The sequence below is a fragment of the Cupressus sempervirens genome, chromosome 1 (assembly GCF_028749045.1).
Source record: "Cupressus sempervirens isolate cs-2001-9-10 chromosome 1, ASM2874904v1, whole genome shotgun sequence".
Lineage (NCBI taxonomy): Eukaryota > Viridiplantae > Streptophyta > Pinopsida > Cupressales > Cupressaceae > Cupressus > Cupressus sempervirens.
Window position 1 is genome coordinate 440,551,457 of NC_143118.1, and position 72,089 is coordinate 440,623,545.

Consider the following 72,089-nt stretch of genomic DNA (forward strand, 5'->3'; position numbering starts at 1 on the left):
CTCATGCTCTTTCTGAGACCTAGAACATATCAATCGATCATCAAGGAACATAAGCACAAACCTATCAAGATAAGATCAAAACACCCCATTCATCAAGCTCCTGAAAACTGATAGAGCATTTGTCAGCCCAAAAGGTACCACTATGAACTCATAGTGTCCATAGTGATTTTAGAAGGTGGTTTTGTGAATGTTAGCTTCCTTTATGCTAAGCTGATGGTATCCTGACTTAAGGTCAATTTTGGAGAATGATGTGGCTCCCTTGATTTGATCAAATAAGTGATCGATCCTTGGTAGAGGATACTTGTTCTTTATTGTCACCTTATTTAGCTATCTATAATCAATACAAAGGCACAAAGAACCATCTTTCTTTTTTACAAAGAGCACTAGAGCTCCCCATGGTGACACACTAGGTCGAATGCTCCCTTTGTCCAAAAGTTCCTCTAGCTAAAGATGCAACTCACCCAGCTCCTATGTAGTCATATGATAAGGATCTTTAGAGATAGGCTCTACTCCTGGAATTAGGTCAATGCTGAAATTGATGTCCCTTTTCGGGGGCATGCTTGGAATCTCACTTAAAAAAACATCTGCATACTCCTGTAAAATTGGGTGATATAAAGTCTCTCCCACAAGATCTTCCTCATCAAGCTCATTTAATGTAATCACAAATATCTAACATCCCTTATGGAAACTCTACTTCAATTGTATAGAAAAAATCATCCATAGAGATATAAGGCCTCGGTATCCCGACAATCTTCACATCCTTCTCTTGGTCATCTTGACACATGATAATCTTCTTCCTACAATCTATTCTAGCTCTATGAGAGCCAAGCCAATCCATTCCTAAAATCACATCATAGGAACCAAGAGGTATAACCCAAAGATCAATTGTAGTATCAAATCCTCCTATGCTAAGCCCACACTTATGAACTATAGAATTTGTGGAGACCTTAATGCCTGAGGCTAGTTCCACTTGCCAACCATGATCTTGCTTCACTGCATCCAACTTACACTTAGCAACTAGAGATGGAGAAATAAAAGAATCTGTAGCACTTGAATCAAACAACACTAAAAGAGGTGTACCTCAAATAGCTCCTATGGTTTCTACCACTATCCCTTGATGGTCTTCCTTATAGTGATCTACCATTGCAAACACTCTATGAGCTCTACCTACATCTCCAACTATAGGTTCTGATGTTATTGGCCTAGGGCCTAAATACTGAGGTGCTCGCTATGGACAACGAGCTGCAAAATGTCCAACTTGGCCACACATAAAACATCCTATACTTCTGCCATATCCTCTCCCTATAGGTGGTGCATTTGACTACTGGTGGCTATCCCTGTTAACAAAAGACTGACTACTCTAAGTAGGTTGAGTGTGCTGATTTCATTTATTGCATTGAGTATTGCAATTTTTCTTGGAGTTAGAACCTCCACCACCACCTTCAACCTAAGGGTACAATCCATTCTACTTCTATGTCTACTCAGACTATTGCTGATACTGTTTCCCCTTAGAAAAAGGAGGCTTCCTATTTCCACCTAATTTATGTTTGCCCTTAGATCATGATGCTGTAGGTGCTCCCACAAAACCTCCCTATCCAAGGTTGACACTTTTTTCTACAAGGATGGCTTGTCGTACTGCATCCTTGAGGGTTTTAGGCTCAAATACCTTGACAACCCCCAATTATATGGTTGTTCAAACCTCTAATAATGTTTTGTGTCAACTAAGTTGAGTTGTCACTGAATCCTGAAAAGGACATGAGCTCATAGAATTTGTGCTCATACTTCATTACAGTCATAGAATACTGCCTAAGATTATGGAACTCATTTGCCCTTTGTTGCTTCCATTCTTTTGGTAGGAATTGCTCATGGAAACTCTCTAAGAATAGCTCCCAAGTGACACTATTCATATCTATGACCAACTTCTTTTCCTCAATTGTCCACCAAGTGGCCCCAAAATTCTCTAAGTTGGTAATGGTGAATCTTGCCTTAAAATTACTGTCAAAGTCCTGCATGGCAAAAATCCTTTCACAAGAAATAAGCCACTATTTAGCCACATATCTATAATTCTACCCATTAAAGGGCCTAACCTTGGATCTTGAAAGGTCCTTCATTTGAGTAGATACAATGGATCTATGGTGATCCCTTTAAGGGCTCCTAGACCTAGATCTATGCTCATGTTCTGACTGATGTGCTCTATGCTGATCATGAATAGGAGGTAGGTGATCAAGAATGGTCTACATCATCTGTCTCAAGTTAACCTCCTCAAACTCAGGTTGGTCCCCTCTAAGGCTCTCTTCCTACTGCTCACTAATGTGCTCTCCCTCGCTCTCTTCTTAAGCAGGCCCTCCATGGATAGACTCATGAATAGTGATAGCTCTTCCATGTCTACAGCCTCTTCCATGGCCTCTACCATGACCTCTAACTGAAGACCTTGTCCCAAATAGCATCCTACAACAATATCCAAGATGCAAAATATTATTACAACCATAATGAATGCTACTGTATAGCATAAAAGGGCACATGTTTTACAAATAGACTAAGTTCAATTTCAGTTTTGCCTATGTTTAAGTTTAAGTAGAATTTTTAGTTTTGAAAGCTAAGTGTTGCAATGTGAAACACATGCAAGTAATAGTTTTTAGATTTTTTTTTAGTTCACCTAGTTTCAAGTTTGAAAGAGATACACATAATAGTTCAAAGTCCTTGCTTTGTTCCAAAACACCCAGAGCTCCCAATGTAAAAACTCGAGCTCTGATAACAAATGTAACACCCCACCAAGGGATCTAAAAGAATTAACCTAAAGTTTTAGTAAGTTGGGTAGCATTTTTTTTTTGAAACATAAAAGTTAAACCATTCACAACATACACATAGTAGCAGAAGCAGTAAAATCATTCAACTGAAAGTATACATAAACATACATAATAGGTTACATTCCTTAAGGATCCCTTAACATTGAATCACATTTAAATTAACTAACATTAATTCCATCTAATACCACATCCACATGAAATAATAATAAAAAGTCCAACGTTAATAATAAAAAGTCCAATGTTCTTAAAACAATATACTTTGTTCCAAACGTCACATAGTAAATTACATTTACGAATGCTCAATCATCCACTATACACATCATAGGGTATGAAAGACATTAAAAATATACATGTGTGAAAATAAAGTACATCATCATCCTATTCTAATCCATGATGCAATAAAGTAAATGAAACCACATTTCATACATGATACATCATCATAGAAGATATAAACATCTATTGTAAAAGTTGACCATAAATCATAAACACAACACATAATTATCTAAGTGCATAGTTCCTTCCAACCATAAATAGCATCATTAGACCATCATGTACCCTAGCCATCCCTCTGTGCATAACATCCCAAGTTATCGAAGAGATCATTAGTATTATCATAGTAGGAATGTCACTTCTAAATCATACTACATCATATGCAAAAAAAATCTAACATGCTACAACATATGCATAAGAAATCTAATCATGCAAAATAAGGCATAAGATAACATCATCTATCATATGCTAATCATCAATATAAGGATACATGTCCATCATCGTAATCCAAGAATAGAATGAAGATAGATGCCATCAAAGAATGCTTCAGCCATGGTGTCTTAGACGGATCTCAAATGGTAAGAGTGAAAAAGCATTACCACTCGACCGTGTGGAACCTAAATAGTCCACTCCCACTACATTGAGGAGATAATCTCAAGTCCCAAATAGGTTATCAATTCACATAGCACAAGTACTCTCTAAGTCCAAGAATCCTAAAAGTATACTAACTCAAAGGTTCCAACATAAACTGACATCTAATCCTAGAGGCACACAAGACACGTAGGAAACCTACCATGTAAGTAGGAAAGTGTCATCACATGGATCATGCTAGAGTTGCCCTAGTAGTTTCTCAATAGACCCCAGCCTCCTAGTGATACCTATGCGGCCACTAGTATCCTCTTGTACTGTTGAGGCATACTACGGAATGAAAGGTCACAACCAAGTGTTCTCTCTGCTCCCATCCTAGTCTATACTAGCACTCGAGACATGGGTGAGAATTTTTTTTTATCTTATTAGGTTCATTTAAGTCAGTATTAAGCATAATATTTTCACTTATTAAACAACTTACAATGAGTTACCCTAGCAGCCACTTAGGGCCTCGACCCCCATTGCAAGCCACTTCCAGACACTACATGTAGATATTCTACCCTAAGCTCATGAAATCACAAGATCACAAAATTACCTCAATCCTATACAAGCAACTGAAAGGCATCATAAATATCATAATAACATATCAGTTCTCTACGAGCAATTGAAAAGCATCAATGACAAATGATAGTGTCCATTGGTTCTCATCGAGCAAGTAGAAATTATTTCATAATAACATTGTTCAAAGACTTCCAAAATGGTCAAGTCATACATGTCTCAACATGACATCATCAAGATCAAATAAACACTTTAGTCCCATCATGGTGACTAGAAAGTAATCCAAATACAACTAATCAATAACTCATAAATGGTTACATAAATCATAGCTTACACAAGAAGACTGGAAAAATTATCAATCAGTAAACCACACGCACCATAGAGCATGCCATCTCATAACCATGGTTTGGTTTTAAAAGGATCGAGATCAAAAGGCATCATCACGACATCACAAATCATAACCCATGAGCCTATAGTAGATGTCCTATAACTAGTCAACAAACTAGTCAGCCCAAAACCCCCAAATAGATAGCATAGAGAAAACATAAATTGCAAGCACATGTTTTGTTTCATTGAAATCTCATAGTTGAATTAAGTGTGGGGTTTCAGTTTTCATTTTAGATTTAGATATCAAGTGAAGGAAAATTGCTCATCTTCCTTATAACTAACTCTTGTTTTAGCTTCAATAGGATAAAGATTCCCCCCACCCCCCCAATTCATTGAGTCAATTTTTCTAAAATGTTCTAGGAGTATTTTACATAATCAGTATATTGAAAATGATCCCTCCTTTTAAAAGATCAATTTCTCTAAATCACTCTAGGAGGAATTATCATTTATTGCCTTCAAATAACTCGATTTACAATATTAATTTATATTAAAAAAATACCCTTAACACTAATAACTACATTATTAATTGATATCTATCATTAAAAAATTAAGTAAAAATTATTAATATATAATAATTAAAAATTATTAAGATATAATAATTAATATTTAAAAATTGTTAATATTTAATAATAATTGTTAACTTAATAACACATATTAATTTTAAAATAATAATAATAAAATACCCAACTACGAAACACAAGCATGTCGTGGGTATGTAGTACCCTACTGTTACAGGTCTACACTGATAGCGGGTACAGAGTACCCCTGTCGTTGGAGTGCCTACGACGGTAGGTACTCTGCCACATGCAGGCCCATGGGGTACGGGTTCATCCCTCCCATTTAATTTTTTATAAACAATTTTTTTTAATAAATGTTTTTTTTCAATAATGTTTTTGACATTTAAATTTATTTTCTTAAAAGAAAATAAAACGTTTCATCAAATTTTTTTCTCATATAAATCTTTTTTATAAATGTTTTTTCAATTAAACGTTTTCAGAATTGATAAATATGGATATATATATTCTTTTATTTACAATTTAAATTATAAAAGCTGCACAACCATATGTATTAAATGAATTTACATATATATACATATATATATCAAGATCAAATCTAAGGTATGAAAGTAATGTATCCACTTTGAATTTATCTATTTGTTCCTTCTAACAAATTCATTCGTAACATTTAAACCCTAGCCCAATAAATTTTTCAAATCTACTGAAGAGAGCTATATGCATGTGGTGTTTTAATTTCCATACAAAAAATTAAATATTCACAATCGAAAATGCATACAACTAAAACATTCATTTCAAGAATTCCTCAGAAAGCATTCAGAAGACATGAAGAAGACAGGAAGTGGAAAAAGTGAAATAACATATGCAAAAATCACGAGTGTCTACCTAGACACTGATGCTAATTCACTTCTCTTCAAAATTTGTAGAGCAAGCCCCTTCCTTCTCCATCATTAGTGGATCCGCTCAAACATGCTCCCTAAGCTTCTAGGAGTGCTTGAATATAAAGACCTCTCAAGAAGCACCTAGAATGTCTCTAGAAACAACCAAAAGATAAGATAAGCATTGACAACTAAGCACGAGCCTTTTCCAACCTTCTAGATGAGTCACAAGGTTGTAGACACCATGTGCTTAATTTGTGTGCTCACTCTTGCATTGTAGACATATATGCATTCAAGAAGTGTGCTTACTCCAAGGTAGACTTATAACTTTTATTTTTTAATTCTTTTATTATTATTATTATTATTATGATTATTTTATTATTATTATTTATTTATTATTTTATTTTTATTTTTATTATTATTAATTTTAATTTCTTTTATTTAATTCTCTTAATTTATTTCCCATTTAATTAATTAAAATCAAGATATCGAAATATCATAACATTATTTTAATTTTTCCCAAATTGAATCATTAATTGAATCTTTTAATTTTAGACTTAATTAATAGAAAATTCACCATAGACCTCCAAGATAAAATATGAAAACCCATCATAGAACAATCCATACAAAATTAGTCTAAGGGGTTAAAATCATGAATTATGTCATCTGACATATTCAGAAGGTAAAACATCTCAGATACTTGTCCTACCTTGCTAGGGAAAATGGTTTAAGGGTTTAGGATTTGGACTTGAGAATTTATCTCCCCTCTCTTACCATTGAGATAGTGCGATAGGGTAAGCTCATCCTGACAATTCAAAGCAATCGATACCTGGTACCTACAACTTGCATAAAATCCATCCATATATATATATATATATATATATATATATATATATATATATATATATATGCTAAGCTAAACAGGCAATGGCAGGAAGTGGTACATTGTGTAGATCTCGACTAGCAGGTGACTATGACTCCCTTCCTTAACCACATCAGAAATGCCATACATAAGGAGAACAAACATGCACACCATACACATGCAGTATGGGGTAAGTATCCATAAAACAACACACACATAAAATAATCCATTTAGTTAAACATCATTGATAACTTAGAATAATTTAATAATCATCATGCATACATGAAATGTAGAGTCTAAACAATCACATCATATATCAACTAAATTTGTAACACAATATCTGATAGTCTTAAAATAGTGCTACTAACCATCAACATAAAACTACCCTAACAAAGTTTGGTAATGATAGCAACCATGTATCTAGAAATATGTAAACTAGGGCAAGCACTACACTTTGTGTAAGAAAACTTATCATAAGATGCCTTAGCTAATAAGCCTCTTTGTAGAAGGTCAATTTTTAGAGTAAGGTGCTCCCTTGACAATGCAAATATATTTAATTATATTTCATTCTATAGCTCTAATAGCCCAATTTCATTATTTATTTTTCTGATTCTCCCTTGCAAATCTACGATCTAAACCTGAGGGATTCTTAAATATATTTGATAAATGCATATGTTGGGACATATTTACCATATACTATCTTTCCTTATATCAAACATTTTCTTAACTCCTTGATCTTCTCATCAAGCTTTTTCGAATCTGCTTTAGTGTTTTCACATATTTTTCTAAATATTTTTGCACCATGTAGGGTTTCTACTTTAGTAGATACCACTTTGGATAAATGCATGAATTTAGTGTCAAAAGCCTTGATTATTGCTTTTTCTCTATCTTGAGGCTCAAATTTAGTCACTTTATTAGATATGACACTCTATAATTTCTCTGTCACTTCTGTTAAGGCACTCTATAAACTCTTCACTAGTTTGTTCTTCTCAAATAACTTGTTGAGTGATGAGATTAGTTCAAGTTGATCATCACCATCAGACTTACTCCCTAACAAAATTAAAAATGTAGATTCAAGTGGTGACCTAGAAGAACTAGATTCACTTGCCTTTACTTTCTTGTCTTCTTCTTCCTTTTTCTTTTCTTCCTCTTCCTTATTTTTCTTCTCTTTTTATTCCTTCTTCTTTTTCTGCTCTTCTTTATTTTTATTTTTCTATTCTTCTTCCTTCTTCTTCTTCTCTTCCAACTTATAATTTCTCTCTTTTTCCATATTCTTTGTTGTTTCTTCTCTTTTATTCTTTCTTCCTATTTCTTACCTTATTCTTTCCTCTTCCTCTTCCTTTCCTCTTTTATTTTTCTTTTTCTCCTTTTCTTCTACTTTTTCATCTTCAGAGCTTACATAACTCACCAAATTGTCAATGTTTTCTCCATAACCCTTAAAAGCATCCTATACACTATCAATTGTGATATTCATACTATTTATTTGCATGGTATCCACAACTATAGTTACGTGTGGAACTATTTCTATTGTAGGCATTGTTGCTCTTTGAGGGTTGGATGGTTTGAAGTTCTTCATCATTTTCACTAAAGATTCTTGTGTTTCTTCATTTATCTCTTAATAAATACCCCCCATAATTAGAATTATCCTTGTCTTGTTCATTGGAAAAGGCTCAAGACATTGTAGTAAGCTTTTCAAATTCTCCTCATTGTCCACTACACATAACTTTCTAACCATATTTTATTTGATTTGTTTGTCCTCTTCTTGCACTTTCTTCTTTCTATTGACTAGTCTCTCATATAGATCTTTGGGAATCTATCCATTTATGTCCTCAAACTTCTTCTTGGCTAGTATCATATGAGGTATCATTGCATTCTCTAGTTCTTGTTTATCTAAACTACCATACAAGTCATAGAATTTTCTTAACTAGACAAAATTACCTTCATTTGTGATTACACTATTCAACTTTTCTATCTTTGGTTTTCAAGGTTTTTTTTTCTTTGGTCTCACCCTTTGGTTTTGCTTTGTATTCTTTAATTGGCTATGTACATTCAAGGATCTCTACTTGTCCACGCATCTTCTTCCCTTCATAAGTTATCAAGACTTTTTGTCTCTTTCCTAGCTCAACTTCCATCTTCTTAACTATTTTTATGCTTGGGGATTAGTATTGGATCTTATTTTATTTTTGTTATTCTAGCATATTTCCTCTTGAATTTTATGGTATTCACTTCTTCTTCCTCCTCACTAGATTCCAATAAGGGAGTTATTGGTTTTCTATGTGGTTGTTCTTGTGAGACTAAGACATATGTTATAGTTGATGTTGTTGCTTGTGTCTGAACAACTATTAAGCCTTGTATCAATGGATGTGCTGGCAAGGGACCTCCTCTTGCTAGTAGAGTTATAAGCATGAGACTACCTTTTCCACTCTTCGTTATGCCTACCATTGTTTTTCTTACAAATGATGCTTCCTCTAGTGTCATCTAGCCTTCTTCCATGATTTTCCTCATAGTTACCTCAATCATTTTCTTAGTTGAATTCTCATGTGGAGCTTGATAAGTCATTTTCATTATTAGTAGTTGCATATAATTTTTTTTCATTTGTTTGGCATAAATCACTTCTAATTGGGCAACTCTTTCTAATTATCCTTAATCATGGTTTAAATGTTAAAAAAAAATCTGAAAAGAAACAAAATTCTAGCAATATAGTTTTTTCAACAAAAAAGTAATAAAACTATAACCATTTTCACAAACAAATTGTGCCTATTATAAATATAAAAATACTTTCTAAAATATCTAATGTAAAATATCCCTCTTCAACACTTTAGCTATTTAGAAAACATATATAAATGAACCAAAATAATCCTAATTCATGACAATTTTTCAATTTACATAACTATATTAAAAAAATTATTTGACCTTCAATCTGTAGAAATCTACAAATGTGAATGCTCATCGGAGTATTTTGATTGAATTTGAACTAGGAAATACATAAAATTAGAAGCCATTCCAAGATAATTCTAATCATTATTTTATTTCGCGTAGAGTATACTTTGATATTTATTATTTTATGAGTGAGAATTTACATGTATTATTCATCATATACTTTTCGTTATTATTATTTGTTTACATTAGTTATTATAATGTGTTAAGTGCAAGTAGATTTGAACCTAATACCTATAAAATGAAGGGTTACAATTTACCATTGTGTTGTAGGATCTTTTCTTTCATGGTATAACAATGATGATGTTTAGAAAATATTCAATAAAAAAAAAATCTAATGTATTATATCATAGATCTAACAATCTTAACAATTTATATTATTGTTTTACAAATAGATATTTTAGACACATAAACAATTTTAAAATGAGATTAAAATATTTTGTTCTTGGAAATATGGAAACACTTGACCATGTCATATTCAACAAGAAACTTAACTTTATCACCAATAAAAATCTTGAAATCACAAACATTAATTACATATGAATGTACGTATACATTAAGATTTTTTTGTCAACATTACCCTTTTTCCCTTCAATTTTTAGTGAGAGAAAAAACATTTAATATAGGACTATAATAACATATAAAGGAAATTATAATATTTCTTTTATAATCTTTATTTAATATGTATAACTACCAATATAGGTGGATTTGAAGGAAAAAACTATTATTGTCTTTTAGAAAAGTCAGGTCATAATGTGTACTACATTAGTTAAATTTCATAAATATTAACATTAGAAAAGATATGACAACATTTACATTAGATTATCTTTACTTATTAATTGATTTATTAATTATACTTTGTGAACCTCTATGAATTTATTTTCTACATAAGCATATCTATATATACCATCTTCATTATCAATATCTCTTTATTTATAAACTTGAAAATTTACCATTCAATTTATCTGTATTTATAAAATTGAATAATTTATAAATATTTATTATTTAATATAAACTAAACATATAAAAATAATATGATATCTACACTATATAAATAAATTGTAAAATACACGCCATTGCACTACCCCAATGCCATGCCTCAATAATGACAATGGGGTCACTAAATTTCATATTATCTCATAATTTCTCATCCTCTTTAAACAAATGTGCCAGTCCAACTTTTAGAAATATGCAATATTTTAGAGTTTTTAGGAGCTCCAATCCAGAGCCACCTATGCAGTCGATGAATTTTTATAGGTTAATCACCATGCATAGTCCATTATCCATACCTTCCATACTTTTCTTGTCATTCATGTGCTCTCAGTATGGCATTTCTTACTATCACATTCCTTGTTATATCGATGAGCATTTGCAGCCACATAAACCCATTCCGGATGACTTAGCATTAATATCAATTCAAATTACTATATTCAAAATATTTAACTAAGAACTAAATATATAATTTTGTTAATTTACTCATTTCCACTAAGATCTTCTTAAAAACAATTCAAATTATTATATATTAAGTATAGTTATTAAAATATATATATAATTTGTTTAATATCTAATTTGAAATGGCAAGAGCTTATAATACAAAGGTAAATTGTGAGCCTCTTAATTGGGAGGTCTTGGATTGAATCTACTATCCAAGCTTACTTAATAATTGAAATAATTAATCACAACAAATAATAATAATTAACCTTGACTTCAACCTCTTACCAATAATAAAATAACAATCTAATTTGAAATATTTTCAACACATGTGAATTATACATATTAGCTATTTCTCATCATATAGTATTTTAACTACTTTTTAAAAATATTTTTAATATATTAGATTATATATTAGGTTAACTTAGCATGTTACTATTTTAGGTTATTAGTACTTGTCGGTAGGCTAAGTACTATTGTAGTATATTTTGTATTCCCTACATTAATGTGTTATTAAATTAACTTCGATTTACTAATCTCAATTTTAAAAAATTATATATAAATATTAATTTTTTAACTTTATAATTTTTCTTAATTATTTTTCTATGTTTATATTGGTTGGCTTAATTAGACTCTTATATGCAAGTTATATGTGAATTTATGGATATATACTATGAAAATGTGTTAGTATTCTAATTTCATGTTTAATATTTAACACTAGTCAATGTTTTTCTCCGCTCCATAATTTTCATCTCTAGCAAAATAAACTAACTTTTAAAATGTTCTAAAAGAGTATTCATTCAAAGATAATAATTTTTCTTTCCACTTTTTATTTAGAGGTCATGTAGCTTTTGAGATCATAATTTATTAGTTTGTATATAAAATATTTCTTTGATAATTTTATTTTCCACTTTTTATATAGGGGTTATGTAGCTGAGCTTTGAAATTACAATTTACCAATTTCTACATGTAGAAAATATTAGTTTAGGGCATTCCAAAGGATTAAATTATTACCATTATTATAAACAAAATATGAATGTTAGAAGAATTATATTACTTTGATAAAAAGGGAAATTAAATAATTTATTTTATTATAAGCAACCTATTTTCATGTTCAATTAGAACTACTTAGAAAATACTGAAAAAGTTTAGAAAGGATGTAGAAGAATATTTATATTTGATTAATTATCATTTAAATTTTTTGAACACATATTGATATATTCTTTGTATAAGTATTTTATATTCTGAACAATGCATTTTTAATAGTAAAGTATATTTATGTTAATAGCACATGCTTTCAATTTAATAAATAAATACGACATAAAATGCAAAAGAAAAACATCATGATTATTAATAGGGTTGATATTACTAAATAGTGTTGTTTTTATTGGTTTAAAAAGTGTTTACAGTTTCTTATTTTATAGATTATGGCCAAATATTTCTCTATAAACCAACATTATAATGTACCGCGTAGATCATCTTATAATTTGTAGATCCTTCATGCTTTTGAAATTAGATTTTATATGTTATTTTAAGATGAAAATAACAAGTTACAATAGTTGCAAGTGCTTGTTTAATCTCATCTCACCATACTCTATCATCGTCACCATGTTCTACTTTCTGGTGTTCATTATTTCAATGACTTCTTTCCACTATACACAAAACTCTTTTATTTAGTCCATATTATCTATTCTCCACTTTCAACAAAGCATTGGACATCCATAGACCTAGTTTGAAAGATTGAGGTTTGTCTTTTTATTATTTTTTATGTTTTGTTTAATTTCTTTTACTATTAAAACTATTATTTCATCACCTCTTTCACAGATTTTAAATATAATTTGAAATAATCAATTGATAGTTATATTAATTCACTTAATAATTGTGACAACTGTGTTTTTGTAGGTTATACAAAACACAAATAACATTAAACAAGGAAAGGACAAGATCATATATTTGAGTATGTCTCACTGCCTAAATCAACTCTTACACTATTTGTTCCTTTTGAGAATGGTTGTGATTTGGGTTTTTGATAGAAAATGGTGCCCAAATGTCACTATTAAGATGATACACATCATCACAATCGATAGTATTGAAGGAAAAGTTAAATGAAAATATTTTCTATAGCTTATACAATCAACATAGTGCTTGAGGAAAGTGAAGTCTTCCTACGATAGATTTTTGACATACATAATGCATTACCAATAAAAAAATTCTTCCTGCAATAGTCTGCTCAATTATCTTCAAAAGTTTAAAAGTTGGTTCACATTTGCTTCTTATAGGTTCCAATAATATGCTCTCGTTACGATTTTCACAAGTTGTGTTTTCTTAGCAAATAAACTTTTTTTGTATGTATGCAGCATCAAATCTTTTTTCTATGGTATTATCTTCATGTCAACATTCTCTTTATTTACACTTTATTCTCATATGTTCCTTTTCAGAATCCCATTAACTATGCACACACTTGTTTTTTTTTTTTTTTTTCCTTCCCTCTATTTTTTTTTAACATTTGGCCCCTTTTCATCTCTTTCATAATTGATGAGTGTAGTAAAATTAGGTTGTAAAAGGTAGATCTTTGTAGATCTCATTGTATACTCATAACCGAGTAAGTCATCAGAAGGGAGAAATGTAGCCCTAATCAAGCAACCACTCACTACAATAGTGATGGGTTTTTGGGTACCATCCCCACCACATTTTCCCTTCTATCCAACAGTTTCACTGATACCAAATACTTGTGTTATGCGTTAAATAAATTATTATTTAATGTGTTTATGTTGGATTAGATGTTTTACTTTCAGCTAGAAGTAATTTTTAATATGTTTATTGTTGATCAGGTAACAGAGGAAGCAAAAAAAGCATTAAATTTGTGAAAAGGGAAAGTTTAAGAGGATACTAATTCACTTCCCCTCCCCCTCACAACATCCTATCAATCATGTATTCTAGCATATGTTTCATATGATCCCATATATGTCACACACAAAAATACATATTTAGTTTTAATTATATCTTTACTAATATTAAGAACATCGTTCACCAAGTCAAAGATGCCAAGATCACCACATAAGGAGGAGACTGGGCATACCCAAAAGATGAGATGTGTCATCCTCTAATGTGTAGTATCCAATTTGTAATGTCACTATTTTTTAAGGGGTTGCTAAATATTAGGATGTGGTGATTGTTGTTGTTGTTGCTTGGGTGGAAAATTGCATCCACACATTGTTTCTTAAAGACAACTTGAGGTCATCCTAATGCATCAGAGGTTTGATAGTGTAATTTTTGTTGAAGTTGCTCATATCATGCTCAAAATGGTTTGTAACATTCATTTAGTCTAATGAAAAGGTAGGTGCTTTTGCATGCTTTTTCCTATTTGATGGATGTTTGCATCCAAATAGGTCTACTACATGAAAATCAATTTCTAGTATGGACCTAGATTTAAATTTGTATACCACTTTATTTTTTGTTTTATTTAGCAAGTTCAAACTTCATTACTTCTTTATGTATTTTTGTTCTATTATTATTATCTATATATTCAAGGCTTACTGCATTCCTGATATATTTTTTAAAAATCCTAATGTAATTTAGGTTGCAAACCTAATGGAGTTGATCTAGCTATTGTTTATAGTTTTATGAGGAAACAAGAAATTAAAAAAAAACCTTTTTCACAAACAAATTCTATGTCTATTATTAATCTAAAATATTTTCTAAAAAATTCTAGGTAAAAAAATCCTACTTGACCTTTGTTTCTATTTAAGAAATATATGTAAATGAACTATAATACTTCTAATTTGTGACCTTTTTTAAAATTTTAAAAATATATAATATATTTTATCTGGTCTTCAATCTTTAGAAATTTAGAATATTAATGCTTATTGAAATGTGCTTGTCTTCATCGAAGAAATATGAAAAATAGATGTTTATTTAAATATATATATAATAACATTATTTGAGCTCAATGATACAAACATTTAAAATTGGATTGAACTTGAACCAAAAATATATAGACTAACACCTTTTCAAGATAAGTAATAACCATTATTTAATTTCATCTATAGAATTTAAAATGTTTGTTTAGAGAATGAAAATATTTTCTGATGCTTGAATATAACTCTAATTCACTACAAATAATAATATTCCAAAATACAAAAACAATTAGAATAATTACATTATTACTTTGTAATATACAAATGAATTTTAATTTATTTAACTTTATTTAAGTATTATAAGTAGAAATTAAAAATTCTAACTCTATAATTAATCTAGATATCTTAAATCACACAAAAAGAAATATGTACCCTCTATCATAAATTATTCATTTAGAATAACTATTAATAGAAATTTATTTGTGTTGATACAAACTTTGAAAAACTCTAACATGAAAGAGATTTAGAAAATACTCAACAAAAATATCTATTTGATGTATCTTATGATCAATCACTTTGAAATTTTTGCAAATAGATATTTCAATATCTTTGATTCATTTACATTAATAGAAAAAATAAGTTTAAAATATTTTTTTCTTAGAAATCAAACTTTATCACCAATAAAATTTGTAAAATCATAAACATTAATAACAATTAGATTTGCACATAAATTAAAATTTTAATTTGGAAATAAGAATTTTTGTCAATGTCAACTTTTTCTCTATAAGAAATTATAATAGTCATTTTACAAATTTTTCTTGAGTTGTCTAATTCACATGTATACAAATTTAGGTGGATTTAAAAGGATAATAATATTATAGTCTTTTAGAAAAGTCAAGTCATAATGTGAACTATATTAGTTTAATTTTATAAATATTGACATAAGAAAAAATATAACATAATTTACATTAAATTGTGCTTATTGATTAATTGATTTGTGAATTATATAATGTGAACCTCTTTGTAAATAATTTACTTCATTTTCTATATATACATATCTTCATTCTCAATATCTTTATTTTATAAACTTAAAAATGTCATTTAAATTATCTATATTTATAAAATTCAATAGTGTATAAAAAGTTTTTTTTTTTCATATATGTACTAGACTTATCAAAATCATTTGATATGTATACTATATAAAGAAATTATCTATGAACCCCATGACCTCACTATGTCCTAATTATGAGAGTTGGGTTATTGGATTTCATTTTATTACATAATTCCCCACCTTTTTCGAAGAAATGCGTCACTCCAGTGTACTGAAACGTGCATTCTTTCAAACTTTTCAGCAATTCCAATCCACCGAGAACTCTCTTTAGATTGAAACACCGTCTTATTTCTAGTGTCTCCAAGCATGGCATTGCTCCTTCCTTCATCTTTCTTTCTAACAACTCTTCCAACTAATCAAAGGCCCAAATTTGAAGAGAGTATAGCTACGGGAATCTCTTGGTTTTTCAAAACCCTTTTGATAATACCTTGCAATTTGCATTGTATAGTAAACTCAAACTTATTAAGTTGGGCATGTTAGTTTTGGAAGATTGGACTGTTGTTCATCCATATGCTATTATTTAGTATATAATTGTTTTTGCTAACAAATTGGTTAGAGTAAGGAAAATTATTTATTAAATAATTGACTTCTATTAGAAGCAACTAGAAACCAATTTTGTTAGGGTTGGTAAGTTGTTTTATATCTGAGCCATTGATTGTAAATCGATCTTGGTTGTTGGTTTACCCATGAGAGTAGTATAAAAGGGGGTCTAGGGGGCATTTGGAGAACAAGAAGTTTGGAGAAACATTTGCAGTGCTAGCAAATGAGTTTGTAAGTTTGCAATGTTAGCAAACAATCTTGTAGTGTTAGCATGGGAATAATAGTGGGGAATATTAGCAAGAAAAATTAGGAGGTTGTCAGAGTTCTGCTAGTGAGAGACAAGGAATTCTATATCTTTTCATTTAAAGAAGTTTAATATAATTTCTCATCTATAGAACTAGTTTTCCCTTAGGGGTTTTTTCAAGGACAATTTGTCCAAAAATATTGTGTTCATTGTGTTGCGCTTTTCTTTCCATATTTTAAAAGGGAAGTTCTGATTGTGTTATTTTTTGATATTAGCTAGGAATTTGTTTTCAATAGTTTAATAATCATTTGTGATAGGAGATTAATAATCAGTTGCTGCAATAGTTAATTTTTTCACATGTTATCAGAGCATTCTTAAGGGTAGAAGAGTTTTTTCTTAGGAAAGAAATATTGATCTCTTTAAATTTATTATTGCTTTAATCCCTTGAGATGGATTTAGTTGGTTTGAGAGATCAGGATAGATTGGATGGTGCCTCAAATTTTGGTGTCTTGAAGGCTAGAATTTCTTTATTGTTGGAAGAGAATGGTATCAAGAATTATGCTACCAGTGATATACCTATACCAATGGATGCAACATAGCTTGCAGTATATAAGAAGGATGATGCCAAGGCAAGGAGGATTATCCTTGATGGTGTTAAGGATCATATTGTTCCACATATTATAGAACTAAATACGGTGAAGTAGATGTGGGATGTCATTCTAAATTTGTACCAGAATGCTACCCCCAATAGGAAGTTGATTATCAGAGAGAAGCTAAAGAATACTTGAATGAACTAGGGAGAAGACATCACAAGTTACCCCACTAGGCTCAAAATTGTCAAGGATGAGTTAGCAACTATTGGAGATAGCCCTAGTGATGATGAGCTAGTGAGAATAGCCCTAAATGGGTTTACTAAACAATGGAGTGTCTTTGTTCAAGTTGTCAGTAGGCGAGATACTTTACTGAGTTGAGATCGACTATAGCCATAACTATTGGAGTTAGGAGTGGTCACCTTTATAGGTTACAATTTGATACTCCTAAGGCACTCATGAGTAGTAGTAATCCTAGAGATCTTGGAGAGCTATGGCATATGAGGATGGTCCATATTCATCATGGAGCACTTAGATTACTTTGTGAGATGGTGACAGGTGTTCCTGAGGTGAGCACAAAGCATGATGAAGTATATAAGGGATGTGTGTTGTGGAAGTTTACGAAAGCATATTTTCCAAGAAGTGACAATAGATCTCAAGGTGTTCTTGATCTAGTATATTCAGATGTTTGTGGACCAATGTCGATAAAATCTCTCAAAGGATATGAGTACTATGTTACTTTTATTGATGATTTCTCCAAAAAGACTTGGATATACTTCTTGAAGAGTAAGGATGAGGTTTTCAATCGATTCTAAGAGTTCAAGCCTCTTGTGGAGAATTCAACAGGAAAGAAGATAAAGGTTCTTCATTCAGACAATGGAGGCGAGTACAAAAGAAATGTCTTCCAAGATTTCTATACCAAAGAAGGAATCAAGAGAGAATGGACCATTCCTTACAATCCACACTAGAATGGAGTTTTTGAGAGGAAGAACCATTCTATATCAGAGGCAGCAAGAGCTATGCTACATGAATAGGACATTCCCTATTACTTATGGGCAAAGGTGTGTAATACAATAGTCTACATCTAGAATAGACTTCCACATAAGGTTCTAGGGAAGATGACACTAGAGGAGGCTTTCACAAGGAAGAAGCCAGATGGTTACTTTAGGATATTCTAGAGTTTCACATATTGTCATATTCTTGTAGATACACATACAAAGTTAGATCAAACTACAGAGAGGGGGTACTCTGTTGGGTACAGTGAGACCTCAAAGACATAGATGATTTTCATTCCAAAGACTAAAAGAATTGTTGTCAAATGTGATGTCAAGTTCATGGAGGACAAGGCATTTAGGAGATCTAGAGATTTTCTAGTAGATGATTAGAGTGAGAAGCCAACAAAAGCTCCAAGAACAAGTCAGGGGCAGCAAAGCTCAAGTATAGTTACCAGTACAAGTGTAGACTCAGGTAGTGAAGATTCACAGAGTATGGAGCAATAGGTGCAACAGGAAATGCATCTAGAGGACTTAGAGGTTGACATTTTATCCTCTATAGTTGGTAGCAAGAAACATGAGGTTCTAGATACACAAAGAGATACTTAGGAGTTTACGGGAGCTCCTAGGAAGAGTACTAGATAGTGGAGACAACCAGAAAAGTTCAATGACTATGTGGCATTAGTTTGTCAGTTGGTAGATAGTGAGGCTTCTAGCTATCAGGAAGCTATATAACATTAGGTATGGCGAGATGCTATGGTTGAGGAATATTCCTCAATAATGCAGAATGATGTGTAGGAGGTAGTTCCTAGACCAAGAGATAGAGTAGTTGTTGGATCACGTTGGATCTATAAGGTAAAGCATGGTGCAGATGGTAGCATTGAGAAATACAAGGTGAGGTTCATGGAAAAGGGGTTCTCTTAGAAGGAGGGAATAGACTATGAGGAGACATTTTCTCTAGTTTCTAGCTATACTTCCATACGAGCTATAATCTCACTTGCAGCATAGATGGGATGGAAAATCTATCAAATAGATGTCAAGACAACATTCCTTCATGGTGAGTTGAAGGAGGAGGTATACATAGAACAACTAGAAGGCTTTGTAGCACACAACAAAGAGACCCATGTGTGCAGATTGAAGAAAGTATTGTATGGACTCAAGAATGCTCCTAGAGTATGGTATGAGTACATTGATACATACTTGCAGAAAATAGGCTTTATAAAGAATGAAGTGGATGCTAACCTCTACTACTTAGTGATTGGGGGTAAGATTCTCATTCTTGTTCTTTATGTGGATGAACTATTTCTTACAAGTTCACTAGGGCTCATAGTGGACTGCAAGAGGAACCTTGCAAAAGAGTTTGAGATGAAGGATTTGAGACTTATGCACTACTTTCTAAGCATGGAAGTGTGGAAAATAGATGGGGAGATTTTCCTTGGTCAAGGGAAATACTAAATTGAAATCTTGAAGAAATTTGGGATGGAGGATTGCAAAGCCATGTCTACACCCATAATCACAAATTAAATGAAGGTAGATACATCTAAAGAGAAGGATGTAGATCCCACTTTATACAGACAATTGATTGGTTCGCTTATGTATTTTGTCAACACTAGGCCAGATATAGCATTTGCAGTTAAATCTCTTAGTCAGTTCATGGTTGAACCAAGGAGAATGCATTGGACAACGGCCAAGCATGTACTATGTTACTTACATGGTACAATTGAGTATGGGATAGATATGTTTGAGGTGAAAGTATCAAGTTAATAGGCTATACTAATGTAGATTGGGTAGGAAGTACAATGAAAAAAATGAGCACTTCAGAGTGTTGTTTCAGCTTGGGATCAGGAGTTTTTTTTGGTTTAGTAGGAAGCAAAAGTCTGTGGCTTTGAGTTCAACAAAAGTGGAGTGTATAGTAGTTAGCATGGTGACATGTGAAGCTATATGGCTTTGAAAGTTGTGATGTCCCCTTCTAGCTAGAGACATCACTTTAGCTGGTGATTAGCCTATCAGAGACCCTCGTAGGCTAATAAGATTGGATAGAGGGTCACCTTGGTGTGGAGATCCTCCAAGGACCGGAGCAGAGTACTCTTCTGGGTTGCCAGAGTTTGTTTATGATGAGTTTTCCTTTGAGTTTGGCTTGGTTAGGCTATTTTTAGCAGTTTTGGAGTTATAAAGATAGACCCCTGCTATTTTTAGAAAAGGGGTATGGTCATATGCAGTTCTATCATGTTAGCTCCCAGTCCAAATGACATTCAAAAATGTTGAGTAATAATGGAGATATTAATGTTTATTTAGTTAAAATAAACATTATTGGTTTTGAGCCTATATTGTTAAGTTATAATATATAACTTAAGTGAGGGTCATGATATCATAAAAGGGGCCATCGTTTCAATTAATTGTGGGTCCAAGCTTATGGAAAAATTAAAAGGGTTTTTCTAACTTTTAATGTAATAACATTTTTTATGTTATTATTATATCTTTTATCCCACATTGAGCATGCAAACTCATTCTGGAGTTGAGGAGTCCTTATAAACAAACCTTGTCTTCCTTCAAGAGCAGGTTATGAGAATTGCTTAAAAACTTTGCCTTGTGAAATTTCTTGAAGTTGTGGCAACAAGGGTTTCTACAAGTGAGAAGAATTCAGACTATGGAGAACGTAGTATCTTCAAATTTGATGCAATTTGAGGGTGTGAAATATCACTTGAATTTTTCCTGTGAGTTGACTTCATTCTGGAGTCAATATTGTGTTTTAGTAGGAAAAAAGTGGATGAATCTGTTTACAGGTTGGAAGGGGTTATAACAACAGCTACAGTGCTGTGAACAGTATAGCGCTAGAGTGAATTAAAAATCAGAGATTTAATATTGCAGTTTTTGATAGGTGCTGCCCAAGGAGGAAGCAACCAGCAGCATGGTTGCATATTGGAGACAAAAATCAGGTTTTTTTCAACTATTAATGATGATATTTTTAATGTATTCTTCCAGCAATAAGTATTGTACATACATTAGGAGCCATCCGAATAAATGAATTTGATTAGCATTATAACCAGATTTGAGTTATAATTTTAGGTAAGATTAGTTTTCAATATTTGTATTTTCTTTTCATCAACTCAAAAACCCAAAAATAGCTTAAAACATTCAAAAACAAACCAAAAACAATCATTACACCCAGGGAAACAAACAGTGAACAACGTAGAGCCTATTTGGGGTTCTTACAAAAGTTGTTAGTAGCTTTGTTTGGTCAAAAGATTGAGACTACTATGATACATCATGATAATTAGAGTTGCATTAAGTTGTCTAAGAATCTAGTGTTTCATGATAGGTCTAAACATATAGACATCAACTATCACTTCATTAGAGATTGTGTACAACAGGGAGTTGTTCAGCTATAGTACATACCTACAAAGGAGTAGGTAGTAGAAATTCTGACTAAGGCATTGGGGAAGACAAAATTAATCTTCTTCATAGTAAGTTGGGTGTGATGCAGAACAGCTTCCTCGCTAAGAGGGAGTGTTAGTTTTGGTAGCTTGGACAGTTGTTCCTCCATATGCTATTATTTAGTATATAATTGTTTTTCCTAACAAACTGGTTAGAGTAAGGACAATTATTTATTACATATTGACTTCTTTTAGAAGCAACTAGAAACCAATTTTGTTAGGGTTGGTAAGTTATTTTATATCTCAGTTGTCAATTGTAAATCGATCTTGGCCATTGGTTTACCAACGAGAGTAGTATAAAAGGGGATCTAAGGGGCATTTGGAGAACAAGAAGTTTGGAGAAACATTTGCAGTGCTAGCAAATGACTTTGTAAGTGTGTCCTGTTAGCAAACAGTCTTGCAGTGTTAGCAAGGGCATAGTGTTAGCATGGTAATAGCAGTGGGGAATATCAGTGGGATAAATTAGGAGGTTGTCAAACTTCTGCCAATGAGAGGCAAGGAATTTTGTATATCTTGATTTGCCTAAGTTTAATATAATTCCTCATTTGTAGAACTAGTTTTCCCCTAGGGTTTTTTCCAACGATAATTTGTACAAAAATATTGTGTTCATTATGTCGCACTTTTCTTTCCGTATTTTATAAGTGAAGTTGTAGTTGTGTTATTTTTTCGATATTAGCTAGGAATTTGTTTTCAGCAGTTTAATAATCATTTATGATACAAGATTAATAATCAGTGACTGCAATAGTTAATTTTTCATAGGGCAATGTTTCTAGTGGTGGATATTTAGAACAATTGTTTCCTTGTCATTAGATTTGAGAAGACACATATCCAATCTGGCAATGCAAAGTTGAGTAAGGAAAGGACCTCAAGATCTTTCATAGCTGTCATCTTCTCTAATAGGGGTGGATGACTATCATCATAGCTAACACTTTGGCCTAGTGTCAGAATACGCATCTTCACCAAGCTGGCAAGGATCCCATCTTCTATACTTTTCAATTGAGAATCGTGATCAATATGTATGTGCACTTCACAGATGTTGACCAAATTGACCAAATGTTCCAGCTTTAAGAATCCATCGTCTTCAGCTAATAGTTTAATGTAGCCAAATGATCTTAAGTACCCTTAAAGAGACAACTCTCAATATTCCCTTGGGAATGGATATAGCCCAGACACCTTTTATGTCCAGATGTTGTAGACAATCCAGTTCACCAATCCAATTTGGCAATTCTTTTAGACTAGAGCAAAAAGAAATATCAAGAAAATGACGACCCTTGTTACTTCTCACACATGTTGGAACCTCAGTAATCTTCGTCCTACTCAAATTCAAAAATCTAATGAGCTTCAAATTTTCAACACAAGCAGGCAGTGACGAGATGCTTGTATTACTCAGGTCAAGAATGTGCACTACTCTGGCACCGTTAAGCAAGGTTGTTGGAATATTATGAATGCCCCCGTTTTGAGAGAGAGATAAAGTGCGGAGACATGATGCACAATATGCCCTATCACTTGCCATTGCATATACATCAGCATCCCCTATTCTTTTCTTGACCATTAAAACCTTGGTTGGACCTCTCTTCAAGGCTTCCTCTGCACTAAATGCACATTTACTCCTTCTTGATATACTCATGGCCAGATCAAGCACTAGATCATGTAATTTGTACCTTTATCTACATTACTACGATAAAGAGTAATATTAGAATAATCAAAAGGTTGTCTCTTGAGCAAAGAGAGACTGTGGAGATGACATATATAATCCCATCCAGTATCTAGCGTGTCATCTCCGTGAGGAATATGTCCTTCTGCTGCCCACAGATTTATGAGATATTCGGAATGTATTATCTCGTCCTCGGCAAAGAAAGAAAGAAATGCAAAACAAGGCTTAAGATGAGGAGGGAGAGAATCATAACTCAACTTGAGAATCTGCATGACTGGATCCTCAACATGAGATAATGCTCTGAGCTGCCTCATTTTGGTTTGCCAATCGCTTATCAATCTCCTGCCTTTGAGAGACGCTCCCACTAATTTAACGGCCAAGGGCAATCTCCGACATTCCCTTTCAATTTCGCGAGCAATCGACTCAAATGGCTTTGACGGCTGATTTTGAGCGCAGTTAGGGAACGCATGAGCACAAAAGAGCCCCCAACTCTCTTCTTCTGACAAAAGCTGCATCTCATAAACACGGGCGTTCAGGTCGCTGCACACAAATCTGCTTCTTGTTGTTACCACAACTTTGCATTGTGTACTGCGATTATTATTATTCCCCATTGGAAGGCCAAGTGCATAGATCAAGTCATCCTGCCCAGTTGCCCTCCACACATCATCCAGCACCACAAGACAAGTTTTGCTTGCTAAAAGTTTGGCTTGCACCTCGCTCACTTTCCCATCAACAACCTTATTCAAATCTTTTATCTCGGAGGCCAAGTCAGCTTGCAACCTTCTAAGGGAATAAGTCTGAGAAACATTAAGCCACGCAGACTTCTAAAACTTATCCTTCACTCTGCTGAAACATTTTACATCAGAAATGTCTTCCCGCCGCCGCCCATACCGACGACAGCAATGATAGGAGAGGCAGCTGTGTCTTCCAGAAGATGAACAACTTCTTGGACTTTGGAGTCAATGGCCACTAGTCTTGCCCCGCTCTGAATAAGGCTTGCTCCCCTCCAATTTACACTCCCACCAGATGTACTTGCTGAGGGTAATTGGTCTGGATGAATGAGATCCCCAACAAGTTTCAACTCCGCCGCATCTGCCATGATGGATCGCATCCCATGCCAGCTCTGCAACATCCGGCAGCCAGCTTCTTACGGGCTCGCTGTGTGCACTCTGTGCATCTGCATCTCTGAGGTAGCCTCTTATGCTTGTCAGCTTCTTCTTCAGCCATTGAAAATCATTTCTGAAGTTGCAGAATAGTGAAATCTCCTTGTTTATCTCTTCTATCAACATCCCGCCAAGCTTTTCAACAACAACATCAACCAAAGCAGATGCCATCTTCTATTCAATCCTTTCATGTTTCAACAATCAACTAAGATATTGAAGCACTCTAAATCGGCAGCACTCTAAATAAATACTCTCAAACACAGCTATGAACTGTGACAACTTGATATCTCTTAGATAAATGAAAAACTGAAGCAAGAATAGATTAAGCTGCAGTGAATGAGAGCATGGGAAGGCGAAATGTAAATTTATAAGATTGCAGAGACAACATGTAAGAAAAGGTACCCAGATTTCTGAGAGCCGAAGTTATTCTAATGGCTTTTACTTTAATCATTCTCTTTTTCCTTTTAACTCTCGTATTTTTCAAAGTTATTCTGATCGCATTTACTTTAATAAAAATGATTATAGCTTGTTTCCCCACTTTAGCCTTTGCTTTAGAGAAGATGAGTAGGCCATCACATTCGATTGTTCCAACTGCTTTCACTTTCGAGTTGTTCTCATGTCCAACTTCTTTTCCGTTCCAGCTAGAGCATTAGCTTTAGCCGTAGCCTTGGGCTTAAGCAACGAATGACAAATAACTAAGGGTCTGTTTGGTTGTGGGAGTATAAAAATGGGAATAGGAATATCTATTCTGGAATACTTATTCTTGAATAGAAAATGGAGTTACATATTTCTGTTCTTGTTTGGTTCACCCAAAATTTGATGCAAAATACACGGACTCAAAATTTATGTTTTCTGAAATAAATAAAATTGGAATACGAATACGTATTCCTATTCCATCTATTTTGGTGGATTAACAAATCCTCATTTTTGGGCCAAAATTGGAATACGTTTTCCAATTTTATTCCTATTCCAATTCCAATTTGGTGCATCCAAACAGAAAATTCAAAATTTTAAGAATATACATATGCCTATTCCACTTGTATTCCCGTTGCCAAACAAGCCCTAAAGTTATTCTTAAATACTTCTATTCTTCATACAAATTTTAACCTTTGTTCCCTCGAAACTACTCCAGATTATTATGCTTTCACTTCTCCCTCAACTTCATCATATTCTTTTTTCCATTGTGCTAAACTTGAATCATTATAATCCGAAGTGATCTGCCTTCCATTATTTATTTTATTTATTTTCAAATTATGGGTCAGCTATTTACTTTTATCATGTTAAATGTAACTTATATGTGTTATTATCAACGGTAATTTATATTTTTTAATTAAATATTTTAAATTTGCAAATATTGATAGTGATAAAAAAAATTTAGAACAAAAAGAATTATAACTAAACATATTCTATTAATACTAGTAGTACTTGTTAATTTAATTTAGAATATCTTAAATAATATAATTTTATTAGTTATAATATTAATAAAAAAAATTAAGTTGATTACAAGTATAAGGGGATCAGGTTTTGGGGCTCTACAATTGTACAATTACAATGACGAAACCATTGTTGGCAGTCGTACATAGCGCAAAACACTATGGCTCCTTTATAGTCCTTTATAAAAAGGAACTTTAAGTCTTTTATTCTAGATGTTTGTGTGACTTTGTGGTGTCCTTAATATCATTTATTTTAAATCCCTATGTGTGTTCAAGTCTTTTTGGTGCCTTGAGTGCTAGGTAGGGTTTTTGATATCATGACTATGGAGTCGACCCTTCTCAACTCTCAATCTTGTTACCCTATGTGCAACTCAAGAGGTTTGAAGGATAATGATCATTCTAAATCAGGCATGGAGATTGATAAGGGTAGTCTAAAAAATGATTGCAACTATAGCCATGTTAAGGCAATATCATTTAATGGTAAAGGAGATACCAGGCCCTAGTTTAAGGCAGCGTTGTCTGAACAATCTAGGCCTAAATGTCCACCATCAACATCTTTTAATGGATTTTTTTTGCGAGAAAGAAGGTGTTTCGAGAGGACCCACAATTGATGGAGGTGGATTGGGTGGGGGAGTATTTGAAGGAGCAATGACTAGAAACAACTGAGATAGTAAGTTCACTCCTTATGACTTTAAAACTCTCTCCTAATGAAGATATGGTTTTGGCCATTAGGAAAGAGTAGATGAGGTTGAAAGACATTGCTATCTTCTTTATTTTTTTAAATAAAGATTCCTAACCTTCTCAAAAGTTTTTTGATGATTGGCTTGCTAACATTTGGGAAAGTAAGTTAGGAATTCAAATAATTAGTTTTTGTAGAATGATCCAAAAAAGGTTATTTGTGGTTTTCTTCAAAACTCATGGAATGTAAGAAAGAGTTCTTCAAAGGATTATTGGAAAGTGGGTACATCTCTATTTAGAGCCTTTCAATGGTCAACCAAATGTAAAGTTGAATAATAGGTTGTGGCTTGCAACACCCCACCTTGGATTGAAATTAAAAAATCTCCAGCCAGAGTTTTGGCATTTCATTGCCCAAATTGTCCAACCTCTTGGTTTTGTATTACAAGTTGAAGAGGTGAGATATGTTAGAGAAAAATGTTAGTTTAATTTCATTAGTTAAATTACCTTTTCTACCTTCTTAGGATTTCACTTTATGCACATTTTGGATTCATATTTAATAATTAATTAGTAATTATTAAATAGCATTTACCTTTTAGGTTACCATTTTCGATCTCCTTCTATAAGGATTGATCTTTTGTAATTATCTTGTATCTTTTCTTTTTCTGAGAATACATTTGCATAATTTTTAGAGCAAACCCTTTCCTCCTCTTTTCTTTTTCTTCTCTGTTACAGGTTTTTACATGTAGGTATTTGTCAAGCTTTGTGAATTTGTATTGATCAAATCCTTCATGGTATCAGAGCTGGATATGCTATAGTTTGTTCGATATTTGGAGAAAAAGGAGAATGAGGTTTTGTCAGAATAGATCTGGAGTTTCTCAAGCATCTCTTGTGCAAATGGAGGGTTCACTAACTTTCAGAGCAGTTTGAGGCCAAACGGACCTCACATTTGGATCTAGAAAGCATCAAAACCCTATTCCCATATAAAATTTGTCCACTTTGGACAATTTTGATCTGAGAGAAAAAAATTGCCCAGAGGGTCGTACGGCCTCCTACATGCATTACGAGGTGATTTTTTTTTAAAGAATAAAAAATATACAAGAAAGGGTGCCCGCGTAGGGTTTTTTTAGCTTCTAGGCCCTTTTCTAGCCCAATGCTACATTGACGCCATTTTTTCTTTCTACCAGCCATGTTCATCTATGTTGGCCACCAATTTTGCATGCTACTCCACCTCTCATGCCTCTACTCAATTGCACCATAGCCCCGCCAGTGCCAGTGGCTCTGCCCTGCAACCACCACTACTCCTCCACCAAAAAATCTGCTACCTTCCTACCGCCGGGCCACCACTAGTGCTCTGCTCCAAGGGTTGTTGAGATTTTTTTTTTTTTTAAATTATAAATTTTTTTTTATGCTCAACAGGAGGCCTGTTAGTTTTCTTGAGATATCTTGAGTATATGAGAGTCTTTTTCCAATCCGATAGAAATGTCAAAAAACTGGTAGGAATTTTTGGGATCTTTTTTCCAATTTGATACCTACTTTAGTGCTTGAATTTTCTTGATGACCTCTATCTTCTAGGGGCATAACTTCTTCGTTATATCTCCATTTTGTGTTTTGAAGAAAATGTCAAAAAGATCTTCTCAAGAACTTTCCATATTCTCTATCGTTTTGCCAATATTTTGTACCAGTTATTTGTGATTCATATATGAAGTTTCCTTTTCTTTTCTCTCATTTATACATTCTATTTGTAAGCTAGGGTTCGGTTTATTGCATCATGGGGGCCATTTTTATATTATTTTCTATTGTTATATTAGTATATCAAAAAACTTTATAAAATAATGGCTAAGACCCCTTCTTGTCTATAACTTCTAACCCCTCACAATCACTACACTTGAAGATCTTGATGACTAGCCTTCTTCAGTCAAAAGGGTTGCACTCCTGTTTAGATGTTGTGTAGCCAGCTTTATGGAGACCTTTCAAGGAAATGCATCATAGGAACATGATGGATGAGGTGACTGGATTGATTTCCTTTCAGGTCTCAAATAGTCTACAGTTTTATTTGAAATAGTGCAATACCCCTCTAGCTATGTGGACCAAGCTTGAAGGCTTATTTGGTACAATGAATGAGTTCAAGGAACTTCAAATTAAGGCAGAGCTTACCTCATTTATATCAAATTCTTTTCCTTCCATTGAGGACTTCTTGATGAAGTTTAATCAACAAAGATCCTTATTGCAAGGCTGTGGAAAGATGAAAACTGACATTGAGTGTATCTACTTGGTTCTTTCTAAGCTTCGTGGAAACTTTCAAATTTTTGCTTCTACCTTCTATTCCACCAAAGATGCTTTAGGTAATGGATTTACCATGCCATCCTTTGACATTTTTTGTGATCATTTGACTGAAGAACAAGCTAAGTTCTCTCATTTGGATTCTTTCACAAGCTCATAGACTCATGCACTGGTAGCTTAGACATCTATAGGGATGAACAAGAAGACTCAAAAACCTCTATCTACAAAGTCTCATATTGATTCTAGCACTCACAATCCATCAAGGCCACCTCATCTTAAGGGGAGTAAATCAATGCCAGAAAGACCAAAGTGTGCTTATTGTAATAAACCTAATCATGATGAAACACATTGCTATCAAAAGAAGTTAGATGACTATGCCAAACAGGTTTCATATTTGATAACTCTCCTTCAAAAGTGAAACATTGATATTCCTTCTACTTCTCTTAGGCCTTCTTCATCATCATCATTTCAGTCAGATGGTAAAGATATACGAAAGGGTCATACACTATGTGCAACCTCTGTTCCTAATTCTTCTAGATGGTTACTAGATTCAAATGCTTCACACCATATGATATCTTCTCAGGATTTGTTCTCTTCCTCTAAGGTTTCTCCTACTCCATACATTTTGATGGGGAACAAAACTATTATGACTGTATGTGAGAAAGGTTCTATTGACATTGATGATGGTGCATTTCATGATGTACTTTGTGTTCCATCTTTGTCCTCTAACCTTCTCTCTATTTATTAGATGACACATAGTGGGATAGGGTAGATATATGAGTTTGCATAACATCCAATTTATATTAGAGATAGTGAGATAGGAAATATTATTGCTATAGGGATTGTTGATCATGCTTCCCATCTATATTCCTTCTCACATTTTGGTCCACCATCTCCACTATCGGAGACTCACTATTTTTTTTCATGAGAGTTTATTGAGGTGAATTCAGATTGCTTGAACTTATGTGTTATTCCTAAGATCAGTGCTATGACTTCTACACCTCCACCTCCTATTCAGATTCCATCTCTTGCATAGGATTACTCTTCAACATTGCCCACTATCATAGCTCCAGTCATCAAGCCACCTATAGTAGTTTTTGAGGATATATTAGAGGACACACATCTCCTCTCAGATGATAGATTCAACACACCTGTTAGTCCACTTTCATTTGAGATTCCATTTCATGATTCTCATGCTTTCTCCTTTGAGCATCAACTAAGACTTTCAACTGCACCTTACATACATTAGTTTTATCATCCTTGTCCACGGCCTTTGTTTCCTTCAGATTGGAGCCACATTGGTATGTTCATCAACACAAAAGTTCTGCCATTCTAGGGGGGCTATGGAATCTCAAGCTTCTATCATGGAGGCTATCATGGTAATTATGGTCTTAAGAGATTCTCTTGAGATGTTTCATTTGTTCTTTCATTTCCTATCTCTTTTTGGAGTAGAGTTTTTCCCATTGGATTTTTTCTATTTGTTCATTTCATAGAGATTTGATTGTGATTGGATACTCATCAAGCCTTGATGTTGGGACCCAAGTTTGCATTTAGCATTACAACATTTGTAGCTGCATTGTTTCTCATCTAAGGGGGGCGATAGAGAAAAAGGTTAATTTAATTTCATTAATTAAATTACCTTTTCTCCCTTCTTAAGATTTCACTTTATGCACCTTTTGCATTCATATTTAATAATTATTAGTAATTATTAAATAGCATTTACCTTTTAGGTTACCCTTTGTACATTTTAGGATACTCTTTTCAAGTTTCAAACTCCTTCTATAAGGATTGACCTTTTGTAATTATCTTGTATCTTTTCTTTTTCTAAGAATACATTTGTATAATTTTCAAAGCAAACCTAGAGATTACTTTAGTTGTGAATCTTCACCATTTGGCAATCCCATCTCATGGGTCGATCGCCATTTTGTGAATAGCACATGTAATGTAGGTCAACTGTGTTACCAAATATTTATCAAATTTGGGTCCAACGCCCGTGGTAGTTGCCCATTAGTTATCACATGATTGGTCAAAAATATTGGTCCAATCACCACTGCAATATGCATTTTAGATACATTTATTTGAAACATTTCGCCATCCTTTTCATGTTATTTCTTATTGGCACACGTTCTTTTGCCATTACTACAACTAAATAACTTTCCCTTGGGTTGGGCATCGCCTACCATTTTCCTAATGTGTGTCGACCACTAGCCCCATTTAGCCAATTGTTTCCTACTATGGGCTTGCATAGGACAATGCATTTTTCCTACATTTGGCATTCCCACGTGTTAATCTTGCATAACTTTCCAACCTAGATTGGACTATAAAATATTATTATTCTACACAATTTGCTCTTTTCTAGCCTGGAGACTAGCATTTCTTATTGTTGCCGAAGTTTCAAAGTGCCAATTACATTGCCCATTGACTTGTGGACCCTAGTTTTCCTAAAAGGAAAGTGATTTTTAAATATTTTTTATGTCGACAGTGGTACTTGTTATTTTTTTAGTTTTATTATCTAGTGTCCACTGGTGACTGGGCATCTCACATGCTAAGATAGCCTATAGGTTTGCGAATTATATTGAATAGTACCATAGACTATAGTACCTTAGTAGTAGTACCCTTTTTTGAGAATGAATCATATTATTGTTATTATATGTAGTCTAAAACTCTAAGTAGTCTATTGCCATTGTTCATAGTCTTTGACTCATCACTATTTAAGTCTTTTGTTCAACAAATAAGTCAATTTAATTTTTGCAGCCTTTATTGGTTTGCAATTTCAAACAAGAAGGTAACAAGGGTTTTGGTAGGATCCTTGAAAGCCAAGAGAGGCCACCATTACCAAAACACAAAACTATATCGGCATATTTGGGTGGTGGAAATGTTGACAACCTACAAGATTCACAAGTAGGATCTCCAATGCTTATTGAAAAAGGAGATTCATCACAAGTTGGAGACTCAGACCATATTGAAGAAGTTCAAGTTGTTGAACCTAATATCTTAGTCAAGAAAAAAATTGAACACGATTTGGAGGCACTTCCCTTGAGTAGGGAGTCACAAACTAATATTATAGAGTTGGAGTTAGTTCTAGACTAGTTGGATGAGAAAACCAAAAGTGATTCCATAAATCATGTTCATGCACAAAAGGGGAAAAGAAAATTGGAATCAAAGAAAAATCAATCTCATTATGATTTCTCCAAAAGGAATTTTCAATTATAATGAGTGGAAAAGTACTAGTTCATTAAACTAGTGGCCAATCCAATTGATGGTGAACCTCTTGTAGAATGTAGATGTAAGATTTGCACAAAGATTTAACAAAAAAGGAGAAGAGGTTGCAGCTTAAACTTGATACCATAGAAAAGAACGTATGTAAGGTTTAAAAAAAGAAAACTATAGGTGGAGTTGAAAAATCCATGGTAACTTGGAAAACAAAGGACAACTATCTACATATCAGGAATGCCAAAATATATGAGTTACACTAGCAATTATGGGAGAAGCATTTTGTAGGAAAAGTTTCCATTGAAGATTTCATTAGGAAAGAAATGGAAGTGCAAAATATGAGAAAATTAGTTCAATTAAGTGTGGTCTTTTATATTTTGTGTAGAGGATGTCCTATGATGAACTACCCTTCAATTACTACCTTATTGTGCTTTTTTAAAGTTTGAAACTATCCAAATAGTCACTAGTCAGTAAATAGTAGGTGGGAATGGGCTTGATGTCTTGCATAGGTTGAAAAAGAAGATATGAAGGAAAAAATAAAGCATTCAAATTTTATTGCATTTTCTCTAGATGAAGTTACAACAATTGATAATACTTCCTAGGTGTACATGCATGTTTATAATGTAAACAATCTTTGTCATCAACCCTTTCTACTATTTGTTACTAAATTAAGTTGTGGTGTGAAAGCTGAAAATTTATATGATTTATTAAAGAGTACTCTAATTGAGGGTGGAGGTTTGGATAACATGGAGATTGACAAAAAGTTGGTGTGTGTTGGAGCAGATGGAGCTTCAGTTATGCAAGGTCATAAAGGCAGTCTTTGCAAAAAGATCAAGAATGATTTGACACCCTACACTATTTTGGTTGTGTAAGTAAACTGGAATCTCTAATCAAAGAGATTTACCAATACTTTTATCGAAGTCCAAAATGGGTCTGAGAATTTCAACACTTTGCTCAAGGACTTACTAATGGGAGAAAGCTTTTTAAAGACAATGATACTAGATGGATCTCTTTGGATGGACTAGTGCATCGAGTAATCTTTGAATATCCATCATTGCTTGGACTAATCCACTCTATGTGAGATAGATTCCCTCGGCTATATTCAAGTCTAACTAATGTTAAGATACTCTTAACTTTAACAGCTATTCTCCCCATGCTATAGGACATAAAAAAATTTATAAAAAAGGTTCAACAAAGAGCTATGTACAAATAGAATATAATACGATGCATAAAATAAAATGTAATAGCCTAGATACTCTATATCAATTACTACCATTAGATGAATCAAAATTTCCAAAGTGGATAGAAATCACAGATTTGAACAATCCTACAAACTTTTTACATATTGGTGTAAATGATGAGGTATGTGCTAGGGTACATGGAGTTGACATACCAATGCAGTACTATGCATGTGTCAACCCCAACTCCAACCCAAACAAAGTAGGAAGCAAAGTAGAATCGGAACCAGAGAAGGTTCTTTCATGTGTTACAAGTGAAGACAACAAGATGATCAAAGACTTCGTGCTTAACACTATCAAGCGAGTTTTCTACAATCTTCCATTAGAAATTAGATTTAGATTCACTTTAGAAGAATTGCTCGAAGCAATTTCAATTATTTTTCCACAATATTGGTCTCTAAACTATCTAACTAATTTTTGAAGAAGGATGAGGACTTTGATTCAGCATTTTTGCAAACATAAAGTAATCAATGAAGTAACTATATAAATGGAATTTTAGATGAATCTCAACTGACAGATCAATCATATTCTTTTGCAAACATAATTAGGGAACAATATGATCTTATGGAGAACCCAAATGAAGAGGGAGTGGTAAGAAAGCTTTGGAAAAACCTTGGTGACAACAATCAATTGAGAGAGTTGATACTAGAATATTTTAAGCTTATTGATTTATCTTTGACAATGATATTGGGTTCAGTGGAGGATGAGAGAGTTTTCAATACTTTGGGCTTCCCAAAGTCAAAGGTTAGAAACAAATTAGAAAAAAATTTGGATAATTTTTTGAGGCTCTATAATTCTAGGTATGAGGTAGATAGTTTCCCTTATGATAGGGCTTTCAACATTTGGAGAAACCAATGTCAAAGAAGAGGGATAGCCAACATTTCAAACCCAAGTGGCAGTGGCAGTGGCAGTAGTGGCGGTAGTGACAATGGTAGTGGCAGTGGCAGTGGCAGTGGTAGTGGCAATGGTTCATGTCTTAATATTGGAAGCAATGAAGATGATGTTGACTTTGACATGCATACTAACACTGATAGTGAATCTGAAGAAAAAACAATGAACAATGAAATGTCCTATGTAATAAATGAGGAGGATTTTGATGATAGTGATGCTTAGCTAGTCCAGGAAAAGTGGCAACTATAGCAACTTCTCAACTTCAAGTTCAAACTATTCAACTTCTTTATCATTTTTTTCATTTCTAATGCTTTTAAATTTACATTAAAATATATATATATATATATATATATATATATCTAAAATTAGACATTTAACAAATTTATACATCAATAACATTATTTTAACTTATTGTGTAAGTGTAAAACACATTATTTTTAATCTATTCCTATTGAAAATGAGCCAATAAGAATATTCTAAATTGTGTATTTAATTAAACCAATGTAGAGTTAAATAAATAGAATTAGTTGACTTGAATATGTTTATATAAGAAGACATATTATTTTGAATAAAATATAAATCATGCTCCATCATTTTGTAACTACAATACTAATAAACATAAATTACATAATGGATGATTTTGGAAAGGTGGCATGACTACAAACACCCTATAATACATAAGTGATGGGAAAAGCATGTATGATATGGAAAATGAGAGAATGGACTATGCATGGTGCTTGGAGAGGAGAAATTTATCTTTTGTATAGCCAACTCCTACCCTAGATTAGGTGGAAGGTGTAGTTGATAATATTCTATTGACATGCATGCTTACCTATGTGAAAATTGAATAAATACCTTGGGCACTAAAAACTAAAAATTATCTTTGAGCATGACCTACAAAAAAACATAAAATCTTGTGAAATATTTGAAATGATCACTAAATATAACTAAAAATTTATCACCTCAATGTTGGAATATTAATTGTTTGATGTTGTCTGGTGAGCCTCCATGTAGTGCCTGCCCCTAGATCGCATTTCTGTTGTCATTGTCAAATTCTCTTAGGCCAATTTTATGCATATATCAGTTTTAGAGATACTGGATTTATAATATTCTGATATTATTTCATGTCTTGAATTACAAACATATCTATTATAATTTCTTAGTTGTTTTCATTTCACATGTTGTTAATGATGTTTTGATGATTCCTAATTAGTAAATGTGGTTTCTTTTATAAAAATGTTAACATGATGTCTTTAATGATAATTATGTTGTATTGATAGAGATGCATTATTATATGTACGCATTTGATATTAGACTTGTGATTTTTATGATACTTACCCCATACTTGCATGTGTATGGTGTGCATGTTTATTTTATCTTTCTGTGTGGCGTGTTTGATGTGGTTAAGGGAGGGAGTCGTAGTCACCTGCAAGTCGAGATCTACACGATGAACCACTCCCTGCCATTGCCTATTTAGTTTATATATATATATATATATATATATATATATATATATATATATATATATATATATATATATATATATATATATATATATATATATATATATATATATATATATATATATATATATATATATATTAGATACATGTACATGCTCGTCTTTTATGCAGGATGCAAGTATCGGGCATCAACTTTCCTGAATTGCTAGGTTGAGCAAGCCCTATTACAAATACTCAAATGGTGAGAATGGGAAGATAATGATCAAGTCCAATCCTAGCCATAGCCTATAATACTTGTCCTGCAAGGAGGACTCATAATAGACTGTCTACCCTTTTTAAGACCCATGAGTATTTTGTGCATCTGTTGTTTTATGAGTCTTTGATGAATTTCTATTAATTAAGTCTAATTAAAAGATTAAATTAATGATTTAATTTAATGGAAAATTATTATGGCATTTCAAATATTTAATTATATTTAATTAATTGAGAAATTAATTAAGTAAAAAGAATTGAATTTGAAGATAAAAGTTTTAAGAATAAATTTAGAACGTGATAGTATTTATTTAATTAACTAATAATATATTTAGAGTTCATTTTTAAATAAGTGCTAAATATTATTGTTATTTAAGTTAATAAATATTTATCAAATTAAATGCTCAAAAATAAATTAAGAAGTGAAAAGATATTAATTTATGAAAAAGATTTAAGTTCGCATGTTGCGTGCATGAGATTAAAATATATGAAATTAATTAAAAAGATAAAATATGTGAACTTATAAAGATATTTTAAAGTGCGCATGAGATTTAAAAAGTTAATAAATTAATTAAAGCGAAGTCAAGTGGAAATTAAATAAAATAATTTAATAATTCACTTAAAGTGCATGAAAGGAATAATAAAATAATATTTTAATTAAAAAAAAATTAATTGTGCATGAAAGAATTAATTAAATAAAATAATTATAATTTTAGATTGGTGGTGATAGAAACCCTAAAAAGGTAATTAGATTCTATATTAGAGCATTTTTTTTCGGGTCATTATGGGAGACACAGGTTTCAAGGCACACACAAGTTTTGGAGAGCAGCTCGGAGGGTTTGGAAAAGAAGGAAATTTTTTCGTGGTTCAAAGGATTTTGCTTGCAGTAGAAATTTTCATCTAGCTGTTAGAGTTTAGCATCAGAACCAGGTAAGTTCTTGAGTTTTCATTCATCCAATTAGAATTTTAGATGATCCTGTCTTCTTCGTGTTTGCTGAAATCAATTTCTCTAGGTTTTCTTGCATGAATCTATCGCTTCGTGTTCTGTATCTAGGATAATTGTATTGTATCTTGTATGTATGATTAGATTGAAAGAAAAATAATTCCATCCGAAACCTCTTCTACAGGTGAAAGAAAATCGTAGTTAAATCTAGGAAAGGTTTGAGATTTAAAAGAAAATTTTAAATTAGAAATTTGATTGGCTAAACTTGTTTATCCTATTAGACTAAATTTGTAAATATTGTTAAAAATATATATAATAAAACAATAATGTTTGAATTAATTTTATTAATTTTTAATAAAATTAAAATTAAAATACATATGTTAAAAGGGTGATAATATATAATTTATGTTGAACTTTAGATAAATCTAAAAATAATATGATACATATATTTATATGCAATTGCAATGGGGGTGTTTGTTTTAAAAGTTTTAATTTATGAAAAAAAATTGTAAAAAAAAAACATATATTAAAAAATGACCCCTTACCTTCTACGTGGTTGTTAAAGCCGTGCATACGAGTGTGGTTGCCTGTAATTTTAAATCACGTGGCACCATTAATAAGTTGGCGGCTATTGGTAGAAAAAATACAGCTAATCACCTTCTTCCAATTTATGAGTGTTAGAGAGTTTGATTTTAATATTGATTAACATTAATTTTATAAAAGTTTTTAACAACAAACAAATTAAATTTAAAAAAAAATGTGCCCCACTTAACCATATTTGGATCGGCGGCCTATTACTATAAATAGGATACTTTTAAAGTTTTATTAATATTTTATTAATATTTTCATTAAAGTACTATGTTAATAGTCTTTTTAAATATATATAAACTTTTAATTATTATTTTGATTTATAATGTTTATTAATATTTATTAATTAATTTACAAATACTAATTTAATAAATTTAATAATTAATAAATATTATTAATTAAAAATTCTTCTTTTTCAATAGTTTTGTTTAATAATTGTTTATTACTAATAAGTAATTTATAATGCTAATTGTTAATTTATGTGAGTATGGATATAATTATTAATTGATTTAATTAAGATAATTTAATTTAATTTAATTAAGAATGGAAGTTAATTTAATGGAGTTTAAAACTTACTTAATTGTTATTGTTAATAATTAACAATATTGATTTTTTATAAAATTATAGTTATTCTATTTAAAATCAATAAGTCGTTATTAACTAAATAAATGAATGGGTTATTGGATGGAATAAATGGAGAATCTTATAACTTGTAACATACACTAAAACTTTACTTGTAATCCAATTATGTATTTTAACTATGAAATTGTGATGTTTCTTGTACTATCTATGCTTTTGGATTTTGGAGTCGATTAGTTGTTGATCAGTTTAGGATGTACACCAAAGGTTTTTCTAAATTTATTTTATACTATTTATGTGGCTGGATGTCATGATGTGTTTTGTGATTCAAATTGAGATTATATTTATGAGATTTACTTGTGGAGCATTTATTATCAGGTTGCCTATTAAGGAACCGAGTTTGATCATTATGAGTGTTGTGGTATGGGACACAACTGTGTTTTTTATGTGCTTAGGAGAGGTTGTCTAGGTACGTGACTTGGGAGTGGCTTGCAATAGGGGTCCGGGACCCAAAGTGGTCAGTGCCAGGGTAACCTAATGAAATTTATGTAATAAGTGATAATCTAGTAATTAAAAATTGTTTGGGGGGAAACACACTAAACAGATAAGTTAGAGATATTTGATCCACCCATGCCTTGAGTGCTTGTATAGACTAAGGATGGGAATGGGATGATTGTCTCGTCTTTTTGAGAGGGCTTTTTCGTTTCCACATGTGTCATGTTGAGGGTCCAGGGTTCAGAGTAACCAGTCCAAGGTAACTCAACGCTTGAGGGTCCGAGGTCTATTAAGAGATCAGTCTAGGGTAACTCAAGTAGCCATGTGATGACAATCCCTAGTATGTAGCCTGAGTTTTCTCTGTAGGTTTTGTGTACCTCTGATGGTGTACTTATTGTTGGATGTGGTGTACTTATTGTTGGATGTGTTTATTGTGGTTATTAATTTCATTGATGATGATTGGTGATTCATGGATATTGTACTTTTGACATGTGGCTTTTGACTTGAGCTGATTATCTTTCATTGACTTTATCTTATGATCTTGGTATTTGGGTTATACTTGGTTCGTGTATTATGTTTGGTTATGTGGAGTTGGTATTGGATTGAGAGTTCTTACTTTTGGATTATTTTATCTTCTTGAGTAGCATGTGTTACCTTTGAGGTAGTTTTGGCTATTAGGGGGTACCTTGCATAGGAATGTTTTATGTTTGATTAGCCGTATGTGGATTGTTCATTATCTTCCCTGCACGATGGGAGTGGAAGCTTGACTAGGTAACCACGTGGTCGGGAGGTAGTGTCTTCTTACCATTTGGGTTCCCCTCATATTGCCAGCTATTGGATGTTCATTGCAGAAGATGTACCTTTATCATTCTTATTTCTTATCTTAGAGACTTCTTTTCAGATGATGTATATATGTTATCATGTATTCTGATTTATTGTATCTATTTTCAAATACCCTGCAACATGTGTAGTGGATGTTATTTAGTGGATGTACTTTCATTATATTAGATATACTTATGCTTTGCTTATGCGATTATGTATCTATTATTTCTTTATGATCTTGAGACATTGTACTTGGAACTTAAACTAATTGATTTAAATTATTAAATGTGACTCAACATGAAGGAACCCTTGAGGAATTGAAACTGTATTTATAATTTCAAATGTGTATTTGATGTGTATGTTCTTATTGCTTCCACATTAATGTTATCTTGATGATGTTTAAACTTTTTTTTTAAAAATAGTTCGGTAAACATTGTAACATGTTAGGTTTATTTCTCTTGGGTTCCCAAGTGGGGCGTTACACTTGAATACATCTACCCATCAAAATACTTTATAACTGCAATAGTCAGAAACATTAAATATGGTAGGTTAGTTTGAATTTGAAAATGGGAGGGAGATTTTGTGTGGACAACAAAAGACAAAAGGGGGGAATGCTCCTTTATGCTATAAGTTAGATCTAGACATTTTAAGAGTCAAACAAGTTCAATAGAGCAGCAGTAGAAAAACCAATTCATCAAAGTGTAATAGCACCATGAGTGACTAACCTTCTGAGTTTTGTAGAACTGAAGTTTTGTCTTGTATGAGTAGTGTTTTCTTCAGGCTTATTGTATCCAACCATAAGTTGTTGTAAGTCTGATTTAAGTATTTAGATACTTTGTTCTTCTAGGGTTTATAGTTTACTCTCCATATTTGTATCAATTTGACTTAGTTAATAGGAAACAAGCAAGCATACTTGAAAGTCTCAAATCTATTTTTTTGTGATCTTGTCTCCATTGGTACTTTTCGTTATGCATGTTAGTAGTTTTGGAAAGAAGAAGAGAAACCATTAACTCTTTTATGCATTTTCTGGAACATTTTTGTTTCTCCCTGCATTACTTGGCTTGTGTTTGAGCCGAGTAACTTGGCTCCCATTGACTAGGAAACTTGGTCTCCTTTTTCAAGCTCTCTTCTTTTGAGCTCCTTTTGGTGACCTCATCGAAAGATGCATCTCCCAAAATATCAGCTCTAAGCTCCCTAGATATGGAAACTGATACATCAAGGGTAAAAGAATGATGTTCTCTAAATCTAGTACTAAAATCTTGTAAACTCTTACATATGGTTGCACAGATCTATCTATATACACCATCATTGGAGGAGAGTATAGATTGCTTTAATCTAGTAACCTTCTACTCTACGAATGAAAATAGTGCATCAATATCAATCCATGGAGGTGTCATAGCAAGAGCCACAATAGGACTTTCAGTAGGAGTTGCACCAAGTGGTGTAGCACGAGCCCCACCACGAGCCCTACAACGAGCCACACCATGAGCCCCATCATCAGTGGCACCACAAGCAACACCACAAACTACACCATGAGTCACAATACGAGCCACAATAGGAGCTGCACTAGTAGGAGTCACAACAAGAGCCTCAATACACTGAGGCTGATCAGGTGAAGTCATACATGCAATGATCGAGCTAATATATATTGTAAATGCACATAACATGTATGTAATCTAGTACACAAATTTATATTTAAAAGATACAAATCATAAATCATCTAATCTTCACATCAATATATCATACATGAGAAAGAGAGCTCATTAGGGTTAGGGTTTGAACTAGATTAGAGTTTGAGTTATAGTTTGTGGTAGATTAGGTTTAGAGTTAGGGTTAGATTTATAATTAGGGTTAAGAATTAGCATTATAGTTCTAGGGTTAACAATAGTTTGGTAAAGTTAAAGTTTGGGTTAGCTTTATGGTTAGGGTTATAATAAGAGTTATATAATTAGGGTTCGAGTTAGAGTTAGAGCTAGTTAGGGTCCAAGCTATCCAACTAGACTTAGAGTTATAAAATTAAGATTATAGTTAGGGTTATAGAACTAGGGTTATATATATAGCCTGTTAGGGTTAAGGTTAAGGGTGGATCAAAGTTAGGGTTAGGGTTAGAGATTAAGTTAGGGTTAGATTAGGGTTTGAGTTTGAGTTCTAGAGCTAGAGTTAGATTTAGGATTTGGTTTAGGGTTAGAGTTAGGGTTAATAATTAGAATTATAGTTCTAAGGTTAACAATAGGGATATAGTTAAAGTTTGTGTTAGCATTACGGTTAGGGTTACAATTAGAGTTATATAATTAGGGTTCAAGTTAGAGTTAGAGGTAGTTAGGGTTCAAGATATCTAGTTAGAGTTAGAGTTATAAAATTAAGATTATAATTAAGGTTACAAAACTAGGGCTATATATAGCTCGTTAGGGTTAGGGGTGGAATTAGTGTTAGGTTTTAGGTTAGAGGTAGAGTTAGGGTTAGGCTTAGATTAGGGTTAGAGTTAGGGCTTGAGTTTGAGTTTTAGACCTAGAATTAGAGTTAGGCTTTGTCTTAGGGCTAGGGTTAGGGTTAGGGCTAAGAATTAGAATTATAGTTCTAGGGTTAACATTAGTGATAGAGTTAAAGTTTGGGTTAGCATTATAGTTAGGGTTGCAATTACAGTTATATAATTAGGATTCATGTTAGAGTTAGAGCTAGTTAGGGTTCAAGCTATGAAGTTAGAGTTAGAGTTATAAAATTAAGATTATAATTAGGTTATATAACTAGGGTTATATATAGAACGTTAGGGTTAGGGTTAGGGGTGGAATTAGAGTAAGGGTTAGGGTTACCTAGTTAGATTAGGGTTAGAGTTAGGGTTAGAGTTAGAGTTAGAGTTAGAGTTAGAGTTAGAGTTAGAGTTAGTTAAAGTTAGGTTTGGCTTATGGTTAGGGTTAATAATTAAAATTAGAGTTCTAGGGTTAACAATAGGGGTATAGTTAAAGTTTGGGTTAGCAAATTAGGGTTATTATTATGTAATTACAACTTTATAATTAGGGTTCAAGTTAGAGTTAGAGCTAGTTAAGGTTTGAGCTAGAGTTAGAGTTATAATTAGGATTAGAATTAGGGTTATAGAACTACCTAGGTTATATATAGGGTTCTAAGGTTAGGGTTAGGGGTGGAATTAGAGATAAGATTATGATTATTGTTATGATTAGAGATAGAGTTAGGACTAGGGTTAGGGTTAGGGTTAGGGTTATCTAGTTAGGGTTTGAGTTTGAGTTAAAATTAGAGTTAGGGTTAGCTCATTACCTAGTTAGGTTACAATTAGAGTTAGGATTAGAGCTATGTTTCGAGTTATAGTTAGAGTTACAGTTTAGGTTAGGGTCAGTGATAGAGTTATGATTAGGGTTAGGGTTAGGGTTAAAATTAGGGTTAGAGTTAGGGTTCGAGTTTGAGTTTGAGCTTAAGCTAGAGTTAGAGTTAGGGTTTCGTCTAGGGTTAGGGTTAAGATTAGAACAATGGTTATATATGGGGTTAGGGTTAGGGTTAGACTTTTAAACTTATTATTTTATGTTTTCTAATATTAAATACTAATTGTTTTCTAAATTTTCTTCCTAATCTTAAATTAATAATTTTCAAATATTCTAGAATAATTTTTTTTTAATTTTCTTATGCTTTTTTAATATTTTATAATATTGTAGTAAAAAAATTAATATTTTCTAAAATTTTCTATCATTTTTTCTATTTTTTTTCTAATATTTTTCTAATAGAACAAATATTTTCTAAATTTGTTTCATAATATTATAAAATATTTTTCTAATATTAGTGATAATTTTTTTTTAATATTTTATAATTTTTTTCTAATATTTTCTCCTATTGTATAATAATATTTTTTATTATTTGCGAATAATTTATAGTATTTTATATTTTTCTATTCTAATATTTTAAAAAATATTTTCAAATGTTTTTCTAATATTTTGTAATTTTTTCTAATATTTGCTAATTTTTTTCTAATATTTTTCTAAATTTGTTTCGTTAATGTTATGCTAATATTTTTCTAATATTCTAAATTAACATATTTTAAATATTTTCTAAAAAAATTCAAATATTCTAGACTATTATTTTTAAAATTTTCTTAATGTTTTTCTAATATTTTGTAATGTTTTTAAAATATTTTCTTATATTTTTCAAACATTTTCTAATTTTTTAGACTAATATTTTAAAAAATATTTTCTTATGTTTTTCTAATATTTTCTAATATATATTTTAAATAATTTTCTAATAAGAAAAATATTTTTCTTAAAAAATTTCCTAATGTTATACTAACATATTTCTAATATTCTAGATTAACATTTTAAAATATTTTCTAAAGTAATTTCTAATATTTATCTAATTTAACACTATTATTTTCTATATTTGTTTCCTAATGTTAAATTAATAATTTTCTAATATTCTAGACTAATTTTTTTTAATAATTTCTAATATTTTCTAATGTATTTTCTAATAACACTAATATATAATTAAAAAATATTAAAAAATTATAAACAAAAAATTAATATAATTAACTAAGATTAATAACGCAATACAAACATTAAATTAACATGAAAATATCTAGATATCTTAGATCACACAAAAAGAAATATCTACTCTCTATCATAAATTATTCATTTAGAATAACTATAAATAGAAATTTATTTGTGTTAATGCAAACTTTGAAACACTCTAACGTGAAAGAGATTTAGAAAATACACAAAAAAAAATCTATTTGATGTATCATACCATCGATCACTTTGAAATTTTTGCAAATAGATATTTCAATATCCTTGATTCATTTGCATAAACAAAAAAAAAAATTATAAAATATTTTTTTCTTAGAAATCAAACTTTATCACCAATAAAATTTGTAATATCACAAACATTAATAAAATTAGATTTGCATATAAATTTTAATTTTAATTTGTAAATAAATTTTTTTGTCAATGTTAACTTTTTCTCTATTAAAAATTATAATAATTATTTTACAAATTTTACTTGAGGTGTCTAATTTACATGTATAAAAATATAGGTGGATTTAAAAGGAAAATAATATCATAGTATTTTAGAAAAGTCAAGTCATAATGAGAACTAGATTAGTTTAATTTTATAAATATTAACATAAGAAAAAATATAACATTATTTACATTAAGTTGTGTTTATTAATTACTTGATTTTATGGATTATATAGTGTGAACCTCTTTGTAAATAATTTACTTAGTTTTCTATATAAATGTATCTATATATACATATCTTCATTCTCAATATCTTTATTTTATAAACTTTAAAATGTCATTTAAATTATCTATATTTATAAATTTGAACATTCTATTAAAAAAATTATTTTTTCATATATATACTAGACTTATCAAAATAATTTGATATGTATACTATATAAAGAAATTGTCTGCCAACCCCACAACCTCATTATGTCCTAATTATGAGATTAGGGTTATTGGCTTTCATTTTATTAGATTATTCCCCACCTTTTTCAAAGAAATGTGTCACTCCAGTGTACTGAAATGTGAAACGTGCATTGTTTCAAACTTTTCAGCAGCTTCAATCCACTCAGAACTCTCTTTAGATTGGAACACCAGCTTACTTGTAGTGTCTCTGGGTGTTGCATTGCTCCTTCCTCTATCTCTGTTTCTGACAACTCTTCTAACTCATCAAAAAAATAAATTTGAAGAAAGCATAGCTGCGGGAATACCCTTGGTTTCCAAAACCCTTTTGGCAATACCTTGCAATTTGCGTTGTGCATTAAACGCAAACATATTAAGTTGGGCAATGTTTCTAGTGGTGGATATTCAGCACAATGGTTTCCGTCTAAATACAATGTCATCAGATTTGAGAAGGCACATATCCAATCTGGCAATGCAAAGTTGACTAACGAAAGGACTTGAAGATCTTTCATAGCTGTCATCTTCTCTAATAGAGGTGGAGGACTATCATAGCCATATCTAAGACTATGGTATAGTTTCAAAATACGCATCTTCACCAAGCTGGCAAGGATCCCATATTCTATACTTTTCAATTGAGCATCGTGATAAATACGTATGTGCACTTCACAAAGGTTGACCAAATTGACCAAATGTTCCAGCTTTAAGAGTCAATCGTCTTCAACTGATAGGTTAATGCAGCTAGATGACCTAAGTACCCTTAAAGAGACAACTCTCGATATTCCCTTGGGAATGGATACAATTCAGTTATGTCCAGATGTTGTAGATAGTCCAGTTCACCAATCCAGTTTGGCAATTCTTTTAGACTAAAGCACCAAGAAATATCAAGAAAACGAAGACTCTTGTTACTTCTTACACATGCTGGAACCTCAATAATGTTTGTCCAACTCAAATTCGAAAATCTAAGGAGCTTCAAATTTTCAACACAAGCAGGCAGTGATGAGATATCTGTATTACTCAAGTAAAAAATGCGCACTACTCTGACACCGCTAAGCAAAGTTGTTAGAATATTATGAATGCCGCTGTTTTAAGAGAGATAAAGTGTGAAGACATGATGCACAATATGCCCTATCACTTGCCATTGCATCTACATCATCATCCCCTACTCTTTTCTTGACCATTAAAACCCTGGTTGGACCTCTCTTCAAGGCTTCCTCTGCACTAAATGCACATTTACTCTCTCTTGATATACTCATGGCCAAATCAAGCACTAGATCATGTAATTTGCACCTTGTATCTACCTTAGTACCACAAAAATCATTATCATAATAATGGAAAGGTTGTCTCTCGAGCAAACAGAGACTATGGAGATGACATATATATAGTCCCATCCAATATCTAGCGTGTCATCTCCTTGAGGAATATGTCCTTCTGCTGCCCACAGATTTATGAGATATTCGGAATGTATTTGCTCGTCCTCAGCAAAGAAAGAAAGAAATGAAAACACTGCTTAAGATGAGGAGGGAGAGAATCATGACTCAACTTGAGAATCTGCATGACTGGATCCTCAGCATGAGATAATGCTCTGAGCTGCCTCATTTTGGATCGCTTGTCAATCTCTTGCCTTTGAGAGACGCTCCCAATATTTTAACGGCCAAGGGCAATCTCCCACATTCCCTTTCAATTTCGCGAGCCATCGACTCAAATGGCTTTGGCGGCTGATTTTGAGGGCAGTCAGGGAACGCATGAGCACAAAAGAGCTCCCAACTCTCTTCTTCTGACAAAAGCTGCATCTCATAAACACGGGCGTCCAGATCGCGGCACTCAAATCTGCTTCTTGTTGTCACCACAACTCTGCATTGTGTACTGCAATTATTATTATTCCCCATTGGAAGGCCAAGTGCATAGATCAAGTCATCCTGCCCAGTTGCCCTCCACACATCATCCAGCACCACAAGACAAGTTTTGCTTGCTAAAAGTTTGTCATGAATCAATTTGGCTGCTTGGACCTCACTCACTTTCCCATCAACAATCTCATTCAAATCTTTTATTTCGGAGGCCAAGTCAGCTTGCAGCCTTCTAAGGGAATAAGTCTGAGAGACAGTAAGCCACACAGACTTCTCAAACTTATCCTTCACTCTGCTGAAAACATTTTTCATGAGAAATGTTTTCCCGGAGCCGCCCATACCAACGACGGCAACGATAGGAGAGGCGGCTGTATCTTCCAGAAGATGAACGACTTTTTGGACTTTGGAGTCAATGGCCACTGGTCTTGCCTCGCTCTCAATGAGGCTTGCTCCCCTCCACTTTACATTCCCACCAGATGTACTTGCTGAGGGTAATTGGTCTGGATGAATGAGATCCCCAACAAATTTCAACTCCGCCGCATCTGCCATGATGGACCCCGTCCTATCTTTCACGTCTCTCAGCCGACGTGCCATTTTATAGCGAAAGGCTACTTGACAATAATTGAAATTAACACAGGGGACACAAGTATGAGCATTATGCAAGTGAATAATTGACTTAATTTTTTATATAAATTTATCTATTTATACATATCATTGAAAATTAAAATTATAAAGAAACATGGTGACAGCAGATAACAAAATTATTTCATTAATCTGAATGCACACAATGTGTTACAATTTCTCTCTATTTATAGAGACTTCCAACACCTATAGGTTTGTAGAGCTTCCCTCAATTCATGTTGAAAATAAACTAACTTCCTCATACATTGCAGAGGATCTGGTATTATTTTGACAGCACTAATAGTCAATGGCTGGAAGTATGACAGACTGACAGTTTTGTTGTAACTAACCAGCCACATGGGTTTGACTACTTCTAACATCCTCCCTTAATTTCTACCACTAAAGACTCTTTCAGTGGGAGAAATTACAATAAGAAATTTAAACATGATAGGTCCCAGCATTAAGCCTTTTGAGGTACCCATTTACAACATAGAAAATTCATTTCTCTTGTTAAGTGGTTTTAGCTTACCACAAACTCTTTGGAAAAAAATGCTTTAGGATCTTTCACCCAAACAAGTGGTTTTGGTTTACCACAAACCCTTCAAGACTTTTAGGTTTTTCACCTAAATAAGTGGTTTTGGGTTACCACAAACCGTTCAATAGATTTACTTAAACAAGTGGTTTTGGATTACGACAAACCTGTCAAACTTCACAAAACCATTGATCCAATGATAGATAAACCAATTTAAAAAATTTCTCTAGCATACTAATATTGAGTCCATATGAAAAATAATCCATCTACCGAGTCACATGGGTACCCAGCCGTTGTGCTCGCTAGTTCTCTAAGAATATTTTTCAGATACATGGTTCATCAATTTAGTAAAAACTTTTGAGGTGTCAGGTACAACTGATAGTGCAACTCTTGCTACAACCATCACTATTTTGATCTTCATATTGCAAACATTGACTTCAATGATCAGCCTTTCTTTTCATTTGACAACAACATATCATCTCTAGCTTGCTCCAACTTGCATTTCCACAACTCCTTTTCTCTATCAGTTTGGTGAGGTTCCCCAATTTCTTTATTTACTAACCTCCATAAAGCCTTCTCTCTTAGAGCATTCTTGACTGCAATCTTCCAATCTGCAAAACCACTTCCATCAAAGATAGGCAAAACTTCATTTGAAGAACCCATGTTAGCAAAAAAATTAGCCTTCAAACAAATCTAGCAATATTCCAGCAACATAACAGCCCTTCAACCAAATATCACTCCAAAAAAAAATATCAGCCCTACAAACAAACCATTTCCAGCAATATATTTTCCTTCAACAAAACCCTCTAGCAATATTTCTAGCTGAATTTCTAAATAAATCTCCAGCTGAACTTGGCTAAACCTTGCTCTAATAACATCAAGACACAACAGCGCTTGGCATGATAAACATCAGGACCCAACAGCACAGCCCAAAAATCTAACAGCTCTAATACCATATTCAAAATTAAAACTATAAAGAAACATGGTGACAGTAGATAACAAAATTATTTCATTAATCTGACTGCACACAATGTGTTACAATTTCTCTCTATTTATAGAGACTTCCAACACCTATAGGTTTGTAGAGCTTCCCTCAATTCATGTTGAAAATAAACTAACTTCCTCATACATTGCAGAGGATCTGGTATTATTTTGACAGCACTAACAGTCAATGGCTGGAAGTATGACAGACTGGCAGTTTTGTTGTAACTAACCAGCCACATGGGTTTGACTACTTCTAAAACATATCTTCATTTTCAATATCTTTATTTTATAAACTTAAAAATTTCATTTAAGTTATCTATATTTATAAAATTAAACAGTGTATAAAATGTTTTTTTTTTTCATATATATACGAGACTTATCAAAATAATTTGATATGTATACTATATAAAGAAATTGTTTGCCAACCCCACAACCTTAAAACACCCTAATAAGGAGATTAAGGTTATTGGCTTTTATTTTATTACATAATTCCTCACCTTTTTTGAAGAAATGTATCACTTCAGTGTTATGAAACGTGCATTCTTTCAAACTTTTCAGCAGCTCCAATCCATCCAAAACTCTCTTTAGATTGGAACACTAGCCTACTTGTGAAAAATCAATTATTGCAGTCACTGATTATCAATCTCCTATCTTAAATGATTATTAAACTTATGAAAACAAATTCTCAGCTAATATTGAAAAATAACATAACTGCAACTTCACTTATATAATATGGAAAGAAATGAACAATACAATGAACACAATATTTTTAAACAAATTGTCCCTGGATAAACTCCTCAGGGAAAACTAGTTCTACAAATGAGAAATTATATTAAACTTCATCAAATCAAGAGATACAAAATTCCTTTCCTCTCACTGGCAGAACTTCGACAACCTCCTAATTTCTCCTGCTAATATTCCCCACTGCTATCCCCATGGTAACATTGTGCCCTTGCTAACACTGCAAGACAATTTTCTATCACTGCAAAATGCTTCTCCAAAACTTGTATTTCCAAATGACCCAATGACCCCTTTTTATACTACCCTATTGGAAAAACTAATGACTGAGATTAAATCAAACCAACAGCTGAGATCAAGACAACTCGACAGCCAATAATAGAATTGGTTGCAAGGTGTCCAAAAGGGAATCACTAAAATTAGTAAATAATTATCCTTGCAACAACTATTTACTAATTCTTGGCAAGTGGACGAACAACTATCCAAACTACCCATAACTAATGCTGCTATACATAGATAAGGACAAATAGCTGTCCAAGCTACCCATAAATACTACTGCTATTTTCGGGTCAGAAATAATAGTTGTCCAACTAACAATAATTAACACTCCCTCTTAGCGAGGAAGCTGTTCTGCATGACACCCATCTTATCTCTAAAGAAGATAAATTTGGCCTTTCCTAAAGCCTTCGTCAGAATGTCTACTACCTACTCATCTGTAGGTATGTATTGTAGTCGAACAATACCTCATTGTACACAATCCCTAATGAAGTGATATGTGATATCTATATGTTTAGACCTATCATGAAACACTAGATTCTTAGACAACTTGATGCAACTCTGATTGTCACAATGTATCACAGTAGTCTCAACCTTTTGACCAAACAAGGGTACTAACAACTTTTGAAGCCATATAGCTTCACATGTGGCCATGCTAGTTGCTATGTATTCTGCTTCTGCTAAACTTAGAGCCATAGACTTCTGCTTCTTGCTAAACCAAGATACAACTCTTGACCCCAAACTGAAACAACACCCTGAAGTGCTCATTTTGTTCATTGTACTTCCTGCCCAATTTGCATCAGTATAGCCTATCAACTTGATACCTTCACCTCGAACATATCAGATCCCATACTCGACTATACCACGCAAGTAATGTAGCACATGCTTAGCCACTATCCAATGCATTCTCTTTGGTTCAACCATGAACTGACTAAGAGAGTTAACTGCTAAATGCTATATCTGGCCTAGTGTTGACCAAATACATAAGCGAACCAATCAACTGTCTATACAAACTGAGATTTACATCTTTCTCCATTAGATGTATCTACCTTCCTCCAATTCGTAATCATGGGTGTAGACATGGCTTTGCAATCCTCCATCCCGAATTTCTTCAAGATTTCAATGCAATATTTTCTTTGACCAAAGAAAATCTCCCCATCTGTCTGCCACACTTCCATGCCTAGAAAGTAGTGCATAAGTCCTAAATCCTTCATCTTGAACTCTTCTACAAGGTTTCCCTTGCAATCCACTATGAGCCCTAGTGAACCTGTAAGAAACAAGTCATCCACATAAAGAACAAGAATGACAATCTCACCCCCAACCACCAAGTAGTAGAGGTTAGCATTTGCTTCACTCTTCACAAAGCCTATTTTCTGCAAATATGTATCAATGCACTCATACCATGCTCTAGGAGGTTGCTTGAGTCTGTACAATGCTTTCTTCAATCTGTACACGTGGGTCTCTTTGCTGTGTGCTACAAAGCCTTCTGGTTGTTCTATGTATACCTCCTCCTTCAACTCACCATTAAGAAATGTGGTCTTAACATCCATTTGATGGATCTGCCATCGCATTTGTGTTGCAAGTGAGATTATAGCTTGTATAGAAGTATACTTGGCAACTGGAGCAAATGTCTCCTCATAGTCTATTCCCTCCTTCTGAGAGAACCCCTTTTCCACAAACCTTGCCTTGTATTTCTCGATGCTACCATCTGCACCGTGCTTTATCTTATAGATCCAGCGTGATCCAACTACAGCCCTATTTGTTGGTCTAGGTACTACCTCCCACACATCATTTTGCATTATTGAAGAATATTTCTCAACCATAGCATCTCACCATACCTGATGTTCTATAGCTTCCTGATAGCTAGAAGGCTCACTATCTACCAACTGACTAACTAATGCCACATAGTCATTGAACTTGGCTAGTTGTCTTCACTGTCTAGTACTCTTCCTAGGAGCTGCCATAAACTCTTGAGTATCCCTTTGCCCGCTGCCAACTGTAGAGGATGAAATGTCAACCTCTAAGTCTTCTAGATGCATTTCTTATTGCACCTGTTGCTCCATACTCTGTGAATCTTCACTAACTGAGTCTACACTCGTACTAGTAACTGTACTTGAGCTTTGCTACCCTTGACTTGGTCTTGGAGCTTCTATTGGCTGCTCACTCTGATCATCTGCTGGCAAATCCTGGGATCTCCTGAATGCCTTGTCCTCCACGAACTTGACATCCCATCTGACAATAATTCTTTTAGTCCTTGGAATGAAAATCCTATATACTTTTGAGGTCTCACTGTACCCAACAAAGTACCTCCTCTCTACAGTCTGATCTACCATTGTACATGTATCTCTAGGAATATGGCAATATGCCAAACTCTCGAATATCCTGAAGTGACTAACATCTGGCTTCTTCCCTGTGAAACCCTCCTCTGGTGTCATCTTCCCTAGCACCTTGTGTGGAACTCTATTCTGAATGTAGACTATTGTATTACACGCTTCTACTCATAAGTAACGGGGCATGTCCTTGTCATGTAGCATAGCTCTTGCTGCCTCCAATATAGAACGGTTCTTCCTCTCAACAACTCCATTCTGCTGTGGATTGTAAGGAACAATCCATTCTCTCTTGATTCCTTCTCTAGTATAGAACTCCTGGAAGACATTTCCTTTGTACTTGCCTCCATTGGCTGACCGAAGAACCTTTATCTTCTTTCTTGTCAAATTCTCGACAAGAGCCTTGAACTCTTGGAATCGACTGAAAACCTCATCCTTAGTCTTCAAGAAGTATATCCAGGTCTTTCTAGAGAAATCATCAATAAAAGTAACATAGTACTCATATCCTCTAAGAGATTTTGTCGATATTGGTCCACAAACATTTGAATGTACTAGATCAAGAACACCCTTAGATCTGGTGTCACTCTTTGGAAAAGATGCTTTCACAAACTTCCCCAACACACATCCTTTACATACATCATCATGCTCTATGCTCACCTCTAAAACACCTATCACCGTCTCATGAAGCAATCTAAGTACTCCATGATGAATATGGCCCATCCTCTTATGCCATAGCTCTCCAAGATCTCTATGATTATTGTTGCTCATGAGTGCCTTAGGAGTATCAAACTGTAATCTATAAAGGTGACCACTCCTAACTCCAATAGTTATGGGTGATTTCCAATCCGTGTGCTTAATCAACACATTTGTCCCTCTAAAGAGTACATTATACCCCCTATCTTGAAGAACAGATACAAAAATCAAATTCATACCTAAGCTTGGCACATATAACACATCATGAAGTCAAATTATCTTTCCATTCTCCCTGTAAAACTGAACGGTCCCTTTCCTAACAGGGTTGAATTTGGACAAGTTTCCCATAGAAATCTGGATGTTGGTGTCCTCCTCCTTGTAATTGGAGAAGTACTCTCTAACTCCTGCCATATGAAATGATGCCCCACTATCTATATACCAAACACACTATAAGGTTGAGCTAACCATATAAGCTATGAGTGCAAACTCATCTTCCATTCTATTGGAGAGTTCTTCCGTACTTGTTGAAGCTACCACTTGCTTCTTACCCTTCTTCCTCTTTGGGCAATCACTGACATAGTGGCCAAACTTGTGACATCCAAAGCATTTGATCTTAGAAAGGTCCTTCTTCTTCTTCTCACTTTGTGAATTTGATCCTTTGCTAGATCCCTTCTTTGCTTTCCCTTTACCTGCTAGGGCAACATTCTCTTGTTCCACCTCATTTGTTTGACTCTTGTTGGCCCCATTGACAAGACTTAGTCTAAACTCCTCCTAAGTGAAATCAGTCCATAGTCAATCCTAACTTGGTAAAGTGTCTCATCTACTGACAACTTGAACAAAGACACTCCATTTTTTAGTAAACCCATTTAGGGCTATTCTCACTAGCTCGTCATCACTAGGGCTATCTCCAACAATGGCTAACTCATCCTTGACAAGTTTGAGCCTAGTGAGGTAACTTGTGATGTCTTCTCCCTGATTCATTCGAGTATTCTTTAGCTTCTCTCTAAGAATCAACTTCCTGTTGGTGGTAGCATTCTGGTATAGATTTTGAATGGTGTCTCACATCTTCTTCGCCGTATCTAGCTTTGCAATATGTGGAACAATATGATCCTTGACACCATCAAGGATAATCCTCCTTGCTTTGGCATCATCCTTTCTATATGCTGCAAGCTGGGTTGCATCCATTGGTACAGGTACAACACTAGTAGCATAATTCTTGATACCATTCTCTTCCAACAATAAATAAATTATGGCCTTCCAAACACCAAAATTTGAGGCACCATCCAATCTATCCTGATCTCTCAAACTAGTTGAAGCCATCTCAAGGGATTAAAAGCAATAATAAATCTAAAGAGATCAAAATTTCTTTCCTGGGGAAAAACTCTTCTACCCTTAACAACGCTCTGATACCATGTAAAAAATCAACTATTGCAATCACTGATTATCAATCTCCTATCTTAAATGATTATTAAACTTATGAAAACAAATTCTCAACCAATATTGAAAAATAACACAACTGCAACTTCACTTATATAATATGGAAAGAAATGAAAAACACAATGAACACAATATTTTCGAACAAATTGTCCTTGGATAAATCGCTAAGGGAAAATTAGTTCTACAAATGAGGAATTATATTGAACTTCAACAAATCAAGAGATACAAAATTCCTTGCCTCTCACTGGCAGAACTCCGACAACCTCCTAATTTCTCCCGCTGATATTCCCCACTGCTATCCCCACACTAACACTGCACCCTTGCTAACACTGCAAGGTAATTTGCTATCACTACAAAATGCTTCTCCAAAACTCGTATTTCCAAATGACCCAATGACCCCTTTTTATACTATGCTATTGGAAAAACCAACAACCAAGATTAAATCAAACCAAAGGCTAAGATCAAGACAACTCGACAGCCAATAATAGAATTGGTTGCAAAGCATCCAAAAGGGAATCACTAAAATTAGTAAATAATTATCCTTGAAACAACTATTTACTAATTCTTGGCAAGTGGACAAACAACTGTACAAACTACCCATAACTAATGCTGCTATACATAGATAAGGATGAATAGCTGTCCAAGCTACCCATAAATACTACTGCTATTTCTGAGTCAAAAATAACAGCTGTCCAACTAACAATAATTAACACTACTTGTAGTGTCTCTATTTCTGATAACTCATCTAAGTTGTAAAAGTCTAAAATTCAAAAAGAGCATAGCTACGAGAATCCCCTTGGTTTCCAAAACCCTTTTGGCAATACCTTACAATTTGCATTGCGCACTAAACTCAAACTTAATAAGTTTGGCAATATTTCTAGTGGTGGATATTTAGCACAATGGTTTCCTTCTAAATACAATTTCATCATATTTGAGAAGGAACATATCCAATCTAGCAATGCAAAGTTGGCTAAGGAAAGGACTTCAAAATCTTTCATAGCTATCATCTTCTCTTATAGAGGTGGAAAACTATTGTCATAGCTAACACTTTGGCCTAGTGTTAGAATATGCATCTTCACCAAGCTGGCGAGGTTCCCATCTTCTATACTTTTCAATTCAGCATTGTGATCAATATCTATGTGCATTTCATAGAGGTTGACCAAATTTACCAAATGTTCCAGCTTTAAGAATCCATCATCTTTAGTTGATAGTTTGTAGCCATCTAATCTCGGTCGAAATGATCTAGGTACAAATGATCTAAGTACCCTTAAAGAGACAACTCTCAATATTCCAGATGTTGTAGACAATCTAGTTTGGTAATTCTTTTAGATGAGAGCACCCAGAAATATCCAGAAAATGAAGACTCTTGTTACTTCTTACACATGCTAGAACTTCAGTAATTTTTATCCTACTCAAATTCAAAAATCTAAGGAGCTTCAAATTTTCAACACAAGTAGTCAGTGACGAGATTTTTATATTACTCAGGTCAAGAATGTGCACTACTCTAGCACTGCTAAGCAAGGTTTTTTGGTATATTATGAATGTCCCTATTTTGAGAGAGAGATAAAGTGTGAAGACGTGATGTAGAGTAGGCCTTGTTTCTTGCCATTACATCTACATCATCATTGCCTATGCTTTTTTTGACCACTAAAACCCTGGTTGGACCTCTTGTCAAGGCTTCAATTGCACTAAACACACATATACTCTCTCTTGATATACTGATGGCCCAATCAAGCACTAGATCACGTAATTTGTACCTTTTTTCTACCTTACTATGATAAAGAAAAAAATTAGGAAAATGGATAGATTGTCTCTAGAGAAAATAGAGACTATGGAGATGACATATATAATCCCATCCAATATCTAGCATGTCATCTCTTTGAGGAATATGTCCTTCTGATGCCCACAAATTTATGAGATTGAATGTATTGCCTCATCCAAAGCAAAGAAAGAAAGAAATGCAAAACAGGGCTTAAGATAAGGAGGAAGAGAAACGTAATTCAACTTGAGAATCTGCATGACTGGATCCTTAACATGAGATAATGCTATGAGTTGCCTCATTTTGGTTTGCCAATTTCCTGACAATGATCTCTTTCCCTTGAGAGATGCTCCCACTATTTTAATGGCCAAGGGAAATCTCCTACATTCCCTTTCAATTTTGCAATCAATTGACTCAAATGGCTTTGGTGGCTGATTTTGAGGGCAGTCAATGAATGTATGAGCACAAAAGAGCTCACAACTCTCTTCTTCTGACAAAATCTACATCTCATAAACACAGGTGATTTTTATTATTCCCCATTGGAATGCCAAGTGCATAGATCAGGTCATCCTACCTAGTTGCCCTCCACACATCATCTAGCACCACAAGACAACTTTTGCTTGCTAAAAGTTTGTCATGAATCAATTTGGCTACTTGCACCTCACTCACTTTCCCATCAACAACCTTATTCAAATCTTTTATTTTAGAGGCCAAGTCAGCTTGCAACCTTCTAGGGGAATAAGTCTAAGAAGTAGTTAGGCATGCAAACTTCTCAAACTTATCCTTCACTCTACTGAAAACATTTTGCATCAGAAATGTCTTCTCAACCCTACCCATACCGACAACCACAATGACAGGAGAGGAAACTATGTCATCCAAAAGATGGAGGACCTCATCAACTTTGGAGTTAATGGCCACTAGTCTTGCCCCACTTTCAATAAGGCTTGCTCCCCTCCACTTTATATTCCCACCAGATGTACTTGTTGAGGGTAATTAGTCTTGATGAATGAGATCCCCAAAAAGTTTCAACTCTGTCGCATCTACCATGATGGACCTCATCCTTTCTTTCATGTCTCTCAACCAACGTGCCATTTTATAGCAAAATTTTATTTGAGAATAATTGAAATTAACACAAGCTACACAAGATGATTGGGGCATTTTAGCATTTGTACCTTTGATTTGAAGAGCACATTCATCCACTAAGTCCTCTGTGTCCCATGCTAGCTCTACAACATCCAGTAGCCAGCTTCTCACAGGCTCATTGTGTGCACTTGGTGCATCTACATCTCTAAGGTAGCCTCTTATGCTTGTCAGCTTCTTCTTCAACCATTGAAAATCATTTCTAAAGTTGTAGAATAGTGAAATCTCCTTGTTTATCTCTTCTATCAACATTTCACCAAGCTTTTCAACAACAACATCAACTAGATATTAAAAATAAATCAAATAAAAAACCTAAAAAAAATATCGACATGTGAAGGTGTTGAGTGGTAGTTTTGCTTGGTACGAATGGATGCTAAGTGATAGGCAGTAGGTGCTAAGTTAGCTCAGCATAAGAGTAAGCCAAGTGAACTCGGCACTAGGGCAACTCAGCACAAGCAATACTGAGTGAGCTCGCCAACCACTTCAAAGTGGTGCTCAATAGAAGAGAATTTCAAGTGAGCTCAGCAATAACTATAGAGATGGAACTTAGTCTAAGACTAGACAAAGTGAGCAGAGTGACAAACTACCATTAAAATGCAGAGAGCCAAAGGATGAAGACTTCAACAATGAACTTATCAAATGCAATATATTATGCAATGAAGAATAGAAGAGGAATAATAGATTTAGTATGCTTTCTTGCTTGCTTTTATTCAAATATTATAAAACTATTACAAAATCTAGGAGCATTTGACTTCAACCAAAAAAAACCCTAAAATCTTCAAACTGATAAAACCTAAAACTTTAAACTTTTAAACATATAGCTCTAATGGCTGCATACAACAATGTTTGGAGCAATCACTACTTCATAGGTTGAATCCAATAAACAAAAATATTATAGAATGAACAGAGGAAACACGTGCAATTGCAAACATGAGAACAAACTTCCTTCTATCTTCTAAACTCTGACAACTAGATCTGTTGACCAACTTCTTTTTCTTCCTTCTCTGCTCTACTCTACAACTCTTTTCAACTCTAATTTGCTAAAATAAATGAATGAACCAGATTCATTCCTTTTGTCTTTCTTCCAAAATGTTTTCCCCCTCTTTTCAAAATTTGAAAAACTCACCTACCTGCATTCATTGTTTCTAATTGTTCTACAAGTCATCAAGCAGTAGGTGGGCATTTGGCTCTAGGGGCAATCAACTACAGTATTTAATATTTCAACACTCTCGCTTTGTCCTAAGCCAAACAAACAAGGATCACTTCTGATCCAAATCAACTACACCGAGACACTCTCTTAGGTGTACAAAAGTTCCAATGCCTAAAGGCTTAGTGAAAATGTCTGCTAGCTACTGCTTAGACTTACAAAATTCCATTTTGATATCCTCGTTCTCCACCAACTTTCTGATGAAGTGATATTTTATCTCTAAATGCTTTCTTCTCCCATGGAAGATTGGATTCTTGGACAATACAATTGAGAAGATGTTGTCACAATAGATTGTGGATTCATCCTCTTGTCTTTCATTCAAATTTGTCAAGATTCTTCTTAACCAAATAGCTTGGTCTGCTACTGCATTTGCTGCTATGTATTCAGCCTCTGTTGTAGACTAAGCAACAATAGGTTGCTTCTTAGATGACTATGAAATTGCACCCAATCCCATATGGAACATGTATTCAAAAATGCTCTTCCTATCATCTAAACTTTTAGCCCAATCACTATCTATGTAACCAACTGACTTGAAATCATTTACTGCAATATACAAAATCCCAAATCCCTTAGTACCATTCACATACCTTAGGACCCTCTTTTCCACTTGCCAATGGGAATCCTTTGGTATTTCCATAAATCTAGAAATCAAACTTACTACATGCATTATGTCTGGCCTAGTTGCAGTTAAATATATCAAGCTTCCAACCATACTCTTGTATAGTGTTGGATTCACACTTTTGCTACAATCTTTCTTACTCAATTTTAGACCTACTATTGTTGTTGTTGGGGCTACACTACTATTTTTCATTTTGAATCTCTCCAAGATCTGCCTTGCATATTTTTCTTGAGAGATGAAGATGTCGTCATTCATTTTTTTTACTTCTATGCCTAGAACATACTTCAAGAGACTTAGGTTGTCATTTCAAATTCATTTTTCATGGCCTCTTTAAACTCACCAATTGGGAAATTATCATTTACAGTGAAAATTAAATCATCTACATACAAGACAACAATCAACACATTACCATTTGTTTCCTTGATATAGAGAGTGAGCTCACCATCACTTTTGCTAAATCCATTTCTCATCAAATATGAGTCAATCATGTTGTACCATACCCTTGGAGCTTGCTTGAGCTCATAAAGAGTTGTCTTCAATCTATACACTTTTTGTTCTTCACCTGCAACTTCATAACCAGGTGGCTACTCCACATATATTTCTTCCTTCAATACACCATTCAAGAAGGTGGACTTCACATCCATTTGACATACCTTCCATTTGTGCTGGGCTATAATTGCTATGATAACATGCATAGTTTTCATTCTTGCAACTCGGGCATATGTCTCATCATAATCTTTGTCATATTGCTGCTTGTACCCCTTAACCACTAAACATGCCTTATGCCTATCTATTTTTCCTTCAGCTTTGCACTTAGTCTTGTAGACCCATTTTACTCTGATAACTTGTTTCTTGGGAGGAAAAGTAGTTAACTCCAATGTCTCATTCTTTTCAATAGCATCTATTTCCTCATTTGTGGCATTACACCATTTCTCTCCATTCACAACTTCCTCAAAATAAATTTGATTACTATGAGAAAATAATGCAAAATTTACACTCTCATCATAATCTTCCTCATACCTTTCATCTTGGTATATCTCCCTTAAACTCTTGGTCAATCTTGGCAATAGGGAGGCAAGAGTGGGATCTAAATTTTTAGTGTTACTACTACTGCTATTTTGCATACTAGCTTGGGGTTGTCTTGAAGTGCTTGGATCTGTTGCTCAGCATGTTAAGGGTTGTTTGCCTTTTTTTCTTTGTCTATAATCTATGTTTGCTACTCCATCTTATTGCTGATCACTAATGTCATCTTCTTCCTGTTCAATAGTAGGTACTTTACTTGAAGTGTTTGAGGATTCATCTAACAAGCCATCCCATGATTGACTTTCAAGAAACTCCACATCTCTTGAAATGATGATCTTCTTGTTAATTGGATCATACAATCTATAAGCTTTTGATTCTAAGATATACCTTGTGAAGATGCACTTCACACCTTTGTCATCCAACTTTTTCCTTTGTTCCTTAGGCACATGCACATATGCTACACATATGAACACTCTCAAGTGCTCAACTATCCATTTGTTTCTTGACCAAGCCTCAAGAGGTATCTTGTCATGAATTGATTTTGTAGGACACCTGTTGATCAAATATATTATTTTTGCTACAACCTCTCCCCAATATTCGGTTGGAAGTCTTTTTGCTTTCATCATGATTCTTGCCATTTCTACACATTTCATTAGTTTACTTCATTTCCAAATTCAAAATAATAATACCAATTTTATGTCATTGAAGGTGAACAATTATTCTTTTGTTGGCCTTTTTCCTTTAAAAAAGGATGACACAGGTTTGTGCTTTTACCCACATACATAAGCCCCCCCTACATATACATATACATCTATAATTTTCCTTCTATACATAATACCCCCCCTTTGACATCAATGGCAAAGATGTCAAAAATTGTATCCACAAAACTTTAGGTCTTCTGTTGCTAGTCAACCTGTTAATCTAAAAAAATAGCCTACATAAACAACCTTTATTCTTTTTATCTCTATCTTATATTTCTCCTTTACTATCTCTGAGATAATGATTAGTGCGCAAAGTGCATAGGATGCCACTTCAACTACACTCAAGTCAATATAAGAAAACTTGTTATAGGAAGCCTTATTTATAAGACATTCCTCAAGTTGCCTCTACAAAATGCTAACTTTTGATGAGGAAATTTCTCTAAGACTAGAGAATCTCCTTGCTACTTTCTCTTTATCAGATTCCAAGTCTCTAATCATACCATGTATCTTCTCCACTTTTGCTCCATAGTCTTCAATACTAGATTCTAGGAGTTGTAACTTGACAATGAGTGATTCAAGTTCACTTAATTTACCTTTTATATGTCTCTCAAAGTCTACAAGGTACTTGTATGACTATGCACATTGTCCATACAATATTTTCCATTCATCAATATGCTTTCTCAATCCCTTGATGTTTCCATCAAGTGCCTTCAGATCATTAGGCACATTGGTGCACACTATGTTGAATAGTGTTGCATCATGTCTTACCTCAGCTTGTATTGAAGCTACATCTACTAAAGTTGTGAGTTTCTTATCAAAGGTTTTCACCAACTCCATGGCCTTCGACTGCAAATCTAGAATAGCTATAGTTGTAGTAACTATCTTCTGTATTCTTTCCAAGACTTCAATTAATGTCTTCTCCAAAGACTCTACTAATTTATTCTTCTCAAACAACTTAATTAATGTGCTCATCAAGCCTTTCTGATCTTCATCATTTGATGTCACTACTGCTACTACTGATGGATTGGTTGTTGATTCTACAATTATACAATTGTTGGAGCTACATAAGGTATGTTTACCTCATGTTGGAACACTATTTTTCCTATCTTTGACTCCACATGTTTCAGATTGGACAAGAATGTTGATTCTTGCATCATAATCTTCCATTTCTGCTTGAGTTTAGTGTCTTCATTTGAATTCTTCCTGATCTTTAGCTCGGTCCTCTTTCTTTCATCTTCCTCTTTCCTTTTCTTTCCCTCCTCTAGTGTCTTCTTCTTTTTCTCTTCTTCTTCATTAGAGCTAGAGTAAGCACTAATATTGCCAACAATGGATTGACCAAATACTACAAAAGGATTCTCCTATGTATCTATTGGTTTTTTGAAATGTAACAGTTTCAAATTATCCTAATGAGAAAAAAACATATCTAGGGGCAGCTACTTCTCATATACAACATATCCTTTCAAACACTGGACCAGCTATAAAGCTAGACCCTTCTTCTACTTCAGACTCTAAAAAACCTAGGTGGGTGGACCTATAGATTCTTCATATGGTACCAATATTCAAAGCATAGACTAAATCTAAAACAAAGTAGATAAAAACTTTATCTTATGTACGTATGCAAAGATGGTAGACATGAAATAGCTAATAACATGACTAAGAAATTGATAAACTAAGTGAGAGCATTCTTTTAACTCTTAAATGAAAAGGGAAATGGATGATTATAGTTTTGATTTGAGAAAATCTCCAAATATGCAACAGTTAAAAAAAGTTGATCTTGTCACTAATCAGTGCCTTATCTATGGGTCAATTTCAAAAATTATACACATACATCTATGATACCAATGACATATTCCATATATCAAGATATCAAATCTATCCTATCACTTTGTGAATCAAATATCAATGTTCATAGAGACATCATTCTCTTGAAATATCCTTCTCAAACAACCAACAACCCTATCAAATACCCAATCGCTTCCTATCTAGAAAAAACCACAAATATGAAAAAAAATTCTCTCTCGTAGTTCTGATGATATATAATAGTCTATGTTGTCATAATGAAAATACCTAGGGGATCAAATTGAAAAATAGGCTCCTGGAATGGCCTTCTAGTTCACATTTTCATGCAAAAATTTAAATATTCTCTAAAGTTCACACTTTAGGTTATAATTGTAAAACATTTAAAATGCCTATATGTTGAAACTAGAAAGAAATAATAAAAATTATTATTTCCTAAACCCCATAAATTTTCCTCCGTTTATGCATTTTAGGTCAACTCAAGTTTGACCTAGTTGATAAATTTTGCCTTACCATTGGTTGGTCACCTACTACAGCATGCCATGTGGCACCCTCTAACTAGTCCACTAGTCTAGCACATGACAATATTTCATTACCTCTCCTTGCATGATCAGCTGTGCCATGTTATCACTTCTTGGCCCCTCGCCACATCATTGCCATGTGGTAATCTCTTATTGGTCAGAAGTCTTTCTTTCCATGTCACCATCGAGCTAAGCTTTCTTTCATGTGTCAACTAAGTGCTTCCCCAAATTGCCTAATGGTCAACCAGCTTCAAAATGCGAGAAAGCACCAACCATCAGATCTCACCATGTGGAAAAATCTAGAGCCTCGATCTCTACCTCTTCCATGTCATCTTAGACCTCAATTACTTCATGCCATGTGTTTGCTTGCAATTTTCTTGTCCAACAACATGTGTCCATTTTTGGTTTACTCCTCAGTTGCCACTTGGCATCATCTAGTTGGTCAAAATTCCACATCATCATGCCATGTCAAGTGTGTTGTTCAAAATTTCATCGTATTCACCATTAGCCCTGGGTTCCACATTTGAACCTCAGGGATTTCCAAAAGGCCCCTATCTTGTTAGACACTTAACATATTTAGCATTGGACTTATAAAGAGTTTGAAATGTCCAAACACAATGAATGTGGGAGAAAACTATTTCTCTATTTTTTCTTTTTGACATAATTGTAGGGCCTCGTGCGCACATTAAGCCACTCCATTCCTTAATCTGGATATGTGCATGTTGATGGGATGTTGTGAAACATAATAGTTTTCCTTCTACACTTAGTATTCTTCACATGTGAAGCTCCAAATTTCTCACATTGTGATAAGGAGGCTTTCATTATAGCTGGTATGGGGCTAGAGATGAGCGATTCTTCCCTAGACACACACATAGCATATACATTCAATGTGAAACTATAGAAACCCAATCAATCAATGATAATCTTCCCCTAAAATGTTTGTGCCACCTCCATCATGCTTCAACATGGTCTTGGATACATTTATTTGGCAATTTGTCCCTTCTATGTATGCAACCCAAGAGGAAAATCTACAATGGTGAACATACCCAATAGTCAAAAAAAGCATCTATAAGAATTTGCCTTAGGGAAAAAATAAAACCAATATCAAGAGGCTCAACCATTAGCACAAAAATGGACCAAAGTATGATCAGTATAACAAAAATGAGAATGCTCTGTATTGTACAATACACACTAGGAGTGCTTGTATATAAAGACCTCTAAGATGCATCTAGAATGTCTCTAGAATGAACTAGGAGATAAGCATGACAACTAAGCACATGTCCACCAAAAGTGGATTATACTCCATTGTGCATGAATGTATGTGCATCAATGAGAGGATAAGTATTGTAGAGATGTTGTAGGCACCATGTGCTTAAATTAGATGCTAACCCTTGTGTTGTAGACACCATGTGCATAAAATAGTTGCTAACTCCTATGTTGTTAACAAGACAACTCAAATGGGTATACATACTCCTAGGTGACTAACTAATAAGTAATAAAATAATGCATTAACCTAAGCAAACTTAAGTAAAGTCTAAATAGTGAATACTTATTTACACCAACACCCCCCCTTAAGTGCAACTTAGGAAAATGCACTTAAGCTTACAAAATACATGATGGGTCCCATCTACGAGGCCATGTTAGGTACCCATGTATAGAAGCAATGCTCTACATACAATGTGATGCAATGAAATCTCTCATAAAATAGAGAAAGAGCGAAAACCTCATGGGAAAAACCCTCCTCCAAAAGGAGAGATAAGTATAACAAAGAAAATGAGAGAGAAAAAGACCTCAAATGAGGAAAAGATCCCTCCCAAAAGAAAGAAAAGAGAATTCAAGGGACTCCCCTTTCTGAAAAATTATGCACTCCCAAGAGATCTTACAAATGAATATATATGACCTCAGTGAAGGGCTACAATATCGTAATGCAATGATTTTCTCATGTATCAACTCTTTGATGTAGTGCATATGAACCTGACTATGTTTGGTCTACTGATGCTGAATTGGATATTTTCAAATCTTAATAACACTTTGATTGTCACAAGTATGACTATGGGTTTAGGTAGATCAAATCAAAACTACTTCAAGATATGCTATAACCAAATAGCCTCTGTAGCTGCATTGACAGTTCCTCAATACTCAGCCTTAGTTGAAGAAAGAGTAATGATGTTTTGCTTCTTACTCTGCCAAAAAATGGGGCTAGAACCAAGGTGAAACATATACCCTGAAGTAGACTTGCAAGAATCAAGATCCCCTGCATAGTATGAGTCTATATATCCAACTAGTTGAAGTCATGTACCTACTACATAGTGTATCCCATGTGTGTGTGTACACTATATGTAGTGCAAAATGTGCTTGGTGGCCTTCCAATGAAGCTCATTTGGCTCTTGCATGAAGCAAGAAACCATGCCAACTATAAAAGCTATGTTAGGATGTATATATGTCAAGTAGATGAGACTCCTAACTAACTGTCTATACAATGTAGCATCAATAAGTGGAGTGGTATACTTGGCCTCTAATTTGACACTTGAAAGAAAGGGAGTAGGAGAAGGCTTGTAGTCACTCATGTGAAATCGAGAAAGAAAGTCAAGAGCATACTTGGGTTGAGAAAGTGTGATCCTTGTTGAAGACTATGTGATCTCAAAACTAAGGAAATAATATAGTAAACCTAAGTCTTTCATAGCAAATCTATCCTGCAAAGAGGTCTTGACAGTAGCAATGATGGATGAAGTACTTCCTGTAATGATCAAGTCATCTACATAAAGCAGGAGTATCCAGTGTGAGTCATCCCTCTAAAGAATGTAGACATTTGAATTAGAATGGCACCTATTGAATCTTGCCAAGACTAAGAAGCAATCCATCTTGTCATACCAAGCCTGAGGAGCTTGCTTGAGATCATAGATAGACTTCTTTAATCTGCAAACCATAGTAGAATCCTATATGAACCCTTGTGGCTGCTCCATATAAATCTCCTCATGAAGATCACCATTGAAAAATGCACTCTTCACATCCATCTAATGTACAACCCAACTATGAGTTGCAACAATAGCTAGTGTCAAGTGAATGGAGTTCATCTTGGTGACCAATGCAAAAGTCTCAATTTAATCAATACCAAGAACTTGAGAGAAACCTTTGGCAACTAGTCTTGCCTTTTGCTTAGCCACACTTCCATCCACAAAAAATTTGGTTCGTTAGATCCACTTACATCAAACCAACTTTCTTCCCTTGGGAAGGGGAACTAAGTCCCAAGTGTTGTTTTTCATCAAAGAGTTATATTCTTCCTCCATGGCCTTGTCCCATTTAGGAATCCCTAATGCTTCCTTAAATGACTGTGGATCTAAAGAAATGGTAATATAATCATGTGGAAATGATTTGTGATGTAACCTTGTCCTCCGAGTATCTGAAGGATTCCCCACTAATGAACCTTCCAAATCAAGGGTTTGCTATGCCCAACAAGGTTTAGTAGAAAAAGAAGGAATGCCCTCAACTATTTTTGGACCCTATGAAGGTAGTGTCCTATGAGTCAAAGTTGTAGGAATGTCATCTTTTTAGTCACTATCATCACTATTATCACTTTCCATGAAAGAGGAAGAAGGAGGAGTTGAAGAAGCCAAACATGGACAAGTTTCTTCAAAGTGAACACTCTTCTCAAAAAAGATTTCATGTGTCTCTGGATCCATTAGTTTGTATGCATTAAGATGGTCAGGATATCCAACAGATATACAAGGTTTTCTTTGAGATTCCAATGCCTTTCATTTTTGTGGAGGTATCCTTTCCCATGCTGGACAACCAAAAACTTTAAAGTGCTTTACACTTAGTTTTATACCACACCAAGCATCAAAAAGTGTAATTCCACCTAAGGCCTTATGGGCACTTCTGTTTTGGATGTAATTGGAACAATACATGGCTTCTACCCAAAACACTTGATCTAGAGACTTATGTTGAAGCATACAAGTGGTCATCTTCTTAAGGGTTCTATTCTTGCTTTTAGCAACACCATTCTATTGTGGCATGTATGTAACTAAATGTTGAAGATCAATACTCTTATGAGTGCAAAAGTATATGATCCTGGAGTTGACATATTCCCTACCGTTATCTGTTCATAATGTCTTGATGGCTTTCCTTGATTTCTTCTCAGCTCGAGCTTTGAAGGTGATAAACTTATCAAATACTCCACTCTTATGAGCAAGAAAGAAGACCCAAGTGTAGTGTGAAAAGTCATCAATAAAGGTGAGAACATAGCAAGCCTTGCCAAAAGATGGTATTGGAAATGGGCCAACTAATCACCATGAACCAATTCAAGAACAATAGTAACTTTCCAAGACTTCCCCTTGTCATATTTCTCTTTGGGATGCTTGCCTGCTTCACAACCTAGACATGCACCCTAAGAATAATGTATTATATTTGTATTTGTATATTTATTTTTGTATTATATATGTATTCACATAGATATAAGGAGTTGACTTACTACAAAAATAAAATCATTTTTAAATTTGATTTTGAAAAAAAATGTTAAAGCTATATAGAGAGGAAGTATATGTTTAGGGGGAGAGTTTAGTTTAAAGCTCAACTAATCTGTGTACATATTACTTTTGACACTAATGTTAAAGGGGCAGAATGTTAATTCTATAAAGTATTTTATTGCCAATTAGTGTGAAAATGTTCATAGTAACTGAGTCACTATAGTACCTAAGCTATGAAGGAGGAGATGATAGACCATTATAGTTATATTTGAGCTCAAGTTCAAATAGAGTGGTTATATATCTACCAAGTAGAAGCTTCACCGAAGTCAAGTCATAAGGCACTAAGCAAATTATACACTAAGTATCAAAATGAAATAATATTGTATTTACTGAATGACATAGAGATGACATCAAATTTTGAATTTACATAAAATTTGATGTGACATGACTATACCAAGCAAGAAAAATGGTTTAAATGAACCATGGAAAAGATTTGATAAGATTTAAAGAATGGAAAGTGATTGTTGATGCATTCAACATAACACAAACAAATGAAAATAAAGATAAAAATGGAAGGAAGGAAGGAATGATTCTAGAATTGTTGATCACAATCAAAGGACTTTCTTAAAAAACTTAGAAACCCTAATGAGGCAAGTTACAAAATGACAAAATAATATTACAAAAGGAGTAGTTGCAAATAGTTTTTAGTTTTTTTTGTTGATCATATGTTTGAGGTTATTTTGTGAAGAAATGAATATTTTCAAGTAAGAAATTGAAGTAACAATACAGAATAGAGGTCAAAGACTAGAGTTAAGGATACAATAGAGAAGGAATTGCAAAGTTATCATAGGAAGGTGATAAGTATTGAACACAAGAGGGACCTAATCAAGAAAAGTAAGTTTCCACTATAGATCATTTCTTGCTACTTTTTTATCACTATAGTACATTTGTTTAATTCTTTGAAAAAGTTGGAGTTAACATCCTTATATATAAATATCTTAACCGAGTACACACTTAATGAGTGTAGTAAAATCATTATAAAATGTAGATCCTTGCAGATATCATTGTATACTCCTAACCGAGTAAGTCATTAGAATGGAAAAAATAGTGTAGCCCTAATCAAGCAACCTCCCACTGCAGTAGTGATGGGTTTTTGGATACCATCCCTACCACATTTGTCCTCCTAACCAAGAGTTCCATCGATACCAAATACTTGTGTAATGTGTTAAATTTTATGATTTTATCTGTTGATGTTGAATTAGATGTTTTACTTTCATTTATAAGAAAATTTTTATATGTTTAATGTTGATCGAGTAACAGAGGAAGAAAAGAAAGCACTAAACTTGTCAAAATGAAAAGTTTAAGAGGATGTGGATTCACTCCCCCTCCCCCTCTCAACATCCTATCAATAATGTATTCTAGCACATCTGTCATATGATCCCATATAAGTCACAAAAAATACATATTTAGTTTTAAGTATATCTTAACTACTATTAAGAATATGGTTGACTAAGTCAAAGATGCCAAGATCACCACATAGGGAAGAGACTAGGCATACCCAAAAGATGAGACCTGACATCCTCTAATGTGTAGTATCCAATTTTTAATGATCACTAGTTTTTGAAGGGTTGTTAAATATTAGGATGTGGTCATTGTTGTTGTTGTTTAGGTGGAAAATTGTATGTGTATTGGTTCATAAAGACAACCTGAGGTCATCTCAATGCCTGAGGGGTTTGATATTGTAATTATTGTTGAAGTTGCTCATTTTATGCTCAAAGTGGTTTGTAATATTCATTCAATCTAGTGAAAAGCTGGTCGCTTTTGCATGTTGGCTAGAATCTCTGCATGCTTTTGCCTATTTGTGGGATGGGTCTACTACATGAAAATCAATTTCTAGTATGGACCTTAATTTAAATTTTTATACCCCTTTATCTTTTGTTTTATTTAGCAAGTTCAAACTTCATTACTTCTTTATGTATTTTTTGTCTCTTATTATTATCTATATATGCAAGGCTTAGTGTCTTCTTGATTTTTTTTAAAAATACCTTATGTAATTTAGGTTGAAAATCCAATGGAGTTGATGTAGCTATTGTTTATAGTTTTATGAGGAAAAAAGAAATAAAATAGAAACCTTTTTCACAAATAAATTATATGTCTATTATTAATTTAAAATATATATTTTATAAAACATTCTAGGTAAAAAATCCTACTTGATCTTTGTTTCTATTTAAGAAAATTATATAAATGAACTATAACAATTCTAATTCATGACTTTTTTTTCAAATTTCAAAAATAAATCATATATTTTATTTGGTCTTTAATCTTTAGAACTTTGGAATATGAATGTTTATTGAAATGTGCTTGTCTTCATCGAAGAAATATGAAAAGTAGATTTCATTAAAAAGTCTTATAATAACATTATTTGAACTTGATGATAGAAACATTTAAAAATTGGTTACAAACTTGAACCAAAAATATATACAATGACATCATTTGAAGATAAGTAATAACCATTATTTAATTTCATCTATAAAATATAAAATGTTTGTTTAGACAATGAAAATATTTTCTCATGCTTGACTCTAACTCTAATTCAATACAATTATTAATATATGAAAATACAAAAACTATTAGAATAATTCCATTATTACCTTGTAACATACAAATGAATTTTAATGGTATTTTTTTTTTTTTTAGTATTCTAAGTAAAAAATAAAAATTCTGACTCTACAACTAATCTAGATATCTTAAATCATAAAAAAAAAATTACATATCTACTCTCCATCATAAATAAATCATTTGGAATAACTAGAAATAGAAATGTATTTGTGTCAATACAAACTTTGAAACACTCAAGTAACATCAAAGAGATTTTTAAAATACTCAACAAAAATATCTAGTTGATTTAACTTACAATCAAGCTAATAACTTACACTTTAAAATTTTTACAAATAGATACTTTGAGTCATGTACATCATAAAAAATAACCTTCAAATATATTTTTCTTGCAAATTCACTTATAAAAACACTTGACTATATTACATTCAACATCAAATCCAACTTTAACACCAATAAAAATCTTAAAATCACAAACATTAATAACAATTAAATTTACATATAAATTAAAATTTTCATTTACAGATAAGAATTTTTGTTAATGTTAACTTTTTCTATCTATGAAAATTATAATAATTATTTTAGAAATTTTACTTGAGGTGTATAAGTTACATGTATACAAATATAGGTGGATTTAAAGGGAAAAAAATATTGTAGTCTTTTAGAAAAGTCAAGTCATAATGTGAACTATATTAGTTTAATGTTATAAATATTAACACAAGAAAAATTCCTAACATAATTTACATTAAGTTGTCTATATTCGTTACTTGAATTGTGAATTATACAGTGCGAACCTCTTTGTAAATAATTTACTTAGTTTTCTATATAAACATATCTATATATACATATCTTCATTCTCAATATCTTCATTTTATAATTTAAAGATGCCATTTAAATTTATATTTATAAAATTAAAAATTGTATATAAATATTTTTGTTTTCCATACATAGTAGACTTATCAACACAATTTGATATATATACTATATAAAGGAATTGGCTATCAATCCCATGACCTCATAGTGTCCTAATTATGAGATTGGGGTTATTGGCTTATATTTTATTCCATAATTTCCCACTTTCCAAACTTTAAAAATGCATTCTTTCAAACTTTTCAGCAACTCCAATCCACCTAGAACTCTCCTTAGATTGGAACACTAGCTTATTTGTAGTGTCTAGAGGCGTGACATTGCTCCTTCCTCTATTTCTATTTCTAAAAAATCTTCTAACTTGTAACACTTTGAAATTCAAGGAATGCATATCTATGGGAATCCCCTTGGCTTACAAAACTCTTTTGACAATACCTTACAATTTGCATTTTTCATTAAACTCAAACTTATTAAGTTGGGGGCATGTTTCTAGTAGTGGATATTTAGCACATTTGTTTCCTTGTAAATATAATTTCATCAGTTTTGAGAGGGCACATATCCAATTTGCCAATGCAAATTTAACTAAGGAAAGGACTTCAAGATCTTTCATAGTTGTCATCTTCTCTAATAGAGGTGGAGGACTATCATCATATCTAACACTTTGGTCTAGTGTCAAAATACACATCTTCACCAAGTTGGCAAGGATCCCATCTTCTATACTTTCCAATTGAGCATCATGATCAATATCTATGCATACTTCATGAAGGTTGACCAAATTGACCAAATGTTCCAGCTTTAAGAATCCATCCTCTTTAGCTAATAGTTTGAAACCATA

The 72,089-nt window shown here is 33.3% G+C and overlaps 3 pseudogenes; all 3 read right to left on the minus strand.

Annotated features, from left to right (window-relative positions):
- Nucleotides 1–22,781: 22,781 nt before the first annotated feature.
- Nucleotides 22,782–25,140, minus strand: LOC149578174 (putative disease resistance protein RGA3; annotated as a pseudogene).
- Nucleotides 25,141–45,114: 19,974 nt separating this feature from the next.
- LOC149578175 (putative disease resistance protein RGA3) lies at nucleotides 45,115–47,913 on the minus strand (annotated as a pseudogene).
- A 7,410-nt stretch (nucleotides 47,914–55,323) lies between these two features.
- Nucleotides 55,324–61,827, minus strand: LOC149578176 (putative disease resistance protein RGA3; annotated as a pseudogene).
- Nucleotides 61,828–72,089: the final 10,262 nt, after the last annotated feature.